We start from the raw sequence: 72089 nt of genomic DNA, 5'->3' as shown, positions 1-72089 counted from the left end.
TAAGCTCCTCTTCCTAGAGTTTCTGATCACTGCACTGTATGGCTTTAGTATACTAAAGTAGCCTATGTGGTCTAAGCCACTGCTAAAAAAAACATATACAACTAAAAATACAAAAATCAAAGCCAAAGCACAAAGTGAAAGAGCACTCATGTACTTACTGTTATCAGAAGAAACTGGAGATGAAAATACACGGGGGAGAATTCTACCGATGATTAACAAGATTAACAAAAATGTCTGAGCCCATGGAAGCAAGCGAATAGTCCGTCACTAGCTCTCTGCCAGTGAAACTATATCCGCAGGAGGCTATAGCCGACCATCGCTCGCCATGGCACTGAAACACAAAAATACAGCTAAAGATAGAGACATGACATACTGTAGATTTTGCTCAGTTTGAGATGTTCCTCTGGATTACTTTCTATGTATCCTGTGTTTAGGATTTGGGGGGGAGATACTAGGAAGTATAATGCTAGCCCATAATTTATCACGTCATCGGATAGAAAAATGGTGTATGGGAGCGGGGAAGGTGGAGGTGGACTTGTACTGAAAACGGCTTGGGGAAATGGAGAAAGGCATAATAATTGGGGTGTCCCACTATCCCAAACTTGGGACCAACAGGAAAATTATATACCGAGACGTCTCTGCGGGAGGCTTTCAAACTCCCTTTCAAAGTTCCCTGCTCAGCCTGAAGTACACCTCGTAGCGCTCTTCCAAAACTAGAAAGCTCATGAAAAACTCAGAGCCCGAGCTGGTGTGTGAGGTCGAGAAGGTCCGACTAGATATAGTCTTACTCGCCTCCACACACAGCTTGGGCTCTGGTACCAGTCCTCTTGAGAGTTGCCCACGGTGAGAGGCGTCAAGCAGGTGTGGGTATATTTATTGCCCCCCGGCTCGGCGCCCGTACGTTGGGGTTCACTCCGGTTGACGAGAGGGTAGCCTCCCTCCGCCTTCGGGTGGGGGGGACGGGTCCTGACTGTTGTTTGTGCCTATGCACCAAACAGCAGTTCAGAGTACCCACCCTTTTTGGAGTCCTTGGAGGGGGTGCTGGAGAGTGCTCCCGCTGGGGATTCTATCGTTCTGCTGGGAGATTTCAATGCTTTTATGGACAAAATTTCAAGGCGCAGCCAAGGCGTAGAGGGGGTCCGGTTTGGTGGCCTCAGTATTGCATCTTTGCTTTTTGCAGATGATGTGGTTCTGTTGGGTTCATCAAGCCGTGATCTCCAACTCTCACTGAAGCAGTTCACAGCTGAGTGTGAAGCTGCTGGGATGAGAATCAGCACCTCGAAATCTGAGACCATGGTCCTCAGTCGGAAAAGGGTGGCGTGCCCTCTCCAGGTCGGGGATGAGATCCTGCCCCAAGTGGAGGAGTTCAAGTATCTTGGGGTCTTGTTCACGAGTGAGGGAAGAATGGAATGGGAGATCGACAGGCGGCTCGGTGCAGCGTCTGCAGTGATGCGGACTTTGTATCGGTCCGTTGTGGTGACGAAGGAGCTAAGCCGAAAGGCGAAGCTCTCAATTTACCAGTCGATGTACGTTCCTACCCTCACCTATGGTCACGAGCTGTGGGTCGTGACCGAAAGAACAAGATCCGAAATGAGTTTCCTCCGCATGGTGTCCGGGCTCTCCCTTAGAGATAGGATGAGAAGCTCAGTCATCCGGGAGGATCTCAGAGTAGAGCCGCTGCTCCTCCATATCGAGAGCAGCCAGATAAGGTGGCTGGGGCATCTGATTCGGATGCCTCCCGGACGCCTCCCCAGTGAGGTGTTCCGGGCACGTCCCACCGGGAGGAGACCCCGGGGGTGACCAAGGACACGCTGGAAAGAGTCTTTCGGCTGGCCTGGGAACGCCTCGGGATCCCCCCGGAAGAGCTGGATGAAGTGGCTGGTGAGAGGGTGTTGCGTCACCAGTTCCAAATATGTGATGGCCGCAGCCCCGTTGCGTTGTCCTTTCACACTGAGCAAGTGCAGTGGTAAAAAATAGTGTGAAAATAAGAATAAAATGTTGACGTATAATCTATTGCACGTCTGTATGCAAAATAATGAAAGCTGAACATAACAGGGACGCAGGACATCAATTTCCTTGCCTGAAAAGGCAATGGTCTGATCTGCGTTGAAAAAATACATGAAATGAATAAAAATATGTTTTTAATTATCCCAATTCCAGTAAATACACCCCCATTTGTCACATATGTTTTTCTGTTTTCACCCTTTCAAGGTCTTGCTTCACTACTTGCTTCAGTCGTTTACCTCAAGAAAACAATCGTTAGAAAAGGAGCTTTTTAAGTCACGTTTTTTTCCCTTTAATTTATGGGACATCATCTGCATCTCAAAACACAGACATCTAGTAACCAGGATGTTGCAACTTTTGCTTTGAGTAAAATTTGGAAATAGAGATTATCTGGTATTACCCCAGTTTCCCTGTGACCCTGAACAGCATAAGTGCTATTGAACATGGATGAACGGATGCCATCACAACCAAATGTTTGTTGTGTCTGAGTCTTTTGTCAGTAAAGAACAAGCAATGAAAATCAATAAACATGCCTCCACGGTTGTACTCGTTCAATAACATATAGAAAGGATCTTTTCCTGACTTTCAGAGTAGCATTATTTTAAACTTTTTCCTGCCATGGATGTTGTAGGACAAATAAAAAAACACTACCCTTCCCAAATCAATGCCTCCATCCGTTCTGTTGAGGGTTGCGGGAGCTGGAGGTATATATATACCAGGTGACTTGCAGTGAGAGATGAGAGTCATCAATAGTCAATAGTTGGGCACATACAGTAAAAACAAACAACCATTCAAGCACATTTAGTCTTCAATTATCCTAGCACGCATATTTTTCAAATGTGAGAGGAAGCTGGAGAAAACCCAATCAAGCAGGTGGAGAAAAAGTTTACACCACACAGCTAAACAATAACCATTCCCCCAACAGTATCTGAATTTAAAAACAAAATTGAACGAGCCACCAGTTGAATAAATTGTATTTGCTAATGACCAAATTGTCGCAGTTTGTCAATGTGTCATTACAAAGCAGTTCGTCACGGAAGCTCAAAGAGTTACCGTTCTTTAGTTTTCATAGATCACTTAGCATCCATTTATGGTACATATACGGTAAGTTGCTAATTATAGGACAGCTCCGTCAAAGGCAATGTGGGACTGTGCACCCGCCTCCATCTGCCTGTGGATCTAGTTGTACCGCAGAAAGACAAGGACATAGATTGCATCACAGATTCGGTAACAGCTGCCCTCTTGGATTAGCAAACAAAGTGTCCGGAAAAAAAATAGATGCATGGGCCCTGATCCAACATTTTTTCTTTTTGTAATATAATGGGTGCCTGCTTTTTAGCTGCTTTGAATTTGACTCAGCAACTTTGAGGCTTTAAAATCTTAAATGCCATCAATCCCTGACCTTTAAAGAACCTACTCCATAAACCGTTATTTACTGAAATATGCTCATCCGTTATAACTGATTGCCTGGTGCATTGAAGCACTTTTTTGTGGCCATATGCACCCATATTATTGTACAGTACAAAATTAATGTTTTGTACTTTTTTTCCTGGCCAAAAATGGCCAGTACAGTACAAAGTTATTGTAAATAAATACAAAAAAAATCTAAACTTTCACTCAGCTTTTGCCTGGCGCACTTGTGTAAAGCGGCCCTGGGTTCCATTAAAGGTGCAATAGAAATCTAAGTTATTATTATTATCCATCCATCCATTTTCTGAGCCACCTATCCTCACAAGGGTCGCGGGAGTGCTGGAGCCTATCCCAGCTATCATCGGGCAGGAGGCGGGGTACACCCTGAACTGGTTGCCAGCCAATCACAGGGCACATACAAACAAACAACCATCCGCACTCATATTCACACCTACGGGCAATGTAGATTCTTCAATGAACCTACCATGCATGTTTTTGGGATGTGGGAGGAAACCGGAGTGCCCAGAGAAAACCCACGCAGGCACGGGGAGAACATGCAAACTCCACACAGTATTTGAAAGTATACAGTTTTTCATGATCCCATTATCTGTTGGTTTGTGCTGATATTTTTTGTTTTCAGTTTCAATTTCCTGGGTAGTGTGGATGAGCAGAGCATCCTGCGCACATCCGATCTCACCCGATCGTCATGACAATCAGCCAGGTTCTTAAGCGCAGGACAAACTGGAGTGAACGCTGGACTACTGGCTTCTTGTGACCATGCAGTGTCAGTGCTTGTTTTCCTTTGTTGCATCAGTGTTTGTACATTCCTTGTTTTTACTTTTCGAACGTGAGTAGTTGTCCCTTTTTCTTGTTTCCTAGTGTGTGTCTTAACTTGCGTAGTGAACATTCTGTTTCTTCCGTCGTAATTTCCCCGTTGGTCTTGTTCGTATTGTTGTACTTTCTCCTGTGAGTTCTTTACTTGTGAAGTAGATACGGTTCTTATCTTCACTTCAGTGACATCTATCTCCTGTTGTCGCTCCATCCATCTACTTTTGTTTATTGATTTTTTTTTTTCGTTTTTATGTTCCGTATCCGCGGCACGGTGGCCGACTGGTTAGAGCGTCAGCCTCACAGTTCTGAGGACCCGGGTTCAATCCCCGGCCCCGCCTGTGTGGAGTTTGCATGTTCTCCCCGTGCCTGCGTGGGTTTTCTCCGGGCGCTCCGGTTTCCTCCCACATCCCATAAACATGCATGAATTGGAGACTCTAAATTGCCCGTAGGCATGACTGTGAGTGTGAATGGTTGTTTGTTCCTATGTTCCCTGCGATTGGCTGGCAACCAGTTCAGGGTGTACCCCGCCTCCTGCCCGATGACAGCTGGGATAGGCTCCAGCACACCCGCGACCCTAGTGAGGAGAAGCGGCTCAGAAAATGGATGGATGGATGGATGGATGTTTCGTATCCACATTTGTATTGATGTTTTCTGTTTGTACTTTGTGGTTGTTATTGACTTTCTTGTGCTCTCTTTTGTTCAATCAAGTTTAATTGATCTTATTTTGGTGATTTGAGATTCAAGAGTCAGCGTATTACCACCTAAACAGTGTCTCTAATTAAAATGTCACATTTTTTATTTATTTATTTTTTAAATTATTATTTTTGTTTTGTTTTGTTTTACAATTTTGTTTTCTACAAAATTGACTGTTAAGCTAATGTTTTGGGTTTGGTAATCTTTTTTTTAATTTTTTTAAATTTAAAGTGTTGGAGAGGAATCTTGTTATTGTGACTCGGTCAGATAAGGATGGGAGAGTCCATCTTAATATACTGTACATAGATATCCTGGTTATCACAAATTACACGGTATCACCAATCACTACTTGCTGCATGGTTGTGACATTTCAGTACACTTAATTTGCATTTCTTTTTAAATGCTTCTCTCCGAATCTAAATTTAGATACTAAACCAGTTCCAGCTCTTCTGTTTTTTTATTTTATTTTTTTATTTTGGCCCCATATTAATTTCATCAAATCCACTCGGTCGTTGCATAATTCATTGAGCCCCTCTGACAAAATTCTCTTTCAGTTGGGCAACGATCAGAGAGCAAATATCCTTGGAAACACGGATAAGCCCGAATAGCTCATACCTGATGGCCAGCTGTGCTCAGGTAAAGCATCATTCCAGCTTGGGAAATGGGGTCAGAGGTGAAAAGTGCTCCTTTTCGTGCATCACGGATGAAGCAGATGACTCTCAGGGGAGAGGCAAACAGTTAAGCCATATTCACGAAACATTGCATGAATAGCATCAATATATTATTTTTCATTTAAATCTCCTGAGTTACGTGAAATCACATTGGGTGAATTGCCTCACCAGAGGGCAGGTTGTTATTTGATGGACTGACTGGCCCAATGCCAACGATGTCATTGAAGATATCCATTATGATTGTAATGTTAACCATACTTGAAAGCCTGCTTGAAATTAAAGTAGGAAATCAGAGTCTGATATTGACATGACAGCTCATGGAATTGTCTGGAATAAACCTTGAATGTTTTGTGCTAGATTGAATCCATCAATGAGATGTATACATCCTTGATATTGGCCGGCCAGCTTCTCTTTCACCCCCACTTCTCATAATCATCATCTCTTTATTAGTGCTTGTGTTGGTTGTAAAGTGTCATCGGCCAGGGATGTTCAGCACATTTTGCACTACAGTGCAGATACTGTAGGACACATCCTCTCAATGTCAGTCTCATGTTCACTTGTTGCTATTTGATTAGTATTACATACTGTATGCTCACAGATAACGGCAGACCAGTCAGCAACAAGGAGGAACTATCTGAAGGTTTAAAGCAGAAAATGGCGAGTTCCACGGTTACTCCTCAATAGAGGTGAATAGTAACGTGCTACATTTACTCCATTACATTCACTCAAGTAACATTTTGGATAAACTGTACTTGTCAGAGTAATTCGAATGCACCATATTTTTACTATTTATGTTAAGAAGAATCGATAATTTTACTGCTTTACAATGACCGACATGCCGCCCGCTACTCTTATTTATCCATTATTGTGTGCGCGATCTATTTTTAGACTTAATGTTCGACTTCCGCATAGGGCGCTGCTGTGCCAATCCAACATTACCACAAGTGTCATTTGACTCCAATTAAACAATCAGACGGCACAAAGCAGACTCCTTTATGATGCAGCGTAGTCTTGTGTCTGCCTAAAGTTGGTTATTTCAGCACACGTCTAACTTGAGAAAACTTGCAGATGTTTCTATTGTTGTTTTGGCCGTCCATATGACAACGTTAGGCCTATTTTGTGGCCATAATGCACCACAGGTGTAAATGTGGCAGCTAAATAAGTTTTACATTCCAAGAACCACTGTTAACATACATAGAAACGACAACAACATTTAACGTAACAATAAGGATGTTAATTATTGCAACAACAAAAAATCCACATTGCACTGTGGGAATCACGCAGCTGACATCACGTATGCTTGTTTTTGTTAGGATTAGCAGCTAGCTTTATGAGCGCTAACGTAACTAGTTTCACGGCGGGCCGGCCGTGCGCTGTCTGTGCTTCCTGTACATTACAGTCTGGTTTAGTAAGTGTAATGCTCTCAAGAATCAGTTTTATACTGTATTTCTTTTTTATTCACTTTATTTACCGTTATCGATCAGCACACAGCTAGTATCTATTCGACATGAAACTACATTCTTCTCTGTGTACTTTTCTTCCTCTCTTTTTTAGGTCATATTTTTACATAGTGCCCCCTAGTGTTCCGACTGAGACACTACAGTTGGATAAAATTGTACCTTTATAACAAGATGACAAACTTATGTTGCTCTTTTTTTTTTAATTAATGCCTTATGTTTTTTATACTCACAAGAAATGCAAAGTTTCAACTGAAATGTATGCATATTTGTGTTTGGAATTGCCTCACTAGAAATGTTTGTAGACAAGAAAATGCAGTTTCCTGCTATATGCACAATGCGAATTGAAGAAAAAATAGTGTTGATTATCTAAAAGAGGAAACCAATTGGTCGTCCATTATTGAGTGAAACGTCTAATTTTCTCTCGTGTATTCAAAATTGCTCTTTAATCAAGCAAAAATATTTTATCCTTATACTTGATTATTCCAATAGAATTGTCAGTAGAATACTCGATTACTAATTACAGGACTACTAGATGCAAATTCTTATTTGTGCCAGGTCTGTTTAATGTCACTTAAGAAATAAAGTAAGAAAAAATAAGTCATAGCATTGAATTTTCATAGAATAACTGAAAACCTACTACCAATCGGTTTTGAAGGGGCAATAAACTAAACCCCTCCCCCTTGATGATTGGCTTTTAAGTTGCAAAAATGTTGATCAGTCCCCTAGTTTTCTTATAAAGGTTCAATGCACTTGTTTATCAAATTTGTTTTGCTAGCTAAATATGTATTTTAAAATATATTAAACATATAAATGTAGAATATAATAAATACATATTAATTAAATATTATATGAATTAAAATACATTTTTATTTTGTGGGTAAAATGACTCGAAAGGACTCAAAACTCAAAGTGTGGGACTTGCTACTTGACTCGGGTCTTGCATGTCTCGACTTGAGACTTGACTCGAGACTTGAGGGCAAAGACTTGAGACTTACTTGTGATGTGCAAAGCAAAGACTTGGCCCCACCTCTGTAAGTCACTGTAAAACCTGCATCTTGTGGACACGTGCCATGCTGTAATATCTCTCTCTCTCTCTCTCTCTCTCTCTGAGTCATATTATTCTAAAGTAACTGTACTCTAAATTGAGTACAGTATTTTTGTTACTTTACCCACCTCTGCTACTAACTCATTGCAGCTTATCACCACATGAGAATAGGTTAGGAAATAACATCAACGCCATCTGACTGGACAATTAGTAAGAGCTATGGATTTCCCAGACCCCATACATGGGATCATTGGCCCTCATTCACTAATAAATGCAAATAGACATTCGTTACGCTGCGCACAAGTTCAGTGAACACACAAAATTACCACTCATTTGATGATACGTGTGCAACGGTCAATTTTCTTCTCATCACTGTTGCGATTGTTAGTGAATCACAAATAATTGTAATTGACTGGCTCATGCCCACGATCTGCATAAACCACGCCCCTTTAAAAAGGCATCTGTTGATGTATCCAAATGAGATCAGTGAGGAGGTTTCAAATTGCAAGAGATGGCAACAAAACTTTCATAAATTTCTTAGTTTTTATCTTATTTTCAAAAGGTTGGGATCATTGGAAAGCTTTGTGCATCAAATGTTCATACTCACAATTTAGGCACAAATTTGTGCTTATGCACTGTTTGTGAATGAGGCCCATTGTGTTTGTATGGAACATAATACAATACCCAGTACTGTTAATGTGTTCTTGCCATTAAAATTAACATACTTGGCTATCACCACACTAATGGTTACTTCACTTTAACCATTTATCCATCTATCCATTGTCTACAGTGATTGTCCACATTAGGGTCATGATTGAGCTGTAGCCTATCCCAGCTAACTGGGCGAGAAGCAGGTTACACCCCGTTCTAGTCAACGGCCAATCACAGACCACACATGTACAACGAACTGTTCACGTACACATTCACACTTTGAACTAATTAACCTAACGCAAACATCTTTGGAATGTGGGAGGAGCCCATGTTGGAGCCTAGACCTTCTCTATTGTGTGGCAGAAGTGCGAAGCATTATACTAAAACTGTAAATAAAGCTTACTTTTTTGTCTTTCAGTTCATGATACAAGCATTTGTATTACACTCTACTAGTTTCTATTCAGAATCACAGAAAATCAAGAGAGGGGACAATAGACATGAAGTCGTCCAGCTGAAATGCCAGCAAAAAGAAAAATATAACTGTCCTTAATTGTGGTTAATTACACAAAGCGCTTTGAGCCTCATTAAGTCCAATATTTCTTAACAAATAGTGTTGGCGGGTGGAGAAATGTAATTATGCCTCATTTCCAAAACAGAGTTAAACTTAAAGACAGAATAATTGATCATTACAGCAGAATTAGTGTTAATTCTTGTCCCTCGGCATCAGCTATATCATGTTTTTTTTTAATTTACACATTCATAATGAGAAGTAAAATAAATAAGTACTTTGTCAGTACTACAATCTGGCTGTGTGTCTCTTTCTTTTAATTTCATATATTTTACCTGTTTTCAGTCTTATCTGATGCCTGTTGCCCTATCCTCCTTTGTAGAATCTTGTTATTTTTCCTTTTTTCATTTTCTCTCCCTGTAGCATTACCATTTTTCAACACAGCTTCCGACTTTGGGTACAAAAATGTTCTTGCCAAATCGCCCGTCCCCAAGTGCTGTCATCTGGATTAGTACCTGAGCTCTTAAGATTTATAATTGGTCCACTGTGTCATTGTGAGGAATTTGATAAGGTTGTAATTTCCTCTCCATCTCAGCAGCATGTCATTGGTATACTTCTTTTGTATGACTTGAGGGCATGTTTTTTTTGTTTTCTTAATGCAGGGTATACACAACATCTCCAGGTTCCAACACTCGTTTGAGGAACATGACATTTATTTGAAAAAGAAATATTCAGAAAGATGAACAACACAGAGTTAACAATTGTAAGGGGTTCAAAATAGGAGCAGTATGATGGTCAAGACTCCTCACCCTTTGCTCTGGTTTATGTGCTTAGCTCCTCAGATATCACCATCTTTTTAAAATAGAGATTCTATTATGAATTTATGGTAATGGAATATAGAGAATTTGTTGTGAATTGAGATGGCCAGTGGATTTAATTTACTTTTCTGACATATGGGCATCTCATGTTGAATTTGTTTCCCATGTGGCAATGCTTTAATTCTGCACATGGTGTTTATTTTGCTTCAAAGTCTCACATGTGCCATACGGCGCTTTTGGACTGTTTACAAGCTGCAGCTCAAATACAAATTACTGAAACATTCTGCAGGGTATGAAAAAGGACAATAACACAACAATATGACAAAGTTTAGAATATGAGCAAACAAAGCTCTTTTTGATTGAAACAGTATTTTACCACAAATGTTAAAACATTTTTAACAAGTGCACCCCATATGTCATGTGCCGGGCAGGGCCAGAACGGTAAAAAGCTCTACCCTCGTCATGAATTAAGGATGCGAACGCAAACACGGCCAGCTGGCCCAAAGTGATCATAGCACACTGGTTGGCAAAACCTCGAGCAGCTGCCCTCTCTTCCCATCACTAAAAGTGGCATGAAGCAATGCAAACACAGGTCACATGGTGGTTACATATCCATCATGCCACGACTGATGTGCAGGTAAGTTTTTAATGCATTATGGCCTTTTGTCAACATGAAACTGTATTTTGGCTATTGAAAAAATGGAATTAGAATTGGCATATTGCGGCTTTGTCTCTTTTGATTGATACTTTCATCAGTACACCACTGATGTTATTTTCCCTTTTCAGGAAACGTAACATGGTCTGAGCTTGCAGGTTCACCTGAATGTTAAATGTTCATCGTACCTACAGTAGATAGTTTAGACCCTCTCTTTTTCGGAACAGCTTGGAGAAGGATCTTTTCTCTCAGACTGTGCCCCAGTGGAGAAAGGAAATGCCTACAAAGCATGCTTGGATGTGAGCGAACTTGGGAGAACTTCTAGAAAGTCAACCATCACTGCAGACCTCCACCAGTCAGGGCTTTATGGCAGAGTGGCCCAACGGAAGCCTCTCCTCAGTGCAAGACACATGAAAGCCCACATGGAGTTTACTAAAAAAACACCTGACGGACTCCAAGATAGTGAGAAATAAGATAAGGTTCACCTTCCAACAAGACAATGATCCGAAGCACACAGCTAAAATAACGAAGGAGTGGCATGAGAACAACTCCATGACTGTTGTTGAATGGCCCAGCCAGAGCCCTGATTTAAACCCAATTGAGCTCTGAAGAGACTTGAAAATGGCTGTCCACCAAAGTTCACCATCCAACCTGACAGAACTGGAGAGGATCTGCAAGGAATGACAGAGGATCCCCAAATCCAGATGTGAAAAACCTGTTGCATCATTCCCAAAACGACTCATGGCTGTATTAGCTCAAAAGGGTGCTTCTACGAAATACTGAGCAAAGGGTCTGAATACTTATGGCTGTGTGATATTTCAGTTTTTCTTTATTAATAAATCTGCAAAGAGATTGCAAAAAGATGTTTTCTGTCAATGTGGGGTGCTGTGTGTACATTAATCAGGAAAAGAATTAACTTAAATGATTTTAGCAGCGGCACGGTGGAGGACTGGTTAGCACCTCACAGTTCTGAGGACCGGGGTTCAATCCCCGGCCCCGCCTGTGTGGAGTTTGCATGTTCTCCCCGTGCCTGCGTGGGTTTTCTCCGGGCACTCCGGTTTCCTCCCACATCCCAAAAATATGCATGAATTGGAGACTAATTGCCCGTAGGTGTGAATGTGAGAGCGAATGGTTGTTTGTTTGTATATGGCCTGCGATTGGCTGGCAACCAGTTCAGGGTGAAACATTTAAGGGGGTCTGAATACTTTCTGTACCCTCTGTATACACACACACACATACTGTACATACATATATATATGCTCTCAGTGGGCGCTTGAGAGTTGCAAGGTTTTTATTGCGTCTGCTGATGCTCTCTTAAAGCGACACATTTAACCTGGAGGTGCTCAGCTGGAGCTGACCCTGCATTTAATCATCCCGCTGGATGGAAATTATTTACATGTCTGTACAGAATGCATGAATGGGCAATCAATTCCTTTCCAATGGAAAGAAATCCTCAGGATGGAATTTTTATTCTCACCCCCTTCCCACTCCCCAGCACACATGGCAGCCCATCAAACACCCAGCCAATTCAAATATGTACAATATATGCATCATAATCAGGATGATTTGGCTATCCATCATAACATTATAATCATTTTTAAATAAATGCAATCTTTATTGAACTAGGACACTTGGCCTGGAAAATGTACTGTATTTGCTATGACAGCTTTGGCATGTAGCTTGGGTGAGAAAGGAAGATAGAAGCCTTGACTCCATGTCCCTAGCATCTTGCACCAATCATTTCTGATGGAGTAGCTACGAGGCTGTGCATCATTCTCAAGCGAGGCTTGTTTACCCTTGTAACCCTCCCAGCCCAATTCAGATTGTCTTTGTCAGGCTGGGTCCAACAAATTCAGGACAGAACTCGATCCCAAATGATCTACTGTACCTGGGAGCGACTCGCTTTGTGACTCTCTGTCACCCCATTCCGCAAGAAGTGCACGAATGATAGCAAAGGGAGCAGCTACAAATAAACCCTGAAATGTAATTTGCACACACAACACGATTATGTATGCACACATAGACATGTGCATCCACAAGTCTGTAGAGGGGAGCTAAATGGAGTAAATCCTGCAGGGAGACTGTACTGAAGCACATCGCAGTATATGTTGGCTAGAGGGCTAGCAGGAATCGATGCTAATATGTAACAGTTGACCTCAGATTTGGCATCACATGACTCCAGAGTGAGACACCATGCATCATTATTAAGGTGTGTAAAACTGTGATGCCACCTTTAACCATTGTCTCAGTCTATGTCAAAGGCATTGGGACACACCTTCTGAGGTATTGTACTTTATAATATTTGTTTCATTTTAATTTGCATTGGATATAAAACGTCTACACACCATTCATTTTCTGTACAGCTTATCCTCCCAAGTGTTGTGGGCGTGATGGAGCCTATTCCAGCTCAAATTATTCTCTAGCATTTTAGACAAAAGTTAAAACACCAATGACCTCAAGGGGATATTCAAGGATTGGCCACTAACATAAATTTAGGTCAAATCAACATTACAACTGACAGAAATAATGGGTGCTAACTTACTGCAATTAAATTACTTTAATAAAATACTGTTAATGACATGCTTACTCTAACTTCCTCACTGTCCCACCTACATGGATGGGTGTTGTCTAGAGATTGAGTCCGTTTGACACTTTCCTCCCCCCCACCACGCTGCGTTGCTTGACCGCGGCATGCTCCTCGTGTACATTGCTCGATCAAATTTGTGTTGAAGCTTTAAGATGACGTTCCCCACGACTGCAAATAACTTACGTGTTGTTTGTCTGAGACACCGCAAAATAGTCCCACACTGACAACGTGTTTTTTCACCGACAAGATTGAAAAAACTTTATTGGCCGTCAGATAGTTACAGTACTGCGCAACAAGATACGTGACGAGGCTAAAAATAAACTAGCTTTTGGATTCATACGCAACGAAGACGAGGAGTTAAATGTCTTGTGCGGAGCCGATCGATGACATCATTGATCGGATCGGCGACTTATGACATGAAAGCCGATCAGCCGATCAGCATAAAATGCTAATTATTGGCCGATACCGATAACGCGGATCAGATCGGTGTAAAGTCTAATCCTCTTATAAGAGTGGATGTGACTATGTTTAGGATTTGACCAATCACATTCAAACATGTTAAATGGGAGTCATACTTTTGCAACCACATACCGTATCTTAGTTATATTTAATTTCTCTCATAAACGGATTTCATTTTTTTCAATTGAGGTTTTAGGTTACATTAATGGTGGAAAAAGGTTTAAAATGACATCTCAAAACCTGACATTTGAACACGGGTGTGTAGATTTTTTATATCCACTGTATGTAGACCTTTTCACCATGAGGCCAGATGTCCCGTAGAAGTGGCTACTCCGCCGTCAGTCTTGCAATCGTTTGTGTACAACTTTTTGCAAAATCCACTCGATTTATCCTCCTCAACCACAGGTTTTTTTTCTTTCTTTTTTTGTGAAAGTAAATTGAAAGAAAAAAATGGGGGGTAAACTGTATCTGGAGGTGCATATCCAAACACAATAATTTAAAAAAATCATTTTAGTTCAAGTCAGTGCTACTGTGAATTGTGAGCTCCCCACCGTGCCGCCCTAATACAAACTCATTTTTACTCAATGATGATATGGTAATGGTTCAAATTCATGTTTTTAGTTAAAAGTTTGCTTCTACACTAAATTATTTGTAATAATTTTGAATCCTTGATCAGGAGTGCTTTACAATAAAGGCAGTTATTGCATAGATCAGACGAGAGGATTTTAGCCCTGTTATTGGCCTGATTTGCTATCGTTGGTGATTTCCCAGATCGGGACTGACATATTTTGTTGGAAACGACAAAACTTCTTGTCATAACTCATCACAGCAGTGCATTGGTCTCAACTTTATAGTGTAAATGACACCTGGCTGGCCCAATCATGTCGCTTAAAGCTTTAACAAGCTGACGTCAGATGATCAATTTGGCCCGCCAAAAGAGCAGTGCACTGCGCAATGAGTCTCGAGGAAGCAGAAACACTGTGCATGTGTAAGCGCCATGCCGCCTCCTCCTAAGAAAAGCAAGTTCCCCAATCTCTGTAGAAAACCCGTGATATGTTCGTAACAGGCGGCACAGTGGGTGACTGCTTAGCACGTCTGGCTCACAGTCCTGAGGACCCGGGTTCAAATGCGGTCTTGCCTGTGTGGAGTTTGCGTGTTCTCCCCGTGCCTGCTTGGGTTTTGTCCGGGTACTCTGGCTTCCTCCCACTTCCCAAAAACATGCATGGTAGGTTGATTGGAGAAACTAAATTGCCCATAGGTGTGAATGTGAGTGTGAATTGTTGTTTGTTTATATGTGCCCTACGATTGGCAGGCGACCAGTTCCGGGTGTACCCCACCTCCCCCCCAAAGATAGCTAAACCAGCACACCCGTGAGCCTAGTGATGATATGGAAAATGGATGGATGGATGTTCGTAACGCAGCAGCTACCGCCTCTTAAGTTTCCCCAAAGTCCCCCCTCAGCACTGACTGAAAAACAGGTGCAATGGCAGCAAAGAGGAGGAACAGGCAGTGACATGACAGTGACAGCAAGGGAGCGTCTGCAAGGGGGAAGCTGAAGAATTTGTAAGGTGGAGTTCATGAACAAGCACTTATGTCTGTGACAGACTGTATCTGGTTATGAACTCTTTGTTTTTAAAACCATCTAGGCCAGTGCTTCTCAAACATTTACCCCCAATACTACCTCATAAAATACTTAGAACCCCAAGTACCACCATGATGCATCAATTCCTTGTTCCGCTTGACCAACATTAAAATAGTGTAGGAGGCCCAAGTATTCCATCAAAAACGAGGCACAGGTTTTATTCCTGAAAAAGTATATGGGTCATTCCACGGATGGGGTGAAATGTTACGAGCAATTATTAACAGCAAAATACATGAAAAGGCATCAAATATTAACACACAACAGTATCGTCAGTAATCGGGTATCAACATGTAGATATAAAATAATATTGTATCAAGTATTTTCCACCTCCAATTATTTTGCAATAAACCATGTCAAACACATTTTTGTGGTTTTTGACCAGCACCGAAGTGTGACATTTGAGTCATCAACGGAAATAGGCAGAGTGTGAAAAATATTGGCAAAATCATGCAACCTCTTCGCCAATATCTGCTACCACTCAACAGAAGTTAATGACATTCCACGGCGAGATTTCTAAGAGGCACTTATTAGAAATGGGCATCGTGTTCGTAACTTTGTCGGTCAAAACGCGTTACGAGCAAGCGGCCACTCAATTTCATAACTGTAAACAAACAACGACCATTTTACGACGGCTATTTGGAATTGATGCAATAATCTCCCCAAATAATCATAGAAGGATCAATCCATTGCTTCAGAAGGAGTAGGAGACAATATTGACTTACATTTTTAAGTGTTTTTGTTCGAGCAACTTGGACAAAATAACAAAAACGGTTGACTATTTTGCGACATCGATCACCCAGAACCATTTTCGGCTTACATACAATCAGCATACGGCAGCATTTGAGCTTGATGGGAACATGGAGGGGCCGGTAGAACCTGGTAAGTGTTTTCAAGAAAATTATGTCAAAATGTTACAAGCTTCGATGTCAAATGGTCAAGTTACTTGCAATGATGAAAAGCGAGTTTGTATAGAATTAGATGGTTTCTTGTTTGATTCGTTGAATGAGAAATGATTGGTGAATGTCGACCGTTTTCTATCGCTAGTGCACAGGCTGTTTTCTGTGTCTCCTGACTGCACTGCTGATTCGCTGGTAATTTTGACAAGTCACAGCAGTGTTGAGGATGTGGTCATGATTACGCGCATACTTTAATCCTTATTATTAAACTTGGATTCGGTTCCGATTATAAAGGCCTCCTGTCAAACATTTTTAACTATCGTTGATCGAAACGTATGATTCACTTTGTTGATAAAAATGTCGATGTTCTGTGGTGCGCTCTGGATTGTTAGTGGTGCTTGCAACATGACATGGGCACTGGCAAAGAGCGCTGGTGTCAAAATTACACACAGGTCTAAATGGCTGTATTATCGTTTACTAACACTGACTTCTGTAGAGACATTGTGTTCAGAACTATGTGTTAACGTTTCGAATTCATAGTATTGTTCAGTCAAGGATTGGTATTTGGAATACATACAAATGAAAGAAATGAAATGAATACATGGACACGTGCAAACATTCTTATCACACATAAGGCGCGCCGCATTTTAAGGCGCCCCGTCCATTTTGGACGCCTTATGGTCGTGAAAATACAGTATGTTTCTAATCTATTGCTACAGCTACACAAATAGAAAAACATTCATTGCATAACACTGAAAAGGTACATCTAGGGGTTTAGCAGTAAAAAATGGCAATAGTTAAACCTGAATTGAAATAAAAATATAAACAACCTCAATGTTCCCTTTGATCTAAAATGTTGACTTTACATTATTTATCATGTACAAACAATTAGATAAACATAATTGGTCAAATGATTGAATTGGAAGTTAACAATGGCAAGTGATGGAACATGTCAACTTTCAAGCTTCAAGTTGATGGTCTTACTGTGAAGGGTATCATACCAATTAAGGAAAAATTCACTAGTCATATTAAGTTCTGATATCCACTGAATTCATTCACTTATACCTGTTAGTATTCAGGTCCTTCATTTTCCATGTTGTATTTTTAGTAAGTAATTTTTTTACTCGATACTTTGCGGTGCATTAACAAGTTGGACATGAATTGGTTTGTGAACCTACTCTTCCCTAGTATTTGTGTGAAAAATTCCCAAGGTTTTCATGAAATAAACAGCTTTCCATGTTCATATCTAGAGTCAGTGTTACAAGCGACCACTGGTCAAATAATGGTCATATTAAGTAAATATTATATTATGTTTTTATCCCATGAACCCCTAAATGTAACTGGTATACTTCAAAGAAATTTTACTAACATATATTCAACAAAATTATTCAAGTTCTTACATTTTTCTTACATGTCACAAATTGTGTACCACCTCAGTGGAATGACTCATATTTCATTTTATTATTAGCCACTGTAAACATTATGCATGGTATGGACATTAACACTGTGCTTCAATATGGAAAATAAAAGAACTCCAGTTAGTGATTCAATTAAAATGTCTTGGACATAAACATTAAATAAAATTTTACCTAAATGTTTGAAAACAAACATTTCTAAATGATTAAATACAAATTCATTGTACTTAAGTTAAAACAACTGCACTTAACCAAAATATTGTACTGAATATATATATATACCACACCACTTTATGTGGCCCACTAAAGCAATTAAAGTGTGTCCAGTATGTTTCTTGCTGAATAGGTTTGTTCCTTTCATACAATTTTTCTTTACTTTTAACAGATATTATGAGCATTTCATTCTCCCAAATCTTATGAACAAAGTGAAGAATAGTTGTATACCTAATATTTGTGTGCCATAATTTTCCATGACTTCTAAGTTTAAATTGAATTTGTTACTAACAATATATGTAACAATCAATTGCCAGGGCAATTGTGTATATGAAATATGGTGAAGTGACTATATTTATATGGTTTTCATAGTCATAAGGGCACACTGAGGAAAACCATAACTATGATGTGGCCTGAGACAAAATGAGTTTGCTCTAGTCCAGTGGTTCTCAAAGTGTGGTAGGAGTACCACCAGTGGTATGCAGGCTCCCTCTGGTGGCATGTGAAAGAATCACTTAATTAAAGGCTCAAACCACGTTAAATTTGTTTTTTAATCCGCTACATTACAATTAAGTACAGTTCAGCTGTATTTAACTTTAAAGTACATTACGTTGACATTTAATCTTTTAGAACTGTTTCTTTTCAAGTGTTTATGTATTTTATAAAATTCCATCCATCAATTTTCTGAGCCAAGTATTTTTGGAAGTGGTACTTTGTGTAAACAAGTTCGAGAACCACTGTAGTGTAGGCTGTTGTTTTATACATACTTTTTCTCCATGTGACACTCAAAGTACACCATATTGATAAACTTAAAATTTGGAAAAAGATAAAATAAAAATACACAAAAAATATTAGTCCTCCCTCCTTTCACACCAAAGTTACGCCACTGATCGTAATACATGTCTTGTTGTGTTGCCATTGTCTGACTAAGATACCGCTCTGACAGTCTCCACCAATATTGAGCAGTACAGTATTGTCTTTGTAAAGGCTAACATTTATAATGTATTACAATGTGCAGGTATAACTAATGTTATTTACCATTCAGAATTGCTGATTAAGAGACACAAAAACTGTTATGTCTTCCTGCAGCTCTCCAAACTGTCTTGACTTTCTAAACAGCAACTTCAGAGAGTTGGACGTTGGGGGGAGACACTAGGTGGGTGGGGAATTGCATTCAGTTCCACATGAACAAATTGTCCTCCTTTGATGTCTTCCCTCTAGGAAGCCCCCCAGGAATGAAATATGAAACAGACGAGTAGCAACTTCCTCAGTGAGGGATCAACTCAAGCTCATTGTGAATGACCCTGACAAAAAACAAACAAACAATACAATGCCGCATTTAAAGGAAGCAAAAGAAAATGGCAGAACGTGAATCTAAATGTCTGTTGAATCTTCTTGTAAACAAATTATGTTATATTATATTCATAGCCCAAGTGGCATCATTGTTGAATCTTTGAGCCCTGACAAACATTATACATTGAATTTTTCAAGAAATTAAATCAATTTGCACACTTCTATGGCTTGAGTGCTTCAAGATACAAAGATATTTTGTTTTCATTTGCTATCAATATAACAACATGAGGTGGCACGGTGGACGACTGGTTAGAGCGTCTGCCTCACAGTTCTGAGGACCGGGGTTCAATCCCGCCTGTGTGGAGTTTGCATGTTCTCCCCGTGCCTGCGTGGGTTTTCTCTGGGCACTCCGGTTTCCTCCCACATCCCAAAAACATGCATGGTAGGTTCATTGACGACTCTAAATTGCCCGTAGGTGTGAATGTGACTGCGACTGGTTGTTTGTTTGTATGTGCCCTGCAATTGGCTGGCAACCAGTTCATGGTGTACCCCGCCTCCTGACCGATGATAGCTGGGATAGGCTCCAGCACGCCCGCGACCCTAGTGAGGAGAAGCGGCTCAGAAAATGGATGGATGGATAACAACATGATGGTCTTGAGAAAAAAAACACGATCTTTGAGTATAAATGTGGTATTATGTGGTTGAGCTATTTATAGCTTGAAATTATTACGACACTTGTGGTTTTTGACAGAACACGTTTGTGGATGTTGTCACACATACACGCAAATGCACGCACACACACACACACACACACAAAATATTTCATAAGTGAATTTTATTTAATGGGAGGGGTTTATGCTTGAAAAACATGTAACTGTGTCTACAAGCCTGACAAAGAAAGAGTTTTAAAAACGAATTGACATCAGAGCTTAACAGTCTGAGTTCCCAGACTATGGCTAATGTCACTTGGTATCCTCTACAGTAAGATGAAAGTTATTTCCTTTTAAATTTCTGTCCTTGTAAATAAAAATGCATTACAATTGGTAATTTTGGCCAATCATTTATAATGCATATATAATGCAAACCTTTAATAAAAGGTCTCAAAGTGTAAGAAAATATATTTTGTAAATATCATCTTGGTTGCATGCACATACACACAAAGTTCTACACATGCCACAAAGCTCAGGTTGTAATTATAAATAAGGAAGCTGAAGTTATAAAAAAAAAAAAAAACCTAAGATGCGCAACAGTTCTAAAGTACTGCAAACAATAATTCTAAAAACATTGTTCTTGTAAAATTATTATTGACTTCCTCTGTTTACAGCAAGAACTTTATTCCATACTATATTCACTTTTAACTCTTGTTTGCTGGACAAGCTGATGCAATTTTCAAACCTCGTAATTAAGAGAATAAGAAGCCCTATCATTTTCAAGCAAATATTTCATTGATTAAAATATCACACTAACATGTCGACTGTGCAGTTCATTTGAACTTATCGTGGCAAAATATAATGCTGCGCTTTTTTTAAGGGCTTGCTAGTTTGAAGGTGTGCGGCAGTCAGATATCGTGACAGTCAGAGCGAGTGATTGAAATAGAGCTCAAAGGAATGCTGACACATGTCAGCCGCGGGTTCAGTTGGAGATGACAGATTATGAGCTGACCAAAAAGAACTTGAGGCAGAAAGCGGCTGTACGACACGCAAAGGCCTCTTCTCGTGACAGTACATCCCTCAGATTTCATTCTGACTTGTTGCCAATTCATCAGAATGAAATTAATCTCTGAATTAAGTGTTTTCCTTTATGCTACTTTCCATTTTCGCTTTTAGATGTCGCTGCTTTGCCTTGGTATCAGAAGTCAATATGACTCCAAGCGACTGTTTCTGGATTAGCAATGTAAGCTGTCACGCTCAGCAGCTCAGGCGATGCGCTTTCCTGTTGCTAACCCTTTTATTATTGCCTTTCTAATTTGTGAACATTTTGTGCAGTAAATGGCATCATACGTGTAGCTCAGTGTTTGCATGCAGATGGTCTCATTATGGAGACGGAAATATGGAATGCTTTGATTTCACTCAAATCCTGTAATACTCACATGATTGCATGTGGGAATAAATGAGGTATAGCTCTATGATGCCAAAAAGTGCAAAAAGAACACATTTACCCCCCCCCCCCCCCCCCTCCTTTTTTCCAATATTCAAAACGGTACTACTGTAAAGCTCTTGGCCAAAAAAGCTTCCTTAAATGATTGAACATCCCCTTTACAACAGTTTCATTCATTTCATTTAATATTGCAAGGAATGGAATGGCGATTGAACACTGCAGCGCATGGTAATAATTGTACTCATTCATTCTACTGCTGGATATCAGGTAATAAATATCTGCAAGGGAAATAAACACTATTTTTTTAAGTATATTGTTAAATCCTATTAGTCTCTCAGGTGATGTCATGAAATGTTCATTTATCAAGCAGAATTATCTGCATTAAAAAAAAAAAAAAAGGCTCCTGGATGGTACAGTGATTGCATTCAAGTAGCTGCCTTCGTAACTTCCTGGTTATATTGTGTGCCTTTCAATTCTGTTTGTCTTTATTAAATTTATTTATTAAATAAACGGAGGGAGTCTGACACCAAGCTTTTTTTTCCCCTTGTTAGATATTTTATCTTGATCTTAACATCACTACAGCAATTTTTTTATTATGGCTAAGTGACTATTGTTGTACTTTTTACTATCAGGGGTTACAAATGTGCCGAGCAAGGTACCCATGCACCTCATGACTGGAAGTTATGCACTTGAGATAACCAATGGAAAATCCACACACTTTGTGGGAACAGAGAGACACAGGTAAAGGAAGACAGATCCCGAAAGCTTGCAGAATGATCTCCAGTGCACTGAGATCTCTTGTGTATGACTGCTATTTGCTAAATACAAAATTGAACCCCTCCACAAACTTATTAACAAAAGAACTGGAAAAATGACACACTCATTTTGCTTCCTTTTCCCAATATTGTGAGAGCACCCCATTAGCTGAGTTAGAAAATGGTCACTTCTGCACAATTATTTGAATGTAATGTTTGAGGGGGGTCTTGTGCATGTGCATGTGGAGATGTCCATCCATCTATTCATCCATTTTCTGAGCCGCTTCTGCTCACTAGGGTCGCGGGCGTGCTAGAGCCAATCCAAGCTATCATTGGGCAGGAGGCGGGGTACACCTTGAACTTGTTGCCAGCCAATCACAGGGCACATACAAACAAACAACCATTCACACTCACAGTTACACCTACAGGCAATTTAGAGTCTCCAATTCATGCATGTTTTTGGGATGTGGTAGGAAACCGGAATGCCCGGCACGGGGAGAACATGCAAACTCCACACAGGCGGGAACGGGGATTGAATCCCGGTCCTCATAACTGTGAGGCAGACGCTCTAACCAGTCTGCACCGTGCCGCGTGTGAAGAGATGTCTTTCAAGAAAAACATGATGTGTTGGACAGATTTTATCATTTGTTTTCCATCCATCCATCCATCCATCCATTTTCTACTGCTTATCCGAGGTCGGGTCGCGGGGGCAGTAGCTTTAGCAGTGACCCTCAGACTTCCCTCTCCACAGCCACTTCATATTTTGTTTTCTTCCTATTTATTCAATGTAGCTAGCTTCTTATGCACCATACAACCAAAAGGTCATAGTACAGATCAATTATTTTAAGAAGTGGCCAAGGACAAATGTCAAATTTAATTTGTTTCATGACCACACTCGTAACTCAAAACACTGGTATCTAAAATCATCTATTCCCATTGAAATCAATGCCCCCCCCCCCCCCCCCAAAAAAAGTATTGTTGTAATATGTATTTTAATGAGAAAAACTCTAATATCATACCAACTAAAAACATAGAGTAATGACATAATTAAATAGAATTTAAATGAATGAAACAGTATTTGTGCATTGCATCAATTAAATGCTGCTCCTTCTGGTATACCCGCCTTGGCCACATTGAGAAAGTATAAGACAGACAGAAGGAAATACTGTTCATTGAGGCGTTATTATGAATCCCACTTGAGTTCTCAGCAGGACAAGTACAGCTGTAATATGAATAGCTGCTGCATGCAATTCTGCCTGGATAAATCAGCCAACCATACTGCATACTTGGGATTCCTAAAAACGCCATGATTCTTCTCACAACTCATCAGTACGGCACTAATATTAGTCGTTCTAAGGATACATGAATGTGAGTATTGTTATGTATATTGTCATTGTACGTTATTGCCGCACTGTTTGTTTTCAATCCATTGCTTAAAGCATATATGTCAAACTCAGGCCTGGGGGCCAAATTTGGCCCACGGTGTAATTATATTAGGCCCGCAAGACCATATCAAATGTGTATTAGAGCTGGCCCGGCAGTATATGTATATAGCACATGAGCCACTAATATTACAAATTCCAAAATGCTTTGCTAGTGTGTTGGCCCATCAGTCTCGACGGGCAAATGCCCTTTCCCTTTCTGTTGCAGTCGTTAGCAACTATGCTACCAGTCTCCTTGAACAAATTCACACTTCCCCTTCCCAAAAATGGTCAAACGAAAGATGGAAAACAGTTAACTTCCAAGACAGGTGGGAGGCAGATTATCTGTTCACTAAAGTAAAAGATTGACCTGTTTATCATGTGCGGAGCAACCTGGCTGTAACAGAGAATATAACATAATTGAATTGATGTTTTTTTTGTTTGTTTTTTAATGCCCTTTATCAACTCCTAGGCAGGGACTGTTAATAGTTTGAAGTTTGGATTTTTATTGAAGGACATTCTTATTTTTTTGGGTTGTTTTATTGTTGGTCTTTGAAAAAAGATTTGCATCAAAAAGAAGGTAGTTGGAGATAAATAGAAGATAGAGAGACAGAAGAATTCATGTTATCTATTTCAATACAAAACAACGAACAAATGCCACTGACGTCTTTTATCGCAAATTTGATTTCCAGATTTATTCCAGATTCAGTGTTTAAGCAAAATTTAAGTTTGTTGTCATATGATAAACTTTAATGCTACATTTCTGCAGAGAAGGGAAACATGCACATCGCAGTGATTTTTCGTTAAATATTGAGTTTGGCCCGCGACGGAGCACTAAGTGAGAACCCACTTCCCCCCCTGTTACTCTGACTGCCAGGTCCTCCACTCGTCCTCCAGTTTAATAGAATTGTTTTCTAACACGACGAGTAATGTTTGTGAATATTTAATAGAGAGGTCGATTATGCTTAAGTCGCCAAGTATGCACAATCTTGTGGAAACTGCAATCCTGAAATTCAAAATATAAGAGAGTTTTTGTGTAATTGAAGACCAAAAGCATTGAATTGGTGTGCATTCCCATATAGCATGGAAATAGGTGTCTGGGGTAATTTTTGGTGCATTGCGTGCATATATTAGATGGAGAGAAGCCCATTTTATGCATAGTATACTGAGTAAAGTGTGTTCTATGGAGCTTTATACTTTACACTTTATATTGTATAATCTGTAGATTTGTGTTTTTTGTCATTCTAAACGTATTGTTACCTATATCCAGTAGCTACGGTCAGCGGACATGGAAAGGTCTTCTTCCCATTTGGTGATTGGTAAGTGCATTGATTTAGTGCATGAAATTAATTTATTGACTTTTGAGAGGCGGCACGGTGGCCGACTGGTTAGAGCGTCAGCCTCACAGTTCTGAGGTGCGGGGTTCAATCCCCGTCCCCGCCTGTGTGGAGTTTGCATGTTCTCCCCGTGCCTGCGTGGGTTTTCTCCGGGCACTCCGGTTTTCTCCCACATCCCAAAAACATGCATTAATTGGAGACTCTAAATTGCCCGTAGGCATGACTGTGAGTGCGAATGGTTGTTTGTTTCTATGTGCCCTGCGATTGGCTGGCAACCAGTTCAGGGTGTACCCCGCCTCCTGCCCGATGACAGCTGGGATAGGCTCCAGCACGCCCGCGACCCTAGTGAGGAGAAGCGGTTCAGAAAATGGATGGATGGACTTTTGAGAGATTTATTTTCCTTTGCGGGAGAAGTGTCACTGTTTGCTTGACAAACTCCGGCAGTTCGAGGGTACTCTGGAGTGTTGGTATTCTTTTTTTTATTGCTGCTTTGAATTTATTGTTTTGAAGGAAGTGTCCGCCTGTTATTTGGAATTCTTTGAACAGTTCATCACGTGTCCTAAAAACATTATTGTGAAATAGTTGTTGTAGTTGGTCAATTCCATGTTGTTCCCATGTACTAAAATTAAGGGGCATATTATTAATTTCGAAATCTGGATTATGACAGATTGGGGAGATCATACTGGGAGCTAATTGAGATCCTGTAGAGTCTAAATTTTGCCACCAAGCCGTTAAGGTGGATTATTGGGTTCTTGAAGCATTTATGGTGTTTAAGACGTGTGGAAATAAATGGGAGATTTGGGAGTGTGATGTTGTTGCAGTCTATTTGTTCCAATTCTAGCCAATAATCATACTCCTCCTTGTGGTGCAACCATTTGATAAGGTATTGTAATTGGTTAGCTAAATAATAGTGTTTAAAATTGGGAGCATTTAAGCCTCCCTCCTGTTAAGTAAACAGGAGGGCCTAAATGCTCTTCTGAAGAGTGGAAAGACTAATTCTATTTGTCTTATTTTTTGAATAGCCCTGCGATTGGCTGGCGACCGATTCAGGGTGTACCCCCCCTCTCGCCCGAAGTTAGCTGGGATAGGCTCCAGCACGCCCGCGACCCTTGTGAGGATAAAGCGGTACAGAAAATGGATGGATGGATGGATTATTTTTTGAATAAAAATGTATTACAGCAGAATCTAAGGTTTGAAACCATTTAAACGTGGGTTTAAATGGAATCATTGAAAATAAATAATTTATTTGAGGTAAGGTTTCCATTTTTATTGGGGCTATTCTTCCCAGTAGTGATATAGGCAAGTTATTCCAGCGTTTTAAATCAACTGAGATTTTTTCCAGAAGTGGTGTGTAATTTAGATTGGTTAGCTCTGTGAGTTTTGGTGAAATATTAATACCTAAATACTTAATGTTTCCTGTAGGAACAGGGTAATCTGGGATTTGATGTGCAGGAGTCCATGAGTTTACTGTTATTGGGAGTATTTTTTATTTTGTCCAGTTGATAGAGTAGTCTGATATTTGTGAAAATGTTTTAATGAGATTGAAGACTGCCTGAAGAGAATAGCTGGGTTCCTATAAGTAAAGAAGAACATCATCAGCGTACAGATGGATTTTGTGTTCTGTCACTAGTGAGCAGATACCTTTTAATATTAGCATTCTGACGTATAGCGGCAACAGGAGGTTCGATGAATATTGCAAATAGCATTGGTGAGAGTGGACATCCTTGTCTGGTTCCTCTTTCTAATGTAAAATTTTGTGAAGTAATCCTATTTGTGGTGACTGTCACTTCCGGTGAATTGTATAATGTTGCTATCCAATGTATAAATTAATCTCCAAAGCCAAATTTGCGAAGTACTGCAAACAGGAAAGCCCAGTTAACTTTATTGAAAGCTTTCTCTGCGTCAAATGACATGATAATTGCGTTTAGATTTTTACGCTGTGACATGTCTATTAAATTGAACAGATGTCTGACATTATTTGTGGATCTTGTACCTTTAATGAAGCCTGTCTGGTCATAGTGGATCATCGACGGGAGTACCTTTTCAAATCTTGCTGCGAGGGCTACATTAATCAGTGATAAGGGCCGATAAGTTTAACGAGTGTGAAAAGAGCATGTGAAAAAAGGCTGGATCATCTTTATTAGGAGCGTATACATTGACAATTGTGTAAAGCTTGTTAAATATTATAGCCTAATAATTATGTATCGGCCTTCTGGATCTGCTACTGTACTATTTATTGTAAAAAGTCACCTTTTATTGATTACTATTGAGACTCCTCTTTGTCTACAGTTATAAAAGGCGGAGATAGCCTGAGTGAAATTAGAGTCAATGAGGCATTTTTCTTCTGACTCAGTAAGGTGCGTTTCTTGTAATATGAGGAGGTCTGTTTTAAATTTAGTGATATAATCCATAATCTTAATTCTCTTTGCCTGCGATCGAATGCCATTGACATTCCATGACACAAAAGTTAAGTGTGACATATAATGGGTGCGTGTATCATAATTTTAAATAGATTTGGTACTATGCATTCTTTGTTGTTGTTTTTTGACAGTTTCGGGAGATTTTTTGGTATTGTGTTGACAAATGTTATCTTGAGAGGGTGATAGAGATGCTATATTTAAATACAGCAAAACCAGGGTACATGGAAGGGTAACGAACAAACCCTTGTGATTGGCAGGCGACCAGTTCAGGGTGTACCCCCCCTCTTGCCCGAAGATAGCTGGGATAGGCTCCAGCAGCCCGCGAACCTTGTGAGGATACGCGATAAAGAAAATGGATGGATGGATTATTTAAGATAACGTGGCTGTAACAAAGAATATAACATAATTGAATTGATGTTTTTTTTAAATGCCCTTTATCAACTCCTAGGCAGGGACTCTTAATAGTTTGAGGTTTAGATTTTTATTGAAGGACATTCTTATTTTTGTTGTTGGCCTTTGAAAAAAGATTTTCATCAAAAAGAAAGGCAGTAGGCGGCACGGTGAGCGACTGGTTAGAGCGTCTGCCTCACAGTTCTGAGGACCGGGGTTCAATCCTCGGCCCCGACTGTGTGGAGTTTGCATGTTCTCCCTGTGCTTGCGTGGGTTTTCTCCGGTTTGTATGTGCCCTGCAATTGGCTGGCAACCAGTTCAGGGTGTACCCCGCCTCCTGCCCGATGATTGCTGGGATAGGCTCCAGCACGCCCGCGACCCTAGTGAGGAGAAGCAGCTCAGAAAATGGATGGATGGATGGATGGAAGAAAGGCAATTGGAGATAGATAAATAGAAGATAGAGACAGAAGAATTAATGTTATCTATTTAAAGACAAAACAACAAACAAATATCACTGATGTCTTTTTTTGCAAATTTGATTTCTCATGTTTATAATATTAAAGTTTGTTCATTCCAGATTCAGTGGTCACGCAAAATTTAAGCTTGTTTATTTTGGGGATGTGATAGGAAACCGGAGTACCGGGAGAAAACCCACATAAACATGCGAACTCCACACAGGCGGGGCCGGGATTTGAACCCCGGTCCTCAGAACTGTGAGGCAGATGTGCTAACCAGTTGGTCACCGTGCCACCCTATTCTTATATTATAAAACAAAATAAATTCCATATGACAGTGTGATCATAGTTTTAACTAGCATTTTGATACAAATAATAATTTTCCTAGTAATCATTTTGTACAATTATGTACCGTATCACAAAAGAACCACCGAAGAACACATTCCCTCCCATTTATGCAGTTTCCTTGAACACACCTCGCGTTCTCATGCAGCTGCGATGTGCCTGCTATGAATGGCGGTCATGGTCTCACTGAATCAGTTGCGAAATGCAATGTTTCTCTGCTGACTTATCAAGGCAAAAATGAAGTAGTTCAAAGGTTTTTTTTTTCTCTCAATATGTTCCTCCAAATACTAGCATTCCCTTATTGTTGACACCCATTCAGTCCACGCTAGTGGCCAGCTCCAGCTTTCACCCTAGAGTCTCAAAAACATGAGGAAAAACTATTTGCCTGAACGTTTTTTATTTTATTTTTTTAGGAGGAATTAAAACAAAAACAGGAATGTAGTCCTTAATGTGGAAACAGAATCATACAGTCAATAGGTGAGAAGACATTGGCTCAGAGCCAAACCTGTACTAGCTCCAGGAAAGGCAGCAATGTGTATCACTATGCTAGCAACGCCCCATTGAATAAAGATACATATTGGAAAGAAACCAAAAAAAAAAAGAATGCTGACCCACCCCCACCATTCATGCAAATCTGCCATTGCTTAAGCGTATCTGAACAGCAGCCCTGCTGGTCATCTTGATGTGCAAGCATTAAAGAGGTATTCTGTTGCGCATCATGACACGGTCAAACATAATTAGCTATATAGCCCACAGAGGATTGTCTCTATCTGCATGTGGCATAGTAATAAGTTAGAGATATCATACATTTAGCATGCTAATAGGATGCAGATAATATTTTTTCACATTGGGCTGCGGGGAAAAACATCACATACATTTGAGCACATATTTCTGCAAGTGGTCAAAAAGAACATTTTCATGTGGGAAATATTGGTTGCTGATTTAGCAGTGGTTAAGCTTTGGATCCAAATAACTCCGAGAGACACCACCAGTTAGTTCTATACTTCGAGAACAGATTTTCATTAAAATAAGAATTCAATGTAAAATAAAAAGGATCATGGTTTGGACTTTTCAATATCAACATAGATAAGAAATGAGATTGAGTATTCTTCCTGTCAGTTCAAGAAATAACCGCATACTGCAAAGTATAGAAAATGGATATACTAAAGCCAATTTCAGTTATTTGTTTCACCTTGTCAAAACAAAGCTATGAGCTCTGCAGGTAATGATGCTTCTGTTGGGAATATAATGCACATCTACAGGCTAAATTGTTGATAAACCTAAGGTAAAATTCACAATAGTCACTGTATATGTATGCATAGTACATACTATTGTATGTTCCATTACTTTGTTGATGTGAAAGTGTATTTTCTATTGGATCCATTTTATAATTAAAACAAAAGTAAAACAGTGAGCAGTGGTGGTTCTATATTAATTGTTCTGGCTGTTAAGAATCCAATCACTTTGGATAACAATAAACCAGACGTTTCCTAGGCATCATAAATTTAAACATCAGTGGTATGCAGCGCTTTTGCAAAGCAAAGAACTCAATTCAGCATCAGCTGGAGAAATGCCATTTGTTGTTACAGAAACTCTCAGCAAGCGAAAGGTCATGGGCTTTTGAATCAACATTATAAAATGGATTTATGGCAAGGATATTGTACCTCGGGTTTTCACATCAGCAAAACACACAAAAGTCAAGTCAAGCAGGCCATAAAACTCCACTAGAGCTTGCCTTAAAAGCAAATAACACCAACTTCTTTTTTGACATTTCTACAAATATAGAAGCATCAATTTACGGAAAATCAAGGCAGACAGTGCGCAGAAGGAGTTCAAGTTGCTTTTTCAAAATAGAGTTCAACCAAAAGGTGAGTAGGTAATTATTCATTCAAAAGCGCATCCGTTGAAAAGCATGGAAGAGGGAAGAACTGGCTGTGGCTGTTCAGATCGTATTCACTCAAGGACTTACTTATCTTAAATAATCCATCCATCCATTTTCTGAGCCGCTTCTCCTCACAAGGGTCGTGGGAGTGCTGGAGCCTATCCCAGCTATCATCGGGCAGAAGGCGGGGTAAACCCCGAACTGGTTGCCAGCCAATCGCAGGGCACATACAAACAAACAACCATTCGCACTCACATTCACACCTACGGGCAATTTAGAGTCGTCAATTAACCTACCATGCATGTTTTTGGGATGTGGGAGGAAACCGGATTGAACCCCGGTCCTCAGAACTGTGAGGCAGTCGTCCACCATGCCGCCATCTTAAATAATATTTATTATAAAAACTGTGAGCTCTCAACATTCTTTGGACTGTTATAGAAGTATGACAAAAAGTCCATGTTAGAGAGTCACTCTATGGAGGGCTATGCTGCCAAAATACGGGACCTTTAATATTCTAGTACTTGGGTTACGCTACTAGCAACATTTTATTAACAGGCAACTTGTTACTGTATTGGAATACATTTTTAAAGTAACCTTTCTAATCCTGTTCTGTCAGCATCTGTAGAGAAGTGTACTTGAGAATGGTGTGCTTATTTACATGTTTAAGTACTTATTTGCAGGGACGTACTGGGTCCAAAATTTAGCCCGGGAATTTAGATGGAGTGGCCCCCGGTGCGCACAAACGAAGACTGAATTTTTTGTTTTGTTCCTCCTGTTTTGCAACGAAGCCCCGAATACTAACCAATGAGTGGTGACCGTGATTTTAGGTCTCATCTTGTTTGCTATATACACTGTATCCGTAATACAATTTCCTCTCGAGTACAGCAGCCTTACACAAGGCATCTCTCTACCGGTCTGGTTATTGCTGCTTCCTGTTCCATTCTCTTCCTTCTCCCCCAATAAGACCACCACATCTTCCTCCTCCTCGTTCTCCAAGACCAGCACCACCTCCTCACTGCCACCACGGGGTCACCCACTTCCTCAATAACCCCTCCACTAGTGACCTTCACTCCTGATGGTGCTGCTGCTAATAATAATAATAACAATAATAATCATAACAAGAGTTATGTTCTAAATACACTAAGGCAATCCATAGAAGAAAATGTCATAAATCACACACACACGCACACCCTGTTGGAGGGTTTACGCTTTCTCATGTCGGAGTAACCCTGCTCATTTGTTCACATATCAAATATTATGTATCCCTTAATTGCTTACAGTGTAAATCACAAAGTTCATTTTCTGATGGTGAGCAACAACAAGCATCAATAATGCCAGCAATACATAAGGACTAAAGTATTTAACAATTTTGTACACCAAATCATTTGCATAACAAATGCATGGCCTGCTCAGTCTAATATTTTGCCATTTTCCCACTGTCGTGCTGCTGCATCCTTCCTCCACTGAAAAGATCTGTCAGCGTTGCACATTTTGGTTCACATCTGGTGTAGGGGTACGGGGGCGGAGACGACCTGCTTAGGGCATGTTGGTCACACCTTTGTTGACATAAGGGTACCCTATAAGTCATCTTGTATTTGTTGAATAGTAGTCTGTAATTGTGTTTTGTTAAAATTGTTCAAAATGTTCACAAAAAAAAAAAGACACTTTTTGCACGCCAGGTCGGCGTGCAATGGACCGGCCGCTAATACTTATACACTAAAATTTAAGGTATTGGTTGATGTTGACGTCGTTCTCTAACTTGTGTGGCGTGAATTACCAAGTAATGTGTACGGTTAAGCTAAAGCTCTTTTTGTATTGAGGATAAAGTGATATTACCGCCACACGGCAGCTGCTGAAAGTAACTAAATAGTTACTTGTTATCAAACTTAGTTACTTTTGAAATCAAGTAATCAGTAAAATTAATAATTTTCCTTAAAATTCAAGTAATCAGTAAAGTAACTAAGTCACTTTTTCAAAGTAATTGTGGCAACACTGCACCTGAGGTACAATTTACTGTAGATGAGTGGAAATAGAAATAAAAGAAATGTTATAATAATTATTATAGTATACATATATATTCAGGCGGCACGGTGGCCGACTGGTTAGAGCGTCAGCCTCACAGTTCTGAGGGCCCGGGTTCAAACCCCGGCCCCGCCTGTGTGGAGTTTGCATGTTCTCCCCGTGCCTGCGTGGGTTTTTTCCGGGCACTCCGGTTTCCTCCCACATCCCAAAGGCATGCATTAATTGGAGAATTGAAATTGCCCGTAGGTGTGACTGTGAGTGCGAATGGTTGATTGTTTGTATGTGCCCTGCGATTGGCTGGCAACCAGTTCAGGGTGTACCCCGCCTTCTGCCCGATGACAGCTGGGATAGGCTCCAGCACGCCCGCGACCCTAGTGAGGAGAAGCGGCTCAGAAAATGGATGGATGGACATATATATTTAATGTATGCCAAGTTTTTTTATTATTTCATTGTAGTGTGATCTTCAAAGTATAAATGCATAGTGGCACATACACAGCAGTGTATCTTTTCTTGTTATTAAACCCACATAATCTGTACTTATGCACTGTAAACATTTAATCAGCAAGAGAGATTTAAAAGAGCTTTGGGTAAATAATGAATGAGACACAGGATTATGAAGCTCTGACATTACATGTACAAATCATCAATCATAGCGTCAGCTTCTTGTGGTCTGTAGTTTTATTTATTGGTTTAATGTTTTTTTATTTTTTTTAACAAGTGTGTGATAGTGTGTCTCTTTCACATGATACACCTTCCAGGTACCAGTAGGCCAACACAAGAGGATACCTGAAGCTGTGCTGTCTCGGTGAAAGGTTTGTGCATTTATTCTTGGGTGGCTGATTAGCAGAATTGTGACCATAACGTCAGAAGCTGGTTTAAAAAGAGAAAAAAAAAAGGGGGAAAAAAATCCCTATTGATCTAAGTCAGCACTCTCAATGGAGATCTATGCATAAATATAGAGAGCTTGCCACATAATGTTTAATCCACGGCACAATAAGTTTAACATTCTTGGTATCATTAAACTGCAGTGGTGGGAAGTGATGAAGTACAAATACTTGGTTACTGATTTTTCAGGTACCTGTACTACATTTGTAAACATACGCATATCTGTACTTTGTACACCTTACTTTACCAAAATGAGCTCGTTACCTTTTTCAACATCAAAGTCAACTGAGGTTGAGATTGATTGATTGCGACATTGGGGACTTGTGTATAAGGCAGAAAAAAACATTCGGAAAAGCGAGATTTATGGTGTTATGTAAGATTTTTTTAACATTGTTGGCTACAAGAATGATTTGTGGCGATTGATTTGTGTTGCGCCCACCCCATAATCATAAACTTCTTCTACTCTGAAAAAAATCACATGCAGGTAAGGTGTATTTTTTCAGTTTTTATCATTAGCTAATTTAGTATTTTTTTCTCCAGCTCCCTATGACCCTGATCAAAATAAGCTATGTAGAAAATGGATGGATGTTTTGTTTTGTTCCCCATGGAGGATCTGTTGTCAGTTCAGTCTTGATCATCCTGTCAGAATTTTACTTGAAGCAAATGTGTATCCATTCTCTTTTTTCTTTCTTTTTTTGTGCAGAGACATGGATTTTTTACATACAATAGAAATTCTTTTTTTTTTTTTTACTTTGTACTCAAGCACATTTAGGAGTCTATTTTTCTGTACTTTTATTTAAGTAAAGCAGTTAAATCAGCACTTCTATTTAGTATTGTTTACACATTGTTTACTTCTACTTGCAGAAATTACAGTGTGTGTACTGCTGCGTTAGAATCTGCAGAATGTCATTTGCAGAATCAGTCAGCTTTGACCAAGTTACTTATAGTGTATTTGTAAATATTGCGCTACTAGCTAATATTTTGGTTAATGAATCGCCTCTATAATTGTATCTATTGTGTATTTATTGAATAGAATAGCAAAAATATCAATTATAGAGTTTGGATAAACATGTTAGTTTGTCATAGATCCAAGTCACAGATACATTTTCACATGCACAATAATGCTGCAAGATCAAACTGTGTGTGTTATTTATTTTACTAATTGTTTTCCCAGTCAACCATTATGTACATGTAGACAGAAAAAGAATGGAAGAAAGGAAAAATATTGTAGATATTGGCATCTGTTTGCCTGGATCTTTAGAGGTGTGCAATGACAGAATAACATATGATGTGTGATGCATCATTAGAACTTGCTGGGGTAGTCGTTTTCCAGCATTGCCCTCTTCCCTACGGTCCTCATCCTTTGATAGACCAACTAAACATGTCACTGACTTAACACTATTTGATTGCAAAAATGAAATTGATATTGATTCTGCATTACATGGCTCATGGACTGATGGGGTTTCCACTTCCTCCTTCTCTTTTAAAATAAATCTTCATTGCTAGTTTGTAATGTTCCTCCCTTTTTCTTTGTTTTCATTGGTTCCTTCTCAGCAACTGCTTATCTACAAATTGACTTTTTTCTAAATCAGAAAATACAGTGTCAATGAAAAGCTAAATGATGATCATATAATAAAACAACAGCTTACAGATATTATTGTCTGTCAGACAGTCTCACAAGCCTGCTAATTTTATTTAATTTACTGTTGTATGGTCCAAAGCGCCACACAGATGCACTACCATGAGGGGGGGAAACAAACATTTTTCCAAACAAATCTAAGGGATTTGAGAGTAAACATAGCTTTTAAGTTTTGTTCATTTCTGAGCCAGTATAAAAGATAAGTTGTTTAAAGACTGACTCGAGGACATGAATGCACTCAGTGGACTATTGCAGAAGAAAGTGGCTAAATGTTTGTTTAAAAAGGGTTGGGTTGAAAATTTTCCATTAAAACATAACATGATCTTGGTAAGTCACTCTAGGTGCTGATGTAAGCCAATTTGAGTTTGATGTGGTATTCATTACAGTTCACTCAGGGAACTACAGCACATTATCTTGAATCTGCACAATGTGAATCTGTCAGGGTTACGTAAAGTGTTTTCAAACATGACATACTGATTCTTATCAGTTTCAGACATTGATGACGATTTATTTGCATCATAGAGTGGAGACTTTCATCAATATTTTGTGCATGAATTTTTCATGACAGAGGCCAGAGCAGGCCTAGGATTGTTCAGTTATGAAAAATTCATAGCATATATTTATTTTTTTACATCATTACTGTGTAGAGTACATGATGTTTTTTTTTAACTCAAATCATTGATACGGAGAGATTTTACGATAACCCTCTCTCTTCGTAAGACTCCCAACAGATCTCTAAATCACGTTGCACAAAATCTTCACTATGGATGGGCGAGCACTGATCCCAGATACCTCATTTCAAGGTAGCGGGCACCTGTGAAGGCTGTCGATACCAACCACCAATACCTAAGGCAAAAAAATCTGACATTGAGTAAATCATCCTTGCCAGTAGTTGCCGCTACACTGCGGCAGTTTGACACATCAGCGAATCAACATGTGCATCAGAAGAGAAAGAAAGGTCCCTGTTCACTATCTGTCATTGTGTTAATTGAAATTTGATATATCAAAAGTACTAGTGGTATCAGTACTCAGTATCAGTGAGTACTCAACAAGAGGGAATACTCGTACTGGTATCTTTCTGGAAAAAAGTGGCATCGAACATCCCTAATCTTCACCACAGCTAACAAAGCACCTAGTATTATTGATGCAGCTTCTTTGCATCAACTAAAGGGGAATGTTTTGGTAACTGGTTAACAGTTCTATGCAAATCTTGAAAATGATCGTCAATCCGGAACACTAATCATGCAAAACAAATCACAAAAATGAAAATCAGTGTAATATTAATGTGATAAGAAGAAAAGCTGCATTGTTGGAAAACAAAGAATGCTTCAAGCAGCTCCTTGAGAGTGTGCATCATGCGAACACGCCACTCCTACAGCGTACATTGCATCTCAGGGACATTACACCAGAAGGCACACTGGCTCATTGCACTTTCTGGTCATCAGACTAAACATCATGGCAGCATCCTCAGGAAAAGCCATTTCAATAGTCATTTTGTTGGTTGTTTTTTTCCCTTCTTTAAATACAAATAAATAAATAAATAAATCATTATTATCAAACAGACCACTTTAATTTTTTCCCTGTAGTCATACGATTAAGGAATTACCATTTGCACACGTAAAAAAAAAAAATCATTATTTTTCAATAATCTTTTTATATTAAAGACTGTAAAGTGAATTGATAGATTTTTGTGTTAATACATTATACATGTTTGAAGATAATTGCTAAAAACATGAAAAGACTGATAATTATGTAGTACTTAATTGTGGAGCTCCAGCATTAAGGGAAAATGCATGAGCCAACTGTAACACAATGAAGTAGCCCTCGCCGCTTGTCTCGATTCTTATCAACAAATATGAGCATGCAAACATGTGAAAGCAACCAAATATCAGCCAACAGCTGAAGCAGCAGCAACTCTTCACAAGATGCCGAGACTTTTGAATCCATTGCTTCCTTTCAAATTTTTTTTTCAACCTTAGCCTTGCCTCCAATTGTCAGATTTCCGTGGGTTTTGTTTATCTCTCTGATCTTCAAGCGAAATTCTGCTTCCAACTACAGCCTTTTAAATAGAGCCAAGATTCACTGGGATCCACTCCATTAGTGTTCTTCTGGTCATTATCAATGATGACAATGGTCCTTCTGTGTTGCACTCCTCAGCACAGATTGTCAATCTTGTTTGCTTGGCCTTCCCAGCTACCTCCGAAACCTCCTAAGCCCCTTCCATTTCAAACTCGCTCATCTCCAAAACGTTTAGTTGCCACCTCATTAAAAGACAGAGCCAATATAGTACTGGTGAGCTAATCTCAGATGCCTGGGCAACCTCATTCAAGTCATTCACATCTGTCTGTGGGATAATTATTAGGAAATAGCAATAATAAAGCAATCTTCCCTCACTGATTGTTAGAAAAGTGTTACACGCCAAATAGCACTCTCTTTCAGTTTACTGGGGAAATCATTTGTGATGAGATATAATCTGGGACTGCAAAGAAAATTAAATGTGAGACAGTGGTGGTGGAGGAAGCAAAAAAATGTGGCCAGGTGTAAAGGGGATAAGAGAAATGTTGGCTGCACTCAGAGGATGATACTTCAGTAAAAGGAATTGCAGGGACAAGAGTTCAAATGGGCTATGCGTTCAAGTGGGACCTTAATCACTCTTTCCCTGCCACTGCCTCTTAGTTATTTTACAGGATGAGAGGATGAGTCCAGCATACCAAATTTTAAATTGGAGATCAGAATCCTTAAATATCACGGCAAGGGAGATGCAAAATCAAGTTTAAAGGGGGCATATTATGAAAAAAGGAATTTTTAAATACTTCTATAAAAATTCAGATAGTTCGGTCTCTAGAGGGCCTGCCAAAACAGTTATCTATCCTTTTCTCTCCCACTTGTCTTCATTAGGGATGTGGGTGTGGTGGAGCGTATCCCAGCTGACCTTTGGGTGACAAGCGGGTTATAACCTGGACTGGTTGACAAACAATCTCAAATAGAAAATAGACAACAACCATTTACACTCACATTGACACCTATGGGCAATTTAGTCTTCAATTAACCAAGCATGCATGTTTTTGGAGTGTGGGAGGAAGCCAGAGCACTTGGAGAAACCCCATAGAATCATGGGGATATTATGCAAAACCCACACAGAAAGGCTGGAGCCAAGATTTGAACACAGACTCTCAAAACTGTGAGTTAGTCCACCATGCTGCCTGGGCCTTCCCACCCATCAAGTGTGAAGTTATACAACCAAGTGTATCTTTTGTTACAGTATCTGTCCATTTCAGAAATGTGTCTATGAGAAAGCCATTCTAAATTACAAAGAGGTGGGGAGTTCCATGCTACATTTACTCCATTACTTCAGTAACTTTTTGGATAAATTGTCTGCATGCTACTTTTATTTTTATCTATCTATTATTGATTGCCCAATCTATTTGTTTTGGTTTGTCAGAGCGCTGTCGCATGACACTCTTTCAACAATCCAACGTAACCACGACTGAAGTTTGAGTCCATTTCACCAATCAAACGGAGCCATAATCGCAAACCAAGGGTGCATCTCAAGTCCCTTAAATGCAACGTTCCTAGCTCCTTGCTCCTCAAAACATTGAACGCCACCCAGAAATTGTTGTCACGCCGCCATATTAAGGGGCATCTCAATTGTCTTAAACGCCCATCGAGGCTAGAGCATTTGAGGAGCCTCCACGAACTATCTTAAATCGAGGAACGTCTGATCTCTGCGGAAGTCCCATAGTTCCTTGATGGTGATATTTGAAAATGGGCGAGCAACAGCTGGATCGTGAACAGAGCAGAACTTCAAATTAAGTAGTTAATCTGTTCATTCCTTGATTATTTTAGTTTGAATATACATATTTTGTTTAGTGTCTATTATATTTGGGGTAGTATTTAATATTAAAAAAACTTAATTCCACCTGTAAAATCTAAAATGAATGCTGTCGCTCCTACTAAAACTAAGACCATCTTAAGGCGACCTAGAACACCGTGGATGAGCACTATGATGGTAAAGACCTCAATCAAAGTGTAGGAAAGCAGAATGTAAGTGGAGGAAAAACAAAACTCCAAATTGACTATGACCTCTACAGACAAAGTCTTTGTAATTTTAACCAAGAGTTAGTCAGACCTAGACAGTAACACTTTTCTGAAATCATCAGTTAGAACTTCAACAATACACGCATTCTGTTTGTGTCACGATTCGATTTTGACTGGACCCAGAAGCAGGTGGAGGCTGAGAGGTTGTGATAAAAGGTTTATTGAAAGAGGAAATGGAGATGATCTTTGAGATGTGCTGGCGGGTTGTAGAGGCAGGGAATGTGTGGCAGGCGGTGGCGAGAACAGGTGGATGGCTTGGCGCCGTGGTGGAAATCAACTCGGCGGGGGACACAGAGGGACCACTGAGGACAAGGAGAAACATGGAGGTCAGAAAGATAGCGAGGAATGGCGTAGCTTACGTGAATGCTTGAGAGCCACAGGAGAATGTTAATATTCTGGCAGTGGAGTCTTGGAACTGGCAGGCTTAAATGCAGATGATGATGAAGGCTGATTGATGACAGGTGCGCGGCCGAGGAGGTGCTGATTAATGGGAAGAGAGAGAGAGGAAGAGAGAGCGAGAGGAGCACAAAAGCGCCACCCAAGCTCCAACAAAAGGACTGCAGGTCACAGCTCATGACACATTGCTGTGGTTGACAAGCTCCCCCGAATCAGACAGCTCCAGAACTCCTAACAGCTGATAAATGCAATTAATTTGTTTGTTATTTTAATGAAAAAAATACAATCCATCAGGTTAAATATCAGCACAAATAAGCAAAATTATAAAATTATACATCTGAACCCACCCAGGAAAAACTCTATTACCATGTCAGAATTTGATAGTTGACCAAATTACTGTAGAGAAAACGGTTCAGCAGCTGAAACCATCAATGAGCTGTCTTGACTCAATACCATGACTTTTTCAAAGCTATTGCTATGTCTGTGCTATCTGATTTGCCGCAAATAATCAATTGCTCACTTCAGTCAGGCGAGTTTCCTAAAGCTCTTAAAGTAGCTGCCATTAAGCCTCTTCTAAAAAATAGAAAGCTGTACGCTTCCACGTTAGCAAGCCCCATCTCAAATCTCCCTTTCATTACCAAGATTGTTGAGAAACTTATTTTTAATGAACTCAGCAATTTCTTGAACTTAAATGGACTTTTTGACAAATTTCAATCAGGTTTCCGAACTCATCACAGCACAGAATCTGCTCTTATGAAAGTGTTAAAATATATAAGGTTGAATGCTGACACGGGAAAGGTGTCAATTCTGGTCTTGTTGGACCTCAGTGCGGCTTTTGATACGGTAGATATTAATATACTGCTGAACAGGTTGGAAACGTGGGTAGGACTAAATAGAACAGTCCTTAAATGGTTCAGGCCCTACCTGGCGGAAAGGATTTATTTTGTAACAATTAAAGGTTTTCAAACTCAAGGGTCAGTTCCTGGACCCCTGCTGTTCAGCCTGTATATGCTACCCTTGGGTCAAATTCTTCAGAACTTTAATTTTGACTATCATAGCTATGCAGATGACACACAGTTATATCTAGCAGTGTCTCCAGATGACTGTAGTTAAATTGAGGTGTTGTGTCATTGTCTTAAACAGATAAATAACTTGATGAGCCAACATTTTCTTCAATTAAACCACAACAAAACTGAGATAATTGTTTTTGGCAATAAAGAAAAGAGGATTGCTGTTAGTAAATACCTGGAGTCACTCTCTTTAAAAACCAGAGACCAAGTCCAAAGCCTTGGTGTTCTGATAGATTCTGACCTGACTTTCAACAGTCATATCAAATCAATTACTAGAACTGCCTTCTACCATCTGAAGAACATATCCAGAGTGAAGGCAAGCAGACCAGGATAAGCTCATCCATGCTTTTATCTCAAGTATACTTGACTATTGTAATGGTCTTCTGACTGGACTCCCCAAAAAGAGCATTAAACAGCTGCAGGTCATTCAGAATGCTGCAGCTTGGGTTCTGACCAGAACAAAGAGGTCAGAGCATATTATTCCAATTCTGAAGTCGTTACACTGGCTTCCAGTCAGCTTTAGAATATATTTTAAAGTTCTCCTACTGGTCTATAAATACTAAATGGTTTAGGTTCTGAATACATGAAAGTAATGCTAATGGAATATAAACCCAGTAGGGCTCTGAGATATATTTTTCTTTGTTTTTAAATGCTTTCAATCATGTAAAGCACATTGAGTTACCTTGTGTATGTATCTAAATAAATTTGCTTTACTTTGCTTTAATTACGCTGCCTCATGGTTAAAATATGCCTAACCAAGCACATATTTATAAGGTTTGTGTAGTAATTGGGCTGTCATTTTATGAAATGCATTTGGGCACAGAAAGAAAATAAAAAGGTTCTGTTGGTTCTACACTGCTTTTGCATTCAATGTAACACATTAAGCAGCATGTCAATACTTTACATATACAGTATTTACGAGTCACTCCAAAAATGCACTGTGCGTGGGGGAACGTAGGTGGGGGGAGTGGCTGAGGAGAGGACAGGCTTGGAATTGACCAATCACGATCGTCTTTGCATCTGCGAAGTTGAAAAGAAGACCAGTGTTGATGTCATGATCTGTCTCTGCAGTTCCGTTGTTGGAGCTTGGATGGCGCTTTGCGCCCCTCTCACCCTCTCTCTCTACCCCTCTCTCTTTTCCTAGTAATCAGCACCACCTCAGCCGTGCACCTGTTCCCAATCAGCACTCTACTCTTCCTGCATTTAAGTCTGCCAGATCCAAGACTCCACTCCCAGAGTATTAACATTCTCCCGTGGTACAACTGCTCTCAAGCATTCCCGTAAGCTGCGCCATTCCTCGCTATCTTACTGACCGCCATGTTTCTCCTTGTCCTCAGTGGTCCCTCTGTGTCCCTCGCCGAGTTGACTTCTTCCACCACAGCACCAACCCATCCGCCTGTTCTCGCCAATGCCTGCCACACGTACCCTGCCTCTACAACCCGCCAGCACGTCTCAAGGATCATCTCCATTTCCTCTTTCAATAAATCATTCGCCACCATCCTCTCAGCCTCCGCTTGCTTCTGGCTCCAGAGAAAAGTTATACCATTGTATCGTGACAGTTGATTTTCATTTTAATGTAATCCTCCTTAATATATAAAATATAAAGTGGACATTTGCGGTGATAGTAATACTTTAGCCACACAGAGGGTTCATTTGTGACACGTCAATGACGTGACGTCATCTTTGGTAGACATCTCCATTTAATGACGTCATCGAGTAATGCTTGTCTCATTCCCGTCAAACATTCCTATGTCCTCCTGCATCGCTCCTCTGTGAATATCCTACCTCCTCGATGAAATTTCTGGTGGGAGGAACTAGCATGTAAACAGATGAGCTCGGACCTATAAAGTCCCTGACATAGAAATGAGATGCACCCAAAGTCTCCATGGCCCCACACAGAAGCAGTATTCCAAGCGACTAATTTACGTTAAGCATAACTTGGCAGAAACAATAGAGCAACAATTCATGCAATTTTAGATTAAGACTTAATTTATCATTTTTGCTAAAGTTATGATGTTGGCAAATATCTTAATTTGCACATTCTTATGTTATCCATCCATCCATTCATTTTCTGAGCCGCTTCTCCTCACTAGGGTCACGGGCGTGCTGGAGCCAATCCCAGCTATCATCGGGCAGGAGGCGGGGTACACCCTGAACCAGTTGCCAGCCAATCGTAGGGCACGTACAAACAAACAACCATTCGCACTCACATTCACACCTATGGGAAATTTAGAGTTGTCAATCAACCTACCATGCATGTTTATGGGATGTGGGAGGAAACTGGAGTGCCTGGAGAAAACCCATGCAGGCATAGGGAGAACATGCAAACTCCACACAGGCAGGGCCGGGGATTGAACCCCGCTCCTCAGAACTCTGAGGCAGACGCTCTAACCAGTCACCCACCATGCTGCCTTCTTGTTTTATATTTTCGTCTATTTGAAGATAACCCTCTGATTTACAAAAACATTAAATCAGAAGTTACTCACTAGTTAATCATTACTTGTGTAGTTTTTTTCACTGAATAATTACTTACTCTTACTCTGTCCACATTTTTTTGTATCACAATTCCACTTAAAAATTTCAACCACAAAATTCTCCACCCATGATGGGGAGGCCAATGTCTTGCCATGTCCAGTCTTACAGCATTTTGTTTCAGATTGTGGTCCAAATGTTGTCACATTATATATCACATTGGGCGTTTTCAGTAATTTAATTTGTCATTTGTAAAGAAACCTACTCTACATTTTCCTTTGAAATGGACAAATTTATATTTTTTCTATGCATATTTTTTCTATGCATTTCTGTAATGGCAGATGGAAGAGCTTCATAGGGCTTAATCATAACATCACCTCCAATAACAAATAAGTTTTTTCTGCCCCAGTGTCACCATCATAGACCACAACAAACAATTCCTAAAAAGGTGCAGCTGGGCCAAATTTTCAATCACCAGGGGTTGCGCATCCCTCTGATGTATTTGTTTATCGAAGGATTCTCAGTTGAGACATCAAGGCATTGCTCTGAAACACAGCCATTGATGGATCTTCCAACATTTTTTAAGTGTTAGTGAAATGTAAAGATGTTAGCAGTGTTTTGAAAATGGTTGCATGACATCATGTTATCTGCCACTATAGGACACAGTCTGTCATTTTCCCATTAAGCATTATTTCCCAACATTTGACAAAGACCCATACGTAGGCAGAGACCTATCCGTATTTTTAGTTCTTTCACTATGTTGTTAACCTTAATGTGATGCTGAGATTTTTGTTCATCCAGGGAGGAAAAAAAGCTTTATCTGGAACCAAAACTGGTTCTTTGGCATGATGCCATAGAAGAACATATATATATTTTTTTCTTTAGTACAAAAAGTACAAAACAGTAAAAACGTTCTTTGGAAAAAACATATAAACCTTTGAAGAACCATGAAACAACCATTAGTTTTCTGTTTGTGCACAGATTTTTCACTTTTTGTTTGTTTGTCATTTCTGCTTTTATGAACTTTTTGAAATAATCAACAGGAGTTTTGAGTCATCTCGAGATGTGATACTCTGTCCTTTAAATGTGTACTCAAGGGTTTCAAAAGCTGTCTTTCTCCAATAAATATTTGTTCTAGGACAGCTGGAGTTGCAGTTTCTTGCCTAAATTTCACTTTTGGTTGTGGTACATGATCCAAATCACCTGATTCCATAGCCTTGAATCACCAGACCCACTTGACTCATCACTTGTCATGACTTCTTTGCTTCAGGGTCTTCATCTGAGCTATTTTCACATCCCTCAAACTCATGGTTTCATACATTCATTCATCATTCATCTTCCGTTCCGCTTAGCCTCACTAGGGCATGTCACATAATATTTTTCATGAATAATTTACGACTAAGGGACCAATGTGACATACTTGTCACAATTTTTTTTTTCAGGGGGGTGCTCCGGGAGTAGGGTAGGGTAGGGTACCGGACTCCATGATACAGGCTGTTCAGTTCCTGTACGACCAGTGTCAAAGTTTGGTCGCATACTTAAAAAACATTTCCAGTGAGCGTTGGACTCCGTCAGGCTGCCCTTTGTCACTAATTCTGTATATTCCCTTCACGTATAGAATCTCTAGGCGCAACCGAGGGTTTGAGGAGGTCCGGTTTGGCGACGTCAGGATTACGTCTCTGCTTTTTGCAGATGATCTGGTTCTGATGGCTTCATCAAACCGTGATCTTCAAGTCTCGCTGGAGCAGTTCGCAGTAGAGTGTGAAGCGGCTGGAATGAAAATCAGCACCTTCAAATCTGAGGCCATGGTCCTCAGTCGGAAAATGGTGGAGTGCCCTCTCCAGGTTGAGGAAGAGATCCTGGAGCGGGAGATTGACAGGCGGATCGGTGCCTGGGGATCCCCCCGGAAGAGCTGGATGAAGTGGTTGGGGAGAGGAAGTGGGCTCCCCTACCTAAGATGCTGTCCCCGCAACCCTACCTCAGATAAGCAGAGGAAAAGTTCACAACAGGTTAAATAAAACAATGGTCTTGTTACAAAACTACTTTCATCATGAAATGGGTGGTTGGCTGACCTTTTTTGACCAAAAACAAGCTTTTATAATTTAGCTGCCTCTGTAACATGCACCTCCCATGCTGACCACCATCTTTAAAATGATGTCATGCATACACAGACTCACATAGAGTGACATGACTGCACCAGGATGTTGCGTAGATGTCCTTTCGGGACTTCATTAGTTAAAAGTCAAACATAAACATGTTAAAGGGGCTTTCCAGGGCCTTTGAAGACTGTGTGAGACCTGTGTCACCGTGGGTCCTTACAGGTTAAAGGTGAACTTATAAAGTCAGACATCATAGCAGTCATATATCCATCCATCCATCCATTTTCTGAGCCGCTTCTCCTCACTAGGGTCGCGGGCGTGCTGGAGCCTATCCCAGCTATCATCGGGCAGGGGGCGAGGTACAGCCTGAACTGGTTGCCAGCCAATCGCAGGGCACACGTAAACAAACAACCATTCACACTCGCATTCACACCTACGGGCAATTCAGAGTTGTCAATTAACCTACCATGCAATGCTTTTGGGATGTGGGAGGAAACCGGAGTGCCCAGAGAAAACCCACGCAAGCACGGGGAGAACATGCAAACTCCACACAGGCGGGGCCTGTCGTAATTTTGGTCGTAAATAATGAACGTTCATTATTTTAAGACCTGTTTCAGACCCTAAAATCGGGACAAATCCGCTCTTAACACATATCAGACCTAAGGACGATATTATAGGATAAACTTATAAGACACAAGATTGCCTGGCGCTTGACATGCTTGGTTCGGGAAGGGTCACAATCAGGACCAAAGCAGCCTGATTGTTGTTATGTGTGTACTGGGCTGAAGTCCGACAAACGGCCATCTTGCATTACATCAAGTGACACCTCCACAGATCTTGTGGATCAAATCTTTCATGTCGGTAAACTAAATATTGGGAATGATTCATTCTCTTCTAATCACTGTATGCAGTCATTGACTCAGGTGATTCCTCCAGGAGCCGGTTTATGTTTAAATTTCAAAGGGGTTGGGATTCCTTCCACATATTGGATCCTGGTTTAGGCAGCAACAGGGAATGCTCATCATACTTTCGAACATAAGATCAAAGCTTATTCAATTAGGAATAATTTTCTATGAGTTTTATGCTAATCCAGTGCCATGGCAGCAGCCAGACTGGTGTATAGACAGTCATTCATGCATGCACATCTGTATTTGGCGGGACTGCGTCGCAGGCCACTTGTTGTTATCCCGTTCCCCCAACAATCCACCAGTTGGTCCTCTTTGCACTGCTTCAAAAGGACTCACACAGCTGGAGACCAATGATAGCTGATAAGCGTCCCTCCTTGGCTCTGAGTCCTGCTCTCTTATCTCTTTACCTCTGCGTCTGCTTTTTACACCCTCCCCTCTTCATTTGTCTCCCAGGACACACTATTCGCAGTCTCCGCACAAACTACTGAAAGTCAGTATGTCACTGTTTTTTGGTAATGCGAAAGGGTCAATAGGGTAGGGATATGATAAAACCACAGCTGCTAAATGAAGAGATGACCTTAAAATATACAGTACAGTGGGCAATTGAGCTTCATCAAACTTTCAAACGGACAGGGCTGCAATGACAAGCGGTTTGGATTTACAGTGGATACGGAAAGTATTCAGACCCCCTTAAATTTTTCACTCTTTTTTATATTTGTTAAATTCCTTTAAGTTCTTTTTTTCCTCATTAATGTACACACAGCACCCCATATTGACAGAAAAAAACGGAATTGTTGAAATCTTTGCAGTTTTATTAAAAAAGAAAAAGTGAAATATCACACAGCCATAAGTATTCAGACCCTTTGCTGTGACACTCATTCATTTAACTCGGGTGCTGTCCATTTCTTCTGATCATCCTTGAGATGGTTCCACAGCTTCATTGGAGTCCAGATGTGTTTGATTATACTGATTGGACATGACTAGGAAAGCCACACACCTGTCTATATAAGACCTTACAGTTCACAGTGCATGTTGGAGCAAATGAGAGTCCTGTGGTCAAAGGAACTGCCTGAAGAGCTCAGAGAAATAATTGTGACAAGGCACAGATCTGGCCAAGGCTACAAAACAAATTCTGCTGCACTTAAGGTTCCTAAGAGCACAGTGGCCTCCATAATCCTTAAATGGAAGACGTTTTGGACGACCAGAACCCTTCCTAGAGCTGGCCATCTGGCCAAACTGAGCAATCGGGGGAGAAGAGCCTTGGTGAGAGAGGTAAAGAAGAACCCAAAGATCACTGTGGCTGAGCTCCAGAGATGCATTTGGGAGATGGGAGAAAGTTCTAGAAAGTCAACCATCACTGTAGCCCTCCACCAGTCAGGGCTTTATGGCAGAGTGGCCCGACAGAAGCCTCTCCTCAGTGGAAGACACATGAAAGCCGGTATGAAGTTTACTAAAAAACACCTCAAGGACTCCAAGATGGTGAGAAATAAGATTCTCTGGTCTGATGAGACCAAGATAGAACTTTTTGGCCTTAATTCTAAGTGGTATGTGTGAATAAAACCAGGCACTGCTCATCACCTGTCCAATACAGTCCCAACAGTGAAGCATGGTTGTGGCAGCATCATGCTGTGGGGGTGTTTTTCAGCTGCAGGGACAGGGCGACTGGTTGCAATCGAAGGAAAGATGAATGCGGCCAAGCACAGGGATATCGTAGGCGAAAACCTTCTCCAGAGTGCTGAGGACCTCAAACTGAGCCGGAGGTTCACCTTCCAAGAAGACAATGACCCTAAGCACACAGCTAAAATAACAAAGGAGTGGCTTCAGACTGTTCTTGAATTGCCCAGCCAGAACCCTGACTTCAACCCAATTGAGCATCTCTGGAGAGACCTGAAAATGTCTGTCCACCAACGTTCACCATTCAACCTGACAGAACTGGAGAGGATCTGCAAGGAGGAATAGCAGATCCCCAAATCCAGGTTTGAAAAACGTGTTGCATCATTCCCAAAAAGACTCATGGCTGTATTAACTCAAAAGCGTGCTTCTACTAAATACTGAGCAAAGGGTCTGAATACTTATGGCTGTGTGATACTTTAAGTTTTTCTTTTTTATTAAATCTGCAAAAATGTCAACAATTCAGTTTTTTTTCTGTCAATATGGGGTGCTGTGTGTACATTGATGAGGGGAAAAAAGGAAACAAATCATTTGAGGAAATGGCCGCAAAATAACAAAGAGTGAAAAATTTAAGGGCGTCTGAATACTTTCCGTACCCACTGTAACTCCTAAAAGGTGTCCCTTTTCAACATCCAATCAAGTCATCCAATCTTCTGCTTTGGATTAATCAATAGTCATGCAGTATGCAGGAGTTGTATGTAGGAAACCCTTAAAGCTGGGTGAACTAAGGAAGACTTTGTCTCAAAAGCAATCAGCCCCAAGGCGTGTGTGTAACATAAAATTGTGCAATGTCCACTTTCTCTATTATTGTCCTCAAGCAGCTTTGAACTACATCTTTTCAACATCTTCTCTCCTGAGCTTTTTAACTGTCTCATGAGAGTTCCAATCACAGTGTGCATGAGTGGGCAGTCATAGACCAGCAGGCTGTGTGATCAGGGTGCTTGCTGTTTTATTAGATCAAACAATAATGTCACACAGGTTGAAAGTGCACAATGCTAAATATACTGTAGGTACTGCAAATGCTTTTTAAACCTGGCTCTGGGTGGTCAAGTATATTAGGGTTGCTATGTTACTTTCTGGCAGCAGGGTGTGTGCGTGGTTAGCACATTCGCCTCACAGTTCAGAGCGTGGGTTTTTGAATCCGGACTGAAGCTCTCATCCCACATTTCAGTTTGCATGTTCTCCCTGTGCTTGTTCCCATATTCCAAAAACATCTTCATTAAAGGCCGAGTAAACAGACAAAAAAAATGACCTGTAAATTTGACAAACCACAGACTAGAGCATTGTTAACAAACCTGCCAAATTTGAATGAATAAAATAAAAGTATGTGAAATCAGGTTTTCAAAATGGTCAAGAATTGAGACATTCTTTCAGCTTCCAAATACTGAATACGTGTCGCTGAATGCTCTGAAAATCTAGCCCTGCGGAGCTTTCAGCAGTCAATCAAACACGTGGCTTCTCTCCTGGCTCCCTCCTTCCCAGCGATGCACATAGTCCTCTGTGGAGGACAGGGAGCCTCTGAGCCCCAGCATGACCGGCAGCCGTACTGGGACCATTTTCCCCTCCTATTCCTCCGCTGAAATTCAGCTGTGGCCGCCAAAGGATGCACCATATGCGGCCCCAGCATTGTGATGCAGAGCGGTCCCCCGAGATTTTTTTTTTTTGCCCCTCCTCATCCTCGTCCCACAACGTAGCGGTCAGCAACTGTGAGGCTGATGGTGCTAGTATAACCGTTGCACTGGACCGCTGGCAGCTACTATAGCCATTGGCGGGCTGGCGCGGGGCTGACGGGGCAGTAGAGCCGTCGTTCGCTGCTGCCTCACTAGGCGCCGAGTGTGGGGGCAGACAGCAGAGACACTGTAGCCCACATTACACAAAACACATCATACTTCAGGGAAGATGTATTTTTTCAAGTTGTAGGCATAGTTTGATGGCTAACTGCACACTGTAGTGGTAGAACCCAGCTAAGTTATGATCAATAATAACGTTGCAATTGCGCCGAATAACCACTGCATGGAATAAAGGGGCTTGGTACTTGTATAATTTACTTTTATAATAACTTACCTTCAAACATCCATCCATCCATCCATTTTCTGAGCCGCTTCTCCTCACTAGGGTCGCGGGCGTGCTGGAGCCTATCCCAGCTGTCATCGGGCAGGAGGCGGGGTACACCCTGAACTGGTTGCCAGCCAATCGCAGGGCACATAGAAACAAACAACCATTCACACTCACAGTCATGCCTACGGGCAATTTAGAGTCTCCAATTAATGCATGTTTTTGGGATGTGGGAGGAAACCGGAGTGCCCGGAGAAAACCCACGCAGGCACGGGGAGAACATGCAAACTCCACACAGGCGGGGACGGGGATTGAACCCCGCACCTCAGAACTGTGAGGCTGACGCTCTAACCAGTCGGCCACCGTGCCGCCACCTTCAAACATATTTCATGTATTAAAAAACAAACGGACATTATTTTACTGGGCCTTAGTTAATTGAAGACTAATTTGTTACTGAGTTCCATTTTTATCCTTGCAATGAACAAGTGGATCGGTGTTAAGTTGGTTCCACTTGATAGCCTCGCTGCCTTGACAGCTTCCGCAGCAATGGGAGGGGGTGAATGTTCGCTAACTAGCTCCCTTGTTGGTTCAACAGTTGGCGTAGCAATCTATAAAGCATGGACAGCTCTGCTCTGGGATTTATCAGACAGATTCAGACCAATCAGACGCATCGGGTGACAGGACCCGTTGCGTAAATTATCTCAAGGCATACAGAGACAGCCAAGTGTCTGCTACAAAACATGCATACATGGATTTCTCACCTCCTGAACCAGCACACAACACATCTTTGATCTTCCTTGGGGTGCAGAGCGTCAACCTAAACATTTCTTGGCCTGTCAGTCATATTAAAAGGAAACCACCATGGCTGTGCCATCCATGCTGGCAACAATTTGAGTTGACAGAGTGGTACTTTTTAAGTCTAGAGAAGCAGTGTTCTTACACTGTTGGCATCTGTCGACAATGGTATCATGCGGAAAAGCATAAACTTTCCTCTCAAAATGCTCAGAGAGACGACCATTTACAGTGATCGTGTTTAGCAATAAAAAATTGTATTTGAACCGTGCACTGGCAGCAATGCCAACCGATTCTAACTCAATCAAAGAACCAAATACGCATCTCATTACAGACAGGCCACATCATGGACAGAAAAGCAATGATGCAAAATCTGCAGCATGGCATCACCTCAAAACATTTAATAAGTGTCAATTGGATTTCAGCTCTCAGTACATCTGCGTGGTATTTGAAGACAGCTTTGATACGCTGTGATGCATTAGACAGCAATAGAGCACTCAGTACATTTTATATTTGGAATTTTGACCTGGTGATAGCATTTGCATGCAATTTCTGAAGTAACTGCAATTTCCACCTTTTCTGGAGCATAGAGAGAACCTTGGGAGGGGAGATAATAAATCACGCATATCCACTCTTAGCATCTGTCTATCACCGCCCACCTACAGAGACAAACTGCATTGCTGTTACCATTTTCTCATTCCCTTTATTTCTTCCTGTTCTCTCTTTCTCATCTTCCCAAAGCAGGGTGCAAGGAGTCATTTGCTAATTGGTTTTTTAGAAGAAACATATTCGCTCGCCTCATTCTCCGCAATACCCCAGGGCTCTCTTCCTCTTAGATGATTCCCTCGTCTCTGGCTTCTGCCAACTCAGCCAAGCATTCACCCAAGCTTGTTATTCTTCTGCTCGCTGTAAATCTGCGAGGCTGCAGGGGCTTCAAAAACACTCCCCCAGACTTGGGAGGGGAGGGACTTACACCTTATTTAACTGAGATTGTAAATTATACAACTTTGTGCAACTTTTGCACCACAAATGAAAATTTGAAAAAGGTCACATTCATACTGACAACCAGGTTTGTAATAATAGAAGTGACGGTAGACCCTCAGAACAAGAACACAATCTAATCCAGACAGCAGTTAAACCCTTTATTTACAATAATTACATTTCAAACTTTTAGAAATTTCATGTACAGTGTATATATAATATGTCTACACACCGCTGTTCAAATACCAGTTTTGTAATATAAAAAATGAGACCAAGATAAATAATTTAAAAACTTTTTTTCACCATTTATCTAATCTATAACCTGGACAATTCATTCATTCATTCATCTTCCGTTCCGCTTCTCCTCACTCGGGTCGCGGGCGTGCTGGAGCCTATCCCAGCTATCTCCGGGCGAGAGGCGGGGTACACCCTGAATTGGTCGCCAGCCAATCACAGGGCACATATAAACAACCATTCGCACTCACATTCACACCTACGGGCAATTCAGTCTTCAATTAATCTATCATGCATGTTTTTGAGATGTGGGAGGAAACCCGAGTACCCAGAGAAAACCCACGCAGGCACAGGGAGAACATGCAAACTTCACACAGGCGGGGCCGGGATTTGAACCCTGTGAGGCAGATGTGCTAACCATTCGGCCACCATGCCGCCTGTACAATTCAATTGAAAATAAAAAATAAAACCTAGAGTTCATTACAGTCGAACTCTAGGTTGCATAGCAATATTAGCATCTAAATTTGCACCCAACACAACGCTATCTGGGAGCTTAAATCTGTGTTGATGACTCCAATTAAGTAGGACATAAATACTGTATGCACTGACAAAGCTAATCAGTTTGCAAACATGGTGGCCCCAATGTCATACACACTGTGACAAACAAATCAGTGTGATTTTCTGGGAAAGATGGGAGCAGCTGTTGATTTTTTTTTTTTTTTTTTTTGCATGATCTGAGGAATCATTTAATTGCTTCACTATGCCAGGATAACAAATGTGTTTTCTGAAGCCTATTGGACGTGAAAGTAGTACTTATATGTTTTCAGGTACAATTATCCATCAGAAAAACATTTGAGTTGCCAAATACTTTTTCATTAAAAAGAAAAACAGTCCTGTCTTAAAGCTACTCTCTGTTATTAAACAGATTGATAGCTGTGCTGTCCCGAGGCCAACATGTGCATGAGTCATCCATTCATCCATTTTCAATAGCACTTGTCCTCAATGTTAATCTTGTTTTAAAAAGACTTAATAAGGGGCACTTTTCATCTTCCCCAATTGCTTTATTTAGATTCAAGATGTTCAATTGTCACACACACTGCAGAAATAACCATTGCTTAGTGTGATTTCAAAAACAAACAAACAACAAAATCCATCCATCCATCCATCCATCCATCTTCTACCGGTTATCCGAGGTCGGGTCGCGGGGGCAGTAGCTTTAGCGGGGACGCCCAGACTGCCCTTTCCCCAGCCACTTCATCCATCTCTTCCGGGGGGATCCCGAGGCGTTCCCAGGCCAGCCGAAGGATGTAGTCTCTCCAGCGTGTCCTGGGTCGTCCCCGGGGTCTTCTCCCGGTGGGACGTGCCCGGAACACCTCACCAAGGAGGCGTCCGGGAGGCATCCGAATCAGATGCCCCAGCCACCTCATCTGGCTCCTCTCGATGTGAAGGAGCAACGGCTCTACTCTGAGATCCTCCCGGATGACCGAGCTTCCCACCCTATCTCTAAGGGAGAGCCCGGACACCCTGCGGAGGAAACTCATTTCAGCTGCTTGTATCCGGGATCTCGTTCTTTCGGTCACGACCCACAGCTCGTGACCATAGGTGAGGGTAGGAAAGTAGATCGACCAGTAAATCGAGAGCTTCGACTTTCGGCTCAGCTCCTTCTTTACCACAACGGATCGATACAAAGTCCGCATCACTGCAGACGCTGTATCGATCCGCCTGTCGATCTCCCGTTCCATTCTTCCCTCACTTGTGAACAAGACCCCAAGATATTTGAACTCCTCCACTTGGGGCAGGATATCATCTCCGACCTGGAAAGGGCACGCCACCCTTTTCCGACTGAGGACCATGGTCTCAGATTTGGAGGTGTTGATTCTCATCCCAGCCGATTCACACTCGGCTGCGAACTGCTCCAATGAGAGTTGGAGGTCACGGCTTGATGAAGCCAACAGAACCACATCATCTGCAAAAAGCAGAGATGCAATACTGAGGCCACCAAACCGGACCCCCTCTACGCCTCGGCTGCGCCTTGAAATTCTGTCCATAAAAGTTATGAACAGAATCGGTGACAAAGGGCAGCCTTGGCGGAGTCCAACCCTCACCAGAAACGAGTCCGACTTACTGCCGGATATGCGGAACAAACTCTGACTCCGGTCGTACAGGGACCGAACAGCCCGTATCAGGGGGTTTGGTACCCCATACTCCCGAAGCACCCCCCAGAGGACCACCCGAGGGACACGGTCGAACACCTTCTCCAAGTCCACAAAACACATGTAGACTGGTTGGGCAAACTCCCATGCACCCTCGAGCTGGTCCACTGTTCCACGGCCAGGACGAAAACCACACTGCTCCTCCTGAATCTGGGATTCAACTTCCCGACGGACCCTCCTCTCCAGCACCCCTGAATAGACCTTACCAGGGTGGCTGAGGAGTGTGATCCCACTGTAGTTGGAACACACCCTCCGGTCCCCCTTCTTAAAAAGGGGGACCACCACCCCAGTCTGCCAATCCAGAGGCACTGTCCTCGATGTCCACGCGATGTTGCAGAGGCGTGTCAACCAGGACAGCCCTACAACATCCAGAGCCTTGAGGAACTCCGGGCGAATCTCATCCAGCCCTTGGGCCTTGCCACCGAGGAGCTTTTTAACCACCTCGGTGACCTCAACCCCAGAGATAGGAGAGCCCGCCTCAGAGAACCCAGACTCTGCTTCCTCATGGGAAGGCGTGTCGGTGGAATTGAGGAGGTCTTCGAAGTATTCTCCACACCGGCTCACAACGTCCCGAGTCGAGGTCAGCAGCGCCCCATCCACACAATACACAGTGTTGATGGTGCACTGCTTTCCCCTCCTGAGACCTCGGATGGTGGACCAGAATTTCCTCGAAGCCGTCCGGAAGTCTTTCTCCATGGCCTCACCAAACTCATCCCATGCCCGTGTTTTTGCTTCAGCGACCACCAAAGCTGCATTCCGCTTGGCCAGCCGGTACCCATCAGTTGCCTCAGGAGTCCCACAGGCCAAAAAGGCCCAATAGGACTCCTTCTTCAGCTTGACGGCATCCCTCACCATTGGTGTCCACCAACGGGTTCGGGGATTGTCGCCACGACAGGCACCGACCACCTTACAGCCACAGCTCCGGTCGGCCGCCTCAGCAATGGAGGCGCGGAACATGTTCCACTCGGACTCGATGTCTCCCGCCTCCCCCGGAACATGAACAAAGTTCTGTCGGAGGTGGGAGTTGAAACTCTTTCTGACAGGGGATTCCGCCAGACGTTCCCAGCAGACCCTCACAATACGTTTGGGCCTGCGACGTCTGACCGGCATCTTCCCCCACCATGGGTGCAGGCCCAGCCACCAGGCGCTCTCCTTCAAGCCCCAACTCCAGGCCTGGCTCCAGAGGAGGGCCCCGGTGACCCGCGTACGGGCAAGGGAAACCTGAGTCCATTTGTCTTCTTCATAAGGGGTCTTTGAGCCGTGCTTTGTCTGGTCCCTCACCTAGGACCTGTTTGCCATGGGTGACCCTGCCAGGGGCATAAAGCCCCAGACAACTTAGCTCCTAGGATCATTGGGACACACAAACCCCTCCACCACGATAAGGTGACGGCTCAAGGAGGGGAACAACAAAATCTTACTTTGCAAATTCCCTAAACACAAATCAAAATGGTATTTCTTTATGCAAAACAAAACAAAAAATGAAAGGAATAAACTCTAGGCAAAGCAAATGACTATGTACAAGATTGCAGTGTTCTAAGATAACCCAAAGTTTAATATGTGCAAAAATATTAATTCACAGTGGTAAACCAATAATGACACAGTGAAATAATGCAGACATGCCTGGGGGTTCAGAGCAATGGCAATTTGAAAACTTTATATGTTATATGTCGTTGTTCCAATTTAGTGGAGTAAATGCCTTTTCTGTGAACTCTGAACAGGATAAGGCGTTTACGATTTCCTTTACCGCAATGTATAAATACGTATTCAAAATAAAAGTAAAAAGTTGTTTGGTGTAATTATTATTTTAAACTCCAATGATTTATTTCATGTTGCAAAAAAAAAGTTCCGTTAATTATTCCACAAGATACAATTCCCCTCTACGGATGGGGATGTTTCCCAAGCAACATCCTACACATCCATCCGCTGTCTCCCTGCATTTTGTACAGACCAGTGATGCGTAATGATGCCTAATAGTCCTGTCAGAACACGACTGACATTCTGGGTCTGAAAATTGAATTATAGGATATTTCTACTGGCCAGTAGGGGGTGATTTTGTTTGGCATAGGAAGGTATTATAAGATATTAAGGTATTTAGAAAGGTATTCATTTAACAACTTGTACTTGGGGTGCTGTTTGTACATATTAAGGGATATTTTTAGTATTTTGGTTACCTTATTTACCAACATTAACCCTTCTAAATATTACAAATACCTCTATGAAAAAATACACCACTCCAAACTACAACCATAATAATCCCTCAACGAATACCTCTCATTTTAATTGAAAGTAACTATTACCTTTGTAAAGGCATCATTTTAGATAAAGTAATTGTATTTGTATCCTTAATACACTGTTAGACTTTCCAGTAAATTCTACAGTTATTTACTACATACCATACAGTAAAATACTGTAATGCCCTCAGTAGTGGTCAAGGAGGAAACCTTGACTGTCTCCGCCTCACTTTCTGTGGTCGGCCAAGGTCTGGGACATGTTCATCACCAGGTGGCTCCAGCGGCTGAACAGGAACAACAGGGGTGTGATCCGGGGAACTTGGATCCACAACACATTCCGGGCTCGCTGGCGCACCAGGCACCATCTAAAAAAGGGGAACCCCCCTAGCCCTGTACGGTGCCAATCGGTCTCGATGCAGGGCAACCCTTCTGCGCCTAGGGGGAACTGCGACCCTATAAACGACCTCCCCCACCCGCTCGAACACCCTACACGGTCCGTCCCAGTGACTGTCCAACTTGGGGCAACGTCCCTTCTTCCGCTTGGGTGAGTACACCCAAGCCAGCTCCCCTGACTTGAAGTCCCGCCCCTTGCTCCGCACATCGTAGTTCCTCTTTTGTCTCATACCAGCCTTCTCCAGCTGGTCCCAGGCAAACACGTGTGCAGCCTCAAGTCGATCCGGCAGCTCCAATTCAGGCTGGTCCTCGGGGCTGTCTGGTGGTCTTCCAAACGCCAGCTCCGCCGGTGTTCGAATCTCCCGGCCCAGCATCAGCAGAGCAGGGGTGCAGCTTGTAGAATTTTGGATGGCTGATCGGTAGGCCATAAACACCAGTGGGATGTGCCAGTCCCAGTCATGCTGGTGGTTGGCGGTGAGAATGGCGAGCTGCTGTTGCATGGTGCGGTTGAAACCAATCAACAAGACCAATGCTCTGAGGATGCAAGGGAGTGGTGAGCGTCTTTTGCATGTCAGCCGTTCACACAGGGCAGCGAAAACCTTGGACTCAAAATTCCTGCCCTGATCACTGTGTAAGATGTCTGCAGTCCCAAACCGGCTGAACATGCCCTCCAGCAGCACATCCGCCATCGTCTCCGCCTCTTGGTCTGGCAGCGCATATACCTCCGGCCATTTTGTAAAATAGTCCATCGCGCACAACACATACTTGTTCCCTCTTTCCGTCATGGGGAAAGGGCCCATCACGTCCAAAGCCACCCGCTCCGTAGGTGCCCGAACCCCTTGCTGCTGAAGTGGTGCGTGCAACTGGTCCTGGGGTCCTTTGTAAGCTGCACATCCATCACAGCGCCGGCAGGATTCCTCCACATCCCGCCTGTGTTGACCCCAGTAGAACCTTTGGAGCAGACGACGGAGGGTCTTTGTACTCCCAAAGTGCCCTGAGCCGATGCCCCCGTGAAATGCTCTCAGCACAGCATCGCTGAGGGACATGGGCACCACCACCTGCCACCTCTCTTCCCCGGTGACTGGCTCTTTCCATGCACGCTGCATTACGCCATCACTCATGCGTAATACAGCAAACTTACTCCAAAGGCCTTTTGTGACCCCGGACAGTCCCATCACACTCTCCCAAGATGGCCTTCTACCACTCAGAACCCACTGACACACTAGACTGAGATCAGTCTCCTCTTGCTGGAGCATTTACCGCCTCCAAAGTGCAGCATGATGGGCCACCAGCAGTCTCACCTCCACGCAGCTCCATTTCCCTTAAGTCCCACCGGTCACAGTAGCCGCAGTCATCCACAGCACACGGTCTCCGAGAAAGGGCATCGGCATTGGAGTGCTGTGACCCGCCCCGATGAACCACGCTGAAGTTGAAAGACTGCAGCTCCTCCAGCCATCACGCTACCCGTTCCTCCGGATCCTTGAAAGACATCAACCACTGTAGCGCAGCACTGATTGGGAAAGGCACACCACACAAGTAGTAACGGAAATGCAGTGCGGCCAAAACAACTGCCAACCGTTCACGTCTAGTCACACAGTAGTGCCTCTCACTGTTATTGATGGTACGGCTGAAATAGGCTACCACACATTCACCTTCCAGCACCAACTGTGACAGCACGGCTCCCATGCAGACATTGCTTGCATCCGTGTCCAGCCCTGCCGGGTCTGGGGATGCGAGGACAGAGGGCTCTCTTGAGGTTGGAAAATGCCTCCTGGCAGTCCGGCATCCACACGAAAGGCTGATTGTTCTGGAGGAGACGGAACAGTGGAGCGCCAACGCAGGAAAATCCATTCACAAACCTCCGATAATACAACCCCAATTCTAATGAAGTTGGGACATTGTGTTAAACATAAATAAATAAAAACAGAATAAAATGATTTACAAATCATGTTCAACCTATATTTAATTGAATACACTACAAAGACAAGCTATTTAATGTTCAAACTGATAAACTTGATTGTTTTTAGCAAATAATCATTAACTTAGAATTTTATGGCTGCAACACGATCCAAAAAAGCTGGGACAGGGTCATGTTTACCACTGTGTTAGATCACCTTTTCTTTTAACAACATTCAATAAACGTTTGGGAACTGAGGACACTAACTGTTGAAGATTTGTAGGTGGAATCCTTTCCCATTCTTGCTTGATGTACAGCTTCAGCTGTTCAACAGTCCGGGGTCTCCGTTGTCATATTTTACGCTTCATAATGCACCACACATTTTCAATGGGAGACAGGTCTGGACTGCAGGCAGGCCAGTCTAGTACCCGCACTCTTTTACTACGAAGCCACGCTGTTGTAACACGTGCAGAATGCGGTTTGGCATTGTCTTGCTGAAATAAGCAGGGGCGTCCATAAAAAAGACGTTGCTTGGCTGGCAGCATATGTTTCTCCAAAACCTGTATGTACCTTTCAGCATTAATTGTGCCTTCACAGATGTGTAAGTTACCCATGCCATTGGCACTAACACAGCCCCATACCATCACAGATGCTGGCTTTTGAACTTTGCGTCCATAACAGTCCGGATGGTTATTTTCCTCTTTGGCACGGAGGACACGACGTCCACAATTTCCAAAAACAATCTGAAATGTGGACTTGTCGGACCACAGAAAAACTTTTCCACTTTGCATCAGTCCATCTTAGATGAGCTCGGGCCCAGAGAAGCCGGCGGCGTTTCTGGGTGTTGTTGATAAATGGCTTTTGCTTTGCATAGTAGTGTTTCAAGTTGGGCGTCAATACAGTGAATTGTCAAGGACGATATGTCTCCATTGTTCTGCTTGACCATTGGTCAGTCATGCATGGTCCCAAACTGCAAAGAACTCGACAGTTGTGATTTCCCTCACTATTTACTCCCGGGCCAGCCGACAAGTTGAAGTCAAGGCAATCGCTACAATGATTGTTCATAGTGTCTTACAGTGACACACCACCTCTCCACCAATGTGCTGAGAGGGCCAAGTTCAAAATAACAGCTTCATATATTACTACATTGAACATCAATCCCATTTTAGGCTTTTTTAATATTTTTTTTTTTTTTTTTTACGTTGGCACCGGAGCGCAGTGCCAGAGATTAAGAGAAGCCTTAACCATGCGTTTGCCCCCTGGTGGCTGGCTGACTAGGTTGCGGGCACTGCTGCAAATGAAGCACTTTTCATATGCAGCAGTGCCTGCACATAAAAAAAAATAAATAAATAAAAAAAATCACAGATGATCAGGCTCATTTATTTGTGGCAGTCAAAATCGCGATCACGATTAAATTTTGATTAATTGTGCAGCCCAAGTGTGTGGTTTGCTTATTTCAGGCTTTTGTTGTGACAGCGCTGTCACATAACCTTTGGGAATTCAAATGAGAACAGCGGTTACAAACATTGTTGAGAAAGATATTGCACTAGGCTTCATATTGTTTGACAGAGAGAGAGAAAAAAACCATAAGAAACACTCTCAGCAGTCTAATGTCTTAAACATAATGGTGTACAGTCTGGTCATATCCGGGTGGTATTAGCAGGGATGCATGAAGTGATTTCAATCTGCATCCGTAGGTAGACACATGCCTTAAAACCTGCCCAACGTGTATGTGTTTGTGTTGGTGAAGAGCTTCCACACACAGCAAATCAAAGGAGGAAAACACTATGAGGACTCATACTAAACAGTATGAGTGTCCTCATACTAAACAGTATGAGTCCTGTCTTGGTGCTAGCCAATCAGAGGTAGGTAGTTCAATAAATAAAGTTTTTTTTCTGGACTCGATACATTTTCATTGTTGTGGTAACACCCTCCGCACCGCTCACGACACAGCAAGCCGCTAGCAGAATGGCGTTTGCTCCATAGATTCACACAATTGGGAAACTTGAGGGAAAGTTAATTATTACATTTGCTAGCCTGCGAGCTAACAACCTAGCAAGCTAAGGAGCTAAGCAGCTCACTTCGACATTGTTAAAAACGTCAGTGCTCTGAGTTGTGTGTGTTCCCCACATAACAGACACACACACACACAAACAGAAACTTGTTCTTTTCCTTTCGGCTTGTCCCTTTAGGGGTCGCCACAGCGCGTTATACTTTTCCATGTAAGCCTATCTCCTGCATCCTCCTCTCGAACACCAACTGCCCTCATGTCTTCCCTCACGACATCCATCAACCTTCTCTTTGGTCTTCCTCTAGCTCTCTTGCCTGGCAGCTCCATCCTCATCATCCTTCTTCCAATATACTCACTATTTCTCCTCTGGACGTGTCCAAACCATCGACGTCTGCTCTCTCTAACTTTGTCTCCAAGACATCGAACCTTGGCTGTCCCTCTGATGAGCTCATTTCTAATTTTATCCAACCTGGTCACTCCAAGAGCGAACCACAACATCTTCATTTACACCACCTCCAGCTCTGCTTCCTGTTGTCTCTTCAGTGCCACTGTCTCTCATCCGTACATCACGGCTGGCCTCACCATTGTTTGATAAACTTTGCCCTTCATCCAAGCAGAGACTCTCCTGTCACATAACACACCTGACACCTTCCTCCACCCGTTTCAACCTGCTTGGACACGTTTCTTCACTTCCTGACCACACTCACCATTGCTCTGGATGGTTTAGCCCAAGTATTTAAAGTCCTCCACTCTTGCTATCTCTTCTCCCTGTAGCCTCACTCTTCCCCCACCACCCCTCTCATTCATGCACGTATATTCTGTCTTACTTCGGCTAATCTTCATTCCTCTGCTTTCCAGTGCATGCCTCCATCTTTCTAACTGTTCCTCCACCTGCTCCCTGCTTTCACTGCAGATCACAATGTCATTTGCAAACATCATGGTCCACGGGGATTCCAGTCTAACCTCACCTGTCAGCCTATCCATCACCACTGCACACAGGAAGGGGCTCAGGGCTGTTCCCTGATGCAGTCCCAACTCCACCTTAAATTTGTCTGTCACACCTACAGCACACCTCACCACTGTTCTGCTGCCCTCGTACATGTCCTGTATTGTTCTAACATACTTCTCTGCCACTCCAGACTTCCGCATGCAGTATCACAGTTCCTCTCTGGGTACTCTGGCATAGGCTTTCTCTCGAGCTACAAAGACACAATGTAGCTCCTTCTGACCTTCTCTGTACTTTTCCATCAACATCCTCAAGGCAAATAATGCATCTGTGGTACTCTTTCTAGGCATGAAACCATACTGTTGCTCGCAAATACTCACTTCTGTCCTGAGTCTAGCCTCCACTACTCTTTCCCATAACTTCATTGTGTGGCTCATCAACTTTATTCCTCTATAGTTCCCACAGCTCTGCACATCACCCTTGTTCTTAAAAATGGGCACCAGCACACTTTTCCTCCATTCCTCAGGCATCTTCTCACGTGCTAGAATTCTATTGAACAAGCAAACAAACGTGTATGTCCATATTGACAGAAAAAAATGAATTGTTGAAATTTTTGCAGATTTATTAAAAAAGAAAAACTGAAACATCACACAGCCATAAGTATTCAGACCCTTTGCTGTGACACTAATATATTTAATTTGGGTGCTGTCCATTTCTTCTGATCATCCTTGCGATGGTTCTACACCTTTATTGGAGTCCAGTTGTGTTTGATTATACTGATTGGACTTGATTAGGAAAGCCACACACCTGTCTCTATAAGACCTTACAGCCCACAGTGCATGTCAGAGCAAATGAGAATCATGAGGTCAAAGGAACTGCCTGAAGAGCTCAGAGACAGTATTATGGCAAGGCACAGATCTGGCCAAGGTTACAAAAAAAATTCTGCTGCACTTAAGGTTCCTAAGAGCACAGTGGCCTCCATAATCCTTGGAATGACCAGAACCCTTCCTAGAGCTGGCCCTCCGGCCAAACTGAGCAATCGGGGGAGAAGAGCCTTGGTGATAGAGGTAAAGAAGAACCCAAAGATCACTGTGGCTGAGCTCCAGAGAAGCGGTATATGTGGAGAAAACCAGGCACTGCTCATCACCTGTCCAATACAGAAATTGTTGGCCTTAATTCTAAGCGGTATATGTGGAGAAAACCAGGTACTGCTCATCACCTGTCCAATACAGTCCCAACAGTGAAGCATGGTGGTGGCAGCATCATGCTGTGGTGGTGTTTTTCAGCTGCAGGGACAGGACGACTGGTTGCATTCAAAGGAAAGATGAATGTGGCCAAGTACAGGGATATCCTGGACGAAAACCTTCTCCAGAGTGCTCAGGATCTCAGACAGAGCCAAAAGTTCACCTTCCAACAAAACAATGACACTAAGCACACAGCTAAAATAACAAAGGAGTTGCTTCAGAACAACTCTGTGACTTTTCTTGAATGGCCCAACCAGAGCCCTGACTTAAACCCAATTGAGCATCTCTGGAGAGACCTGAAAATGGCTGTCCAGCAACGTTCACCATCTAACCTGACAGAACTGGAGAGGATCTGCAAAGAGGAATGGCAGATGATCCCCAAATCCAGGTGTGAAAAACGTGTTGCATCATTCCCAAAAAGACTCATGGCTGTATTAGCTCAAAAGCGTGCTTCTACTAAATAATGAGCAAAGGGTCTGAATACTTAAGGCTGAGGGATATTTCAGTTTTTCTTTTTTAATAAATCTGCATAAAATTCAGCAATTCCGTTTTTTTTCTCTCAATACGGGGTGAAGTGTGTACATCAATGAGGAAAAAAAATTACTTTAATGATTTTAGCAAATGGCTGCAATATAACAAAGAGTGAAAAATTTAATGGGGTCGGAATACTTTCCGTACCCACTGTATATATATTATATATATATATATATATATATAAAATGGTGTATTAGCCCAAATTCTGTATGAACACATAATAATAGACTGTGATATTATAGTAACATTCTGAACAGGAGTGTACTGTATGTGTAACACTTTGTTCCCACGCAAACACCTCCTACCAGCTATTACTGTAACTCTGCATGTTGGAAAGTGGAAGGTGTGATTGGCTTGAGTTAGGATGCACACACTAGTAGTACTTGTTAGGTGGATGAACTTTCTAATATCAGTGAGAGAAACTCAAAGTTGAGCATTTACACAGAAATGTCAGGCAAAAAAAAAGTCATGATAAAATGTCACAACTTTTCATATTTTGAAATAAACCTAAATCTGCACAATTGCTGTGGTCATTTACGGAGATACCAATACAATATGTACAGACCAGACTGCAGTGTAAAAATTCTGCTGAGGCTCTATCTCACCCATCAAACATTACAGTTGAACATTAAAAAATTGTCTTCAGTTGGACTGGAAATTAAAAAAAAAAGATCCCTGGAATGTTTTTGGCGTCGACCAGATAATGTTCAAATTAGTGTGTAATCATGAAGACAGAAGAAACTATTGTTTCTTTTTTTGTCAAACATCATGGTGATAGAGTTTTAAAATGGTTATGCAGTGAACACCTGCCTAATTGCTGTTCACCATTCGCAAACTCACCTATTTGATTTTGTTTTGGTGTACTCTAACCAACAGCTGTTCTCTGAAAAACACACCTATCAGTGCCTATCCCTGTATTTTGGCGCTCTCAAGATGCCTTTTAAAATGCCCTGCACCTTCTAAGATACAATGTTTGCAAAGGAGTAGCAAGCTTTGCCCACAGCAGTGTGTTGAAAAATTCCAGTTGAGAACCGACAGGCAGGCAACGCTCCTTGCGAGAGGAAGCCCAGAGAAAGCAGCATGGTAAACTTCTCAAGATGATGCAGAGAAGTCCAAATTGCTGTAGGTAGTGATGGAAGTTAACATCAGATCATCTGGTAACGGTTAGCTGCTCAACCTCTGGTAAAGTAAGTGCCAAACTAAAGATAGAGTTTGCAATATATGTATTTATACATGACAGGATTCATCACTAAGTCAAAAATGTAATAAAAGGGTTAATAGGAAAGTAGTAATTGGTATTTCCTACAGGTTGCAAAGTAACGCTATACGCACAGCAATACATTTATTTGTAATACTTTTTTTAAGGGTAATGTTGTTTGATGAGTTTAATGTTTTTGTTAAAGAGTTTGGGGATCATAGATTGCGAATATTTAAGGTTTGAACTATCAATATAGGCATTCATTAATCTTTTTTGGGGGTGTAAATTGTGGATTTTCACTATTCACGCCAGGGCTTGGTCCGGGGTTTAATGTCTAATGTTAATCCAATGAAGGAATAAGACAAATTCCATCCATCCATCCATCCATCCATCTATCCATCCATCCATCCATTTTCTGTATCGCTTATCCTCACTAGAGTCACGAGCGTGCTGGAGCCTGTCCCAACTATCTTCGGGCAACACCCTGAACTGGTCGCCAGCAAATCGCAGGACACATAAACAAACAACCATTCGCACTCACATGCACACCTACGGGCAATTTAGAGTCTTCAATCAACCTACCAGACAACTTACAATATAACTATTTTCTGATTGTTATTTAAAAAAAATCCAACAAACTTGAAGAATTATATATTTTAGTATCCTAAAATATATTTACAAACAAAAAAAACAACTAGAATTTACCCCAACATAAATCCATCTGATTTAGGGTTAGTTTCGTTTAGTCAACACTGACGAGATAAAATTACATAGCATTGTTTTGCATTGCCTCTGCTGACCATATTCGTATGATAGCGAACAGTTGGATCTGAATTGTTTGATAAATTTCTTGGACCTTTAATGCTGAAATAAGTTTTATTTTATATGGGTGAGCAGCCCACGGGGAAAACTCCCAATGCTCCCAATGGCCAGTCCATTCCTGTCCTGAGTTAATTTCCCTTCAAATCAAGATTTCCTTGGTATACTGTATGTGCCAAAGAGTTTATTTTCCTTTTATAAAAGAAATACCTCCTGTGAATCCTATATGGTAATCCATTCGCTCTGTCTTAATTCTACTGAAGAACACGGACTGGGCGACATACAAGCCAGTTTCTGTCAGTGGCTGGCATATATATTTTACCTTCAATTTAAAGCCATATAGCTAAAAAAAAATTCAACAATGGTATCAAAATCAAAGAAGTTTCCGGAGCTTTTCACCCAAAATCCCTCTATCCCTTGAGAAGACACTCTAGTACGGGATGTTCCAGGCAGCCGAGTGATAACGTGAAAATCCTTGCCAACATGCTTCGTTGACCGCTGTGTTTAAGTTTAGCTAAACCATCTGAGTTCTCTGCTCTGAACCTTACTAATCCTGGGGGACAAGCAGGGGGGTCCCTTTTTGTGTACATAGGGCATAAAAGGAGCAAAAACAAGTGTTGAATTTATATTGTTGTTCAGTACAGTCAATATTGTTTTGTCTCAACTTGTTTATTAGTGGTCTGCTGATTTACTAATGTTAATTCATAATGTCCGGGAAACTGATACTTAGTGGGACTAGGACAAACTGGCAACACTAATTCTCTGATGTTACAGATACACGCTTTCAGGGGCGTGCACAGACATTTTCAGGGACAAGTGCTCAAGCCCAAAAACGGGCCCCCATCGCCAATAATTGAGATCAGTGTCGGCGCCAGAGCATGCCCGATGGGAGGACATTTGGTCGGCGTGGGGCGATGGAGGGAATATTTTACTGCTCACAAAACATGCACGATTCACACGCGCAGCACCCTGTGCTGTGGTCAGAAAACGTGTTTCTCACAGTGGAGAATGAATTCTCGCACATTGCTGTGGAGGGGCCAAATACCAGGCTAAGTTTGAAAGCCGTCAGGTCACTGTTGATAAGATGCGTGTATACAGTACTTTGACAGGAAGTGACGTGACTGTATGTTTATCTGTCACCTTTATCTCACTATTAGGGACTGAAATAAATCTATTTATTCTCTGTTAAATGCAGGTAGGATAAGCGCATACTTTTCTTTCCACTCTTCTTTGTACTTCCTACAAAGATCAAAATGTTCCACGAGTTCATCCAAAATCACATGTTCATAGGATTTCGAAACGACTGACAGGTATCGATCGACATGATGAACAATTATTATTCTCGATTTCTCTGAAGTTTGATGTAAATCTGACACTAAGTTTGTTCTCGGCGTGGTTAGGAATGAGATGGCTCGAGCGGACAGAAAAATCTGAAAATGTGGTTTAAACGTCACATTTTCGCCTCAACTAAAAGAAAAATTATAGGCATTTTCCTGCCAAAGAGTCAAGATTTTGGTCACAATTTCCTATTGATTTATATAAACATAAAAAGTGGGACTGGATTGTAGAGGATACAGTTATAATCAGAAGTTTACATACACCCATCATTGGCAAGAATGTCTTCTACATTTATTGCGGGCTTTTATAAACCTTGTCAAGCAATTTCAGTGATTTCTTTCAAAATCCATGAAATATATTTGAAGATAACTGCTGAAAACATGTAAAGACTGAGAACAATTTGGTATAGAATTGTTGAGCTACAGTATATTTTTAAAAGTAATTTTCACCATTTGTCTGGATTTTTGGTACTCACTTGGGCTTTCTGGCATGAGTTGGCCCTCCCCCACTGTCTAAGTACCGAGCATCGTCATTCCATCAGTGGGTCTCCAGCGCAATTGTGAGTTACTTAGTAATAACAACGTGGTCCATTTCTACCACGACATCATGCAGTTAAGTCTCTAGCCAGCTAGCCTGCTAGCCACTCGCTCACTAGCCCATCAGGTTGCAACCTGGCAGACCGGCTTTGGCATGGTAGCTCGTTAGCCTGCGGACCGGCTTCATCCAATAAAGTACCAACTCACTCGGCTTCGTGTCGTGCGTGGGTCCACATAACAGAGACATTTCAGGGAAAGTTAACTGTTCATTAAACACAGCAGCATATGTTATTCAGTCTGTGGGTCACACTGCAGACATTTGAGCACATACTGTCAGGCTAAGAATATATTTGAGTGACGTGAAGGTCGAGTAGGGATGTTTTCAGTGCATTCAGCGGACCCTCCCACAGCGTCCGACAGTTGAGAGGTCTCTATTTTTCATGATTTTGGAGCCTCATTTTATATACTTGGTGATTCATTCAAATTTTGCAGGCTTGTTAAGAACACACTGTGGTGTGTCAAATTTGCAAGACATTTTTATTTTCACTTTACGGAATCTTTAATGATTTGATTATTGATTAAATGTCCCTTAGTAAGTTTCACCGCTTCCAGACACTTTTTGTAGCCCTCAACCATATTTTTTAAACAGTCTTAGCAAAATTGGTAAAGTGATTGGGTAGAGTGATTTTATGTTGGTTCCCTGGCACGGACCCAGCTTTCAAGCGCACTCCACAAAGGTTCAGTAAATTTGAGGTTGGGGCTTTGCAAAGTCCACTCCAAAAGCTTAACTTTAGCATGCTTAATCCACTCAAAAAAAATGTGTTTGGGATCTTTTTTCCATTGGAAACCGAAATTGTGTCCAAGTCTCAGTCATCTACTGTTGATTTGAGTTCAATGGAAAGGATTTGGAGGTAGTGCTCCCTCTTCAATATTCCATCCACATTGTGTAGTACAACAGTATCACTGGCAGCATCAGAGCATGACGCTGCCACCATGCTTAACATTGGGTACAGTGTGCATGGTTTCAAAGCTTCACTTTGGCTCCTCCAAACATACTGCTTTGTCATAGTGGCCAAATCGCTCAAACTTGTAATGTCTGACTATAAAACATTTGTTCAAGCTTGATAATGTTTATGTTGGTAAAAATAAACTACCACCAGCAGCAATCGTGATCCCGGACCCTAACATTTCCTGTAGGTAATAGGGAATACATCTAACTCTCTATCTGTCTGTCTGTCAAACTATATTTGACCGTGTGCCTCAAAGAGTGATGTTTAATGCCTGCTGCTAATCACATTTACATTTTTACACTTCTGCTTGCTTGGGCATTGTTTTAGGCAACAGTGAGTGATTGACTTCCCAATTTCTTTGTGGAGGGTCTGTCACAGATTCTCTTGGATGCCTGGCTGCCTTATTGACTGTTTATTGAGAACCAGAGTCTGGTACAACAGAATGCATTCATTCTGACTCGTCTTCTATTTATCCTTCCTACATGTTTGTAATGTGAAATGGTTTTGTGTCCCACTACTTTGGTACATATAATGTTGCTTAAGATTTAATGTACTTCTCAGTGTGAAATTTGTGGCAGAGAGAGAAAGGAGAGGAGACAGAAGTCAGAGGAATTCAAAACAAAAGAATAACCCGAAGAAGAGAATGTCAAATAGTTTTTCATTCACTGGTGGGAGATTAAAAAAAAGAGTTGACAAGAGTTTTCTGTCTACTGTGTGCTAGCAAGCTTTCCACTTAACACAAGTGTCAAGGGACTGCAAGTTTTGTGAGGGTAATTTAGTCGAGTGCGCTCTAATTACCGTTCATGGCAGCTCAGGCAAAGGTTATCGTTTGTTCTTTGAGTTAAAAAAACGTCTATCCAACCAATAAAACTGGTTGAGTCACCAGCTACTTCATAAATAGATTCAGAAACCAGCAGGACCACATACTAGTTCTTTACACAGCATGACCTAGTGTGTCCTATGCTGCACCGTAAATCACCTTGACACCAAACGGAAAGGGAACCATTGTGACTTACATCTTCTGACGCACCTTAGAAGCTCCACAGAGCATTAAACTCTACGGAGTGCATCCAAGCAACATCATGACCTCACATTGCTTCTGAAGAAATTAAATAAAAGAAATACAACGTTGAATTTATATTAACCCTAGCAAATCATATATATGGGGAAACATTTACAGATGGTATTACAAAAGAGTTCAGTTAATATCAAATGCAAGTAGTTGAGGTTTGTGCTGATCAGGAAGATCACAACAAATATTGTGTCCTTTTTGATGAACATGTTTTAGGAATGGAAGGGGAAGCCAGAGTACCTCAAGAAATCCCACACAAGCACACGGAGAACATGTAAACTTCACACAGAAACATCCTAGATTCCAATCCAGAACCTTTGACTTTCAAGGCAGGCGTAGATTAGATTGGGCGGATGGATGGATGGATGGATGGATGGATGGATACGCCCTCCTCATGAGAAAAAGAAACCAGCGTCTTCATTCCTTTTGTGTCTATTTTTTATAATGTTGGGTAAGATAAATCCAACAGATAGATAGATAGATAGATAGATAGATAGATAGATGATAGATAGATAGATAGATAGATAGATAGATAGATAGATAGATAGATAGATAGATAGATAGATAGATAGATAGATAGATAGATAGATAGATAGATAGATAGATAGATAGATAGATAGATAGATAGATAGATAGATAGATAGATAGATAGATAGATCGATCGATCGATCGATCGATCGATCTGACAGTACTAATCTGAGTGTATATCCCTTCTCTTGTGCCAGACTCAGTTATTCAGTAAGTACTCAATAGGGCAGTCAGGCAGCCAAGAGAATCAGCAACAGACCAACTATGAAGAAATGAGGAAATCAATTAGCTGCTGTTGCCCAAGCAATGCCCAGGGAAGCAGAAGTGTAAAAATGTAAGTGTAATTAGCAGGAGGCCTATAGTCGATTTGGTGAGTGGTTTTTATTCTGTTTGTTTGTAATTGTGCGTATCTATCCATTTATCCATACGTTTATCCACCCTCACCTCTAAAGTGGAGTTGTGTCATTCACAACCAAGTGGACTGGTAATATTTCACACCCATTAGGATGGCAAATTATGCAAACACTGCTCACATGCATGCACAGAAGGAGCAGTGAGGAAGGGAAGATGAGGCCAGTCGACCAAGGTTCTCCACTACATAGATCTCATCCCACCACGTCACACTCAGTTGTAGTTAACACTGTTGTGATTCGAGGCGCTCCTCCACTCTCCTGTTGCTGTGGCACCTAAAGGTAAAACAAGGCAGAGAGCAATGGTAAAGGGAAGTGGGGATTGAGGGGGGCGGAACAAAAAATAGAAACAAGAAGAAGGCAGCGAAGATGAGGTGTGTTCATGCATGTGAGAGACTTAGTTATGTAATCGTGTGTGCGCGCGTGTACATGCTCGTGTCAATCATCTGTTTTGGGTAATGGTCGAGTGAGCAGAGCGGTTCTGCTGCCCCGCTGATTCACCTTTTCTCCTCCAGGTTTTCACCTGGTCACCAGAGCAGTGGGTTGATACGACATGACACCTGTCCGCTCGGATGGTTGGGAACAAGCCCCACACATGTATAGATATGTACATATGCACGCACGCACACATACACACACACACGCACACACACACACAATTCCACTCAACATCCACGCATGAACACACATCCATGTTTGCCCATACACGTACGTGCAGATGTACATGCATCTACTGTATAGTTGTGTGCAAATGGTGCTAACAAAAGGATGAGAGGTACACACGTGGTGAGGACATGTACGTGCACAATCTATTGCCCCCGGCCCCCCACCCCCACCATCCACGGACACCTCTGTAGCTGTTCAACATGCACAAAACCCCAACAACACGTTAAACCTCGAAAGCTGACAAAACCCTGGTGTGTGGTGCGGAGCAAGTACAGATGTCTGTAAATATTTCACAGTTTATCTAGCGCTGCCTTTTCATGAGGCAACAAGCCGCTGTGATTCACAGGCCGGTGCTTGCAACACTACTATTCACAAGATCAAAAAGTGCACTGCTCTTTTGGATTTCAACTTTCATTTGAAATACTTAGGGCTCATAAATAGTCAGGCTTGTGTTGCTGCACCTGTGTAAAAATATAACAACCTCATCATCTTTCCCCTGAAATAAGCCCACATGTACAATGTGGGCCTAGTTATTGGACCAGGAGCCAATTGTGCAGGGAGGTTGGGCCAACAAAAAAGATATCACATGAGTAACTACACAGCAAAAGATGGCACTATTAGGATGAGGGAGGACAATAGCTGTGCAAGTTCAGTCTCCTCTGGGTAATGAGTCATTGCTGCTAACTTAAAATAGATTGCTGGCATAAGACAACTTGGAATGTAGGCCATGTCAATAGACTTTCACTGACGACAGCTCAGATTTCATCTTTTGCTGAAATAAATCTGATTGAATGAGAGGCAGAAATATTTTTTTGTATGTGTGATCTACCTTACACACCCAGTATCTAACTGAGAGAATGAAGCACCTGTTTTAAAGCTCAGAAATGTGCTGAAGGCCAGGCTACGGTGTACAGACATAATCACAACACATAAATATCTGACAGACTACGATTTAGCTGCTATAGGGTATTCAGATGGAACCTGAACTGAAGATAAATCCAATGTAATTGCGTGAATAAATTGCCTCTTTTCATGTTCACTCATTCACTCAGCTGTGACTCTAATGGAATGATTCAGAGATGTGGCAGTGGCAGTTTCAAAAGCTGCAAGTACACTTGCTAATGTGCGATCTAGATGCTGTTCGCCTGTATGCCGCCAGTAGCAAAGCTAAGTTCTGACAGGGTGATGGCTCCAAAACTAGCCAGCCAGCAGCGCAGATGACGATGAACTCTGAGAGGGAAGCCCCAAAGACTATTCAGATGATAATGTGGTTAATGAGCAGATACAAATAAACCAAGAATGGATCTGGGGCTATTGCACCAGCACAGCAAGAATGTCACGTTCTGCCCCCTCAAATGGCTGTACAAT

Source organism: Phyllopteryx taeniolatus, chromosome 1 (assembly GCF_024500385.1).
Source record: "Phyllopteryx taeniolatus isolate TA_2022b chromosome 1, UOR_Ptae_1.2, whole genome shotgun sequence".
Classification (NCBI taxonomy): domain Eukaryota; kingdom Metazoa; phylum Chordata; class Actinopteri; order Syngnathiformes; family Syngnathidae; genus Phyllopteryx; species Phyllopteryx taeniolatus.
This window is presented reverse-complemented; position numbering follows the sequence as displayed.